The sequence below is a fragment of the Neodiprion virginianus genome, chromosome 1 (assembly GCF_021901495.1).
Source record: "Neodiprion virginianus isolate iyNeoVirg1 chromosome 1, iyNeoVirg1.1, whole genome shotgun sequence".
Taxonomy (NCBI): Eukaryota; Metazoa; Arthropoda; class Insecta; order Hymenoptera; family Diprionidae; genus Neodiprion; species Neodiprion virginianus.
The window spans coordinates 28,200,396-28,272,484 of record NC_060877.1 but is presented as its reverse complement, the minus strand read 5'-3'; the positions used below and the strand labels follow the sequence as shown (position 1 = coordinate 28,272,484).

At 36.6% G+C, this 72,089-nt stretch overlaps 5 protein-coding genes and 1 long non-coding RNA gene across 13 annotated transcripts; 1 reads left to right on the top strand and 5 right to left on the bottom strand.

The window, feature by feature from the left end:
* Positions 1-5,248: 5,248 nt before the first annotated feature.
* On the bottom strand, positions 5,249-29,027 carry LOC124303560 (protein spaetzle 5). 3 transcript variants are annotated; one of them, XM_046760912.1, is made up of 8 exons: positions 28,727-29,025; positions 28,162-28,610; positions 19,240-19,394; positions 8,252-8,341; positions 7,742-7,891; positions 7,426-7,620; positions 6,630-6,902; positions 5,249-6,325 (listed from the first exon to the last, which is right to left on the bottom strand). In XM_046760912.1, exons 2-8 carry the CDS (start codon positions 28,192-28,194, stop codon positions 6,154-6,156), a joined length of 1,068 nt encoding a protein of 355 aa, XP_046616868.1. In that variant the 5' UTR covers positions 28,195-28,610; positions 28,727-29,025; the 3' UTR covers positions 5,249-6,153. The 3 variants fall into 3 exon arrangements, with proteins under 3 accessions (XP_046616868.1, XP_046616876.1, XP_046616859.1); XM_046760920.1 differs by having other exon boundaries at positions 8,248-8,341; positions 28,162-29,027; XM_046760903.1 differs by having other exon boundaries at positions 28,162-29,025.
* Positions 29,028-35,736: 6,709 nt separating this feature from the next.
* Positions 35,737-45,688, bottom strand: LOC124296777 (phosphatidate cytidylyltransferase, photoreceptor-specific). Of its 4 annotated transcripts, none has more exons than XM_046747124.1 (10): positions 45,435-45,688; positions 44,469-44,593; positions 43,684-43,780; positions 42,721-42,897; positions 41,813-42,015; positions 41,539-41,695; positions 41,207-41,362; positions 40,843-40,974; positions 40,618-40,752; positions 35,737-39,056 (listed from the first exon to the last, which is right to left on the bottom strand). In XM_046747124.1, the coding sequence occupies exons 1-10, from the start codon at positions 45,504-45,506 to the stop codon at positions 38,946-38,948; spliced, it is 1,365 nt and encodes a 454-aa protein (XP_046603080.1). In that variant the 5' UTR covers positions 45,507-45,688; the 3' UTR covers positions 35,737-38,945. The 4 variants fall into 4 exon arrangements, with proteins under 4 accessions (XP_046603080.1, XP_046603081.1, XP_046603082.1 ...); XM_046747125.1 differs by having other exon boundaries at positions 35,737-39,035; positions 45,435-45,687; XM_046747126.1 differs by lacking the exon at positions 45,435-45,688 and adding an exon at positions 45,109-45,211.
* Positions 44,852-47,023, top strand: LOC124296780 (uncharacterized). The gene is made up of 2 exons (XR_006906455.1): positions 44,852-45,134; positions 45,678-47,023. It is a non-coding gene; the product is annotated as an uncharacterized LOC124296780 (long non-coding RNA).
* On the bottom strand, positions 46,418-54,666 carry LOC124296778 (E3 ubiquitin-protein ligase MARCHF8-like). Of its 2 annotated transcripts, none has more exons than XM_046747129.1 (5): positions 54,637-54,666; positions 51,260-51,351; positions 49,196-49,376; positions 48,260-48,525; positions 46,418-47,727 (listed from the first exon to the last, which is right to left on the bottom strand). In XM_046747129.1, exons 2-5 carry the CDS (start codon positions 51,295-51,297, stop codon positions 47,448-47,450), a joined length of 765 nt encoding a protein of 254 aa, XP_046603085.1. In that variant the 5' UTR covers positions 51,298-51,351; positions 54,637-54,666; the 3' UTR covers positions 46,418-47,447. The 2 variants fall into 2 exon arrangements, with proteins under 2 accessions (XP_046603085.1, XP_046603084.1); XM_046747128.1 differs by lacking the exon at positions 54,637-54,666 and adding an exon at positions 53,189-54,628.
* Positions 54,667-57,108: 2,442 nt separating this feature from the next.
* On the bottom strand, positions 57,109-59,591 carry LOC124296779 (uncharacterized). Of its 2 annotated transcripts, none has more exons than XM_046747131.1 (3): positions 59,378-59,591; positions 58,306-58,797; positions 57,109-57,698 (listed from the first exon to the last, which is right to left on the bottom strand). In XM_046747131.1, exons 2-3 carry the CDS (start codon positions 58,719-58,721, stop codon positions 57,371-57,373), a joined length of 744 nt encoding a protein of 247 aa, XP_046603087.1. In that variant the 5' UTR covers positions 58,722-58,797; positions 59,378-59,591; the 3' UTR covers positions 57,109-57,370. The 2 variants fall into 2 exon arrangements, with proteins under 2 accessions (XP_046603087.1, XP_046603088.1); XM_046747132.1 differs by lacking the exon at positions 59,378-59,591 and adding an exon at positions 59,075-59,358.
* An 8,824-nt stretch (positions 59,592-68,415) lies between these two features.
* On the bottom strand, positions 68,416-71,684 carry LOC124310207 (histone chaperone asf1). The gene is made up of 3 exons (XM_046774012.1): positions 71,343-71,684; positions 70,949-71,064; positions 68,416-69,775 (listed from the first exon to the last, which is right to left on the bottom strand). The coding sequence occupies exons 1-3, from the start codon at positions 71,449-71,451 to the stop codon at positions 69,404-69,406; spliced, it is 597 nt and encodes a 198-aa protein (XP_046629968.1). The 5' UTR covers positions 71,452-71,684; the 3' UTR covers positions 68,416-69,403.
* Between the last annotated feature and the right edge of the window lie 405 nt (positions 71,685-72,089).

Below are 72,089 nucleotides of genomic sequence, written 5' to 3'. Positions count from 1 at the left end.
CAAAACGATAGCGAAACAATCTTCTAATAATTTTGTCGACGATACAGTTTTCTGAATAAAACGAGCCATCGCAAAGTGATATCGAACGAATTCACAACATTTTACACAATCCGAAGTATTCTGAAACAAAGCATCGATATGTAACAAGTACCATTTATTTCAACTACCCCGTTACCTTATATTTCTGTACGCTTAAAGAGATCTTCGTAGCTTGTAAATATCACAATTCACCGAATACACAACGTACGACCGTCCATATAGTTCCGAAATTACCGAAAAGTATCGATTTTCGGGCAAAGAACCTCCTTTACAGGAGACGCCACACGACGCACACTGGGTACACGATAATGCCCGGAACCCAGGTGCTTGGATTCCTGCAGCCCTAGGCATGAAACAGCGGAATGGAAGAAGGACACGGTATCCAAGGGTGGAGAAGGCCTGCTGCATATAAGCTCACCCACTACGCACTCACGCACGAAAGTCCGCCAGTGCACTTGCAGGATAATTGCGTACGCAGGTACCCGGAGCCTATTAGCGCAAGAGGAAAAATATCGCAGGACTCAACTCGACTCCCGGGGTGCGTGCACGCATAATGGAAACCCTTCAAGTACAGTCCCCGTCCTGTTCCAGAGGCCCTGTGCGTGCATGCTCCTCGGATCGACGTGTGCGCGCACGATGCAATTCCGCGTGGATATCACGGATTACAAGTGCGTCGGGTATACGCGTGGTATCTGCGAGGGAATCGCGCCTGTTTACCGCCATTCACCTATGTGCTCACCTACCCACGCACGTTCGTCCATCGGCGTAAATACACCGTCCGTGAATACGCTGGTCGGTGGAAAAAGCTTCACCTTAAAGGGGGACGAGCCTTGACGTTCAAGAATCGACGCGCGATCCCAGATTCGGTGACGTTAAAATACTATTTCCGAAAAAGCATTGTTCTTCGACGAAACGACGTAGTTTCAGGATTTCCGAAATGAATTTTCTGAACAGCGATTTATCATAGGTTTACTAGTTACACGGTTTACAGCAAAGTTAATCGCGCAGTGCGAAATTCAAAACCGATCGCCAATCGGATCACGATCACTGTAATTTCGGTCTAATGAATTTCGAACGGTAATATATCCGCGAAAACGACGCGTAACGTTGTAGTAAAAAAAAAAAAAAAAATAGGAAAAAATCTTTGAACGTAGTTTTGCACCCCCTATAGAAGCGAGTGATTTTTCTTCCCTGCTCTTGGCGAGTAGGGGAGGGACGCCGACAAGTGCATGCCGGGAGCTAGAACGGGCGTCGTGACGCCCGGAAACCAAGCTAGTCTCGCGTTGCCTGTCGAAAAACGAGAAGGCGGATGTTTCGGCGAGGGAGAAGATGGCAGCAGCCGCAGATCGAGGAACGCACATTTCCCATCCTGTTCTACGTTCCTCGCTGCATTGTCCATCTTGAAATTCGTTAGCGTGCTTCAGAGTAATACCCAAGTACGATATGAGAATATTTTTTTTGCCTTACTTTTCGTTGCCCGAGTCATCGATCAAATTTTTAAGACATTTTCAATCAACTCGTGCGTTTCTGCAGATTGCAATACGTGGAACACGGAAAATAAATTTTTTCTCTACGTGTTTCTTAATCGCGCCTGTGAATTTCCCTATTTGCTTTTCAACGATTTTCAGAATAATGAGTTTAGTTTAGTAACAGCGAACGAAACTTTTTCAATAAATATTTTATATCTATTGAAAAAAGGATATTATGTAAGAGGGAAATATATTAAGCTCTTTAATACTCTCTTGTAAATTCCTTTGCGATTTATTGTTGCTAACAAAGTTTCGCTGGATGAAAAATGGCCAACCGTTTCACGCGCTATCCAAACAGCAGAAAATTGTGATACGTAGGCCGATCTAAAGAATTTCTCAAACCGAATGTGGCAGATGTGGCAAGTAGTTGGTAAAAGAGAGGACAAGTGCCAGGAAAAATTATTCGCATAAAATCAACTGTTCACCAGTATGGCAATTGTCATTCGTTACCTACCGCACAATCCTTTTATTTCAGTTTAATGCTGAATATCATCGATTGCAGAATGCAACGCGAAAGTTTTAACTAAAATGGTCCGAATGATTAGATCATTTTATACCATAAAGATAAACTATAATATTCTTCTTCGCGCGACTGTACACCGATAGAAAAAAAAAGGGTAAAAATTGCAATCGGCCTTAATTTAAGGTAATATAACCCATAATTGCAATAACGTTAAAGTGACTCCGGTAATCCGTCAAATAACTTTTTTGAAAAAAGACAAACCAGTCGGAGAAGCCTAAAATTTAAACAAAAAACCAGCCGCGCTCCAGTTTTTCGTCAACTGAGGAACATTATTGATAAAATCAGTAGAAAATGAAAAACTGCATTTTCTCAACGATCCCCTCGAACGGAGCAACATGTTAGAATCGAGCAGTGCACAGCTGCCGCTGCGTAGCAAATTTTCGTCAGGTATTTAGCACATTTGAATAATGAATTTCTCGGTAGCTTTTGCAGGCTCAGGTTGTAAGTAAGTAGGAGAGGAGGAAGAGGCGCCTGAGATGAAGAGGTGTAGGTACGTACCTAAAACCTAGGGTCTTCGGCTTGTTTTGATGCGTGGAACGACGTGCGCCACGGCATATGCGCGTGTCTGACCTCTTTGCAAAATGCGAAGCTACTTCCTCGTTCGTCGCCTCTTGCACTCTCTCTCCCTCTCTCTCTCTCTCTCTCTCTCCCCGCTCTTATTCTCTCGTTCTTCCGCATTACGACGAGGGCTGTTATTACGCTATCACGTTTCTTTCGTAGTACATTTGCTTTTCCGAGAGTTCAATATTTCCACGTGACTCTAACGAGGACATTAGCCCCTTGCTCTTCGAAGATTCGCTCGCAGCGCGGTCTTATACGCCTCGTTACATAATCCTCGAGCACTTTTATTTTCGGTACGACTATTCTAGGCGAGCCGTTGTCATGTGTGAAAAATAAATGCCAAAATTTCGCTATTCCGAACGTTTCGATCAATCGACACGGTATTCAAATATGTTAATAACATGCTCGGAAGAAATTAGTTGCAAATTAAACGCAAAAATTGTTCGAGTTTTTTGACGATGCGTTAAAGTGATGAACAATGTTTTTTTTTTTATTTTACTTTATTATCAGTAACTGAACTTTTAAAGTACCTTGGCATGCAGAAAATGAAACAGTTCGGAAGTTTTCTTGTTGCGAGTGTGACGTGAGTGTTACGAGAAATATTTGAATTACACCGAGTAACGCATCCGGGCATGAAAATGTAGACGGTATTAATCCCTGCTTAACAGGCTTAAAACTTTCCACATAATTTCAATATTTTCAATATTATATATATGAATTAGCAGACCTCGCTCGTAACTATTAGAAGTCACAGTTGGCGTGAGTATGAAAACGCAAACGTACACCATTAGAGTCATTCGAATCGTGGATATTATCTGGATTTTTTTCGACACGTCATCTTTCACATTCAATACTACCTTGAAATTTATTAATTCTTTTCAGTTTCTTGAAATTCTACTATCTGAGCTGTGAGTAATATGAGATAAAGCCACAAATTGCTTTGAGAAGTTGTCCGCAGTGATAAAATAACTGTTTAAAATTTCTACCTGAATAATGAAATAATCGTTGTCACTTTATCCCCGGAAATATTGTGATGTTATAAAATGATTGGTATTATTTTTGGTAACTGCGAACAACATATATATATATATATATACACATATACATACATACACATATATTTATATGTTTTTTGTTTTCTTTTACTTTAATTATAATCCCATTTGTAGATCAAGATATCGTGTAATTGGTGTAATCAAAATGTCATTAATTGGATGGAAAAAAATGTACGTATTGTTACCTAAATTTGGCGTTGGTTTAGGTCCCGTAATGAAAATATTTCGCGCGTTTCAACCTCTGCGTATTTCTTTCCGTATTTTGGCATCGTTTTACACGTTACAAAAATCCTTAATCACAGACCTCGATCGAGTGACGTCGCATTTACCGTTACACGTGTACGCGTAAAATATAGAATATCGTGTAAATGGATTTGCAGACCGTATCCGGAAGTAAAATAATGCCGTGGTAACAACCTCGCGTATATATTTTACCGGCGAACCGTGCACAACGGTCCCGAACAATTTCCTCGAACCGAATTTTTGCCCATTGTTATAAACCCAGTACAGTATTTATTATAAACAGCGAGGCGGTTGACCACGTTTGAGCCTTGAAATAACAACGTAATCCGTCATCGTTGCCTAAATCAAACGTTATTATACCTACTTACCGGCGGTCACGCGATGTTTTGTACATTACGTGCGGCTTGTGACTCGAATTTCTCTCCTACATGCCGTATCCCGAACAGTGGCACCTGTCCGACGTATAAAGCAACCCGTTAATGCCTCCGACGAGGTGCCTCTTTTTATGCATCTGTATGCACACCTACCGATACGATACTACATGTGTAGCTATGCATAAAATGCAGCAGGCTCATACTCGCGGCGTTTTCCACACACCGAGAGAAATTTTTAGTTCCGGTTACCGCTCAGTCCTTAATTATTTTCATCTTTTACCACAATCGATGCATTGCGTGGTTTCTAATGGTGCGGAATGATTCAGATGCATAATGCAATAATTTTCATTCGTTGGGTGTCGAGTGGTACGAAAAGAATTATTCACAATTCACCTATAACGTGTTAAATTTTCGGAACAAAGCTGCGACTGCGCGACATTACACCGCGAACATGTTTTTGTTCGACGATCGTCTGGTTATTCTCCCTTTATTCGGACTTGTTATTTCGTTTCGTCGTTTTTATTACCTTTCTTGTTTTACACATGTATTTTTATTATCAGTTATCAGCGCGAAAGTGCAATAACGTGTCGACATATTACAAAATAAAAATCCAATAATAAAAGTACAATTACAATAATTGTATACGATAACGGAATATTTATAGTCACGTAGTTACATCTTCTTAAATTAGAGTAAAAAAAAGTAATCATAATCGTAATAATACCATTAATAATAATTTAATCACGCTTTCGTTTATTTAATACACGTATATGCGTATATCATATGCACGTATCTGCGCTTCACGCGTGTTTCTGTGAAAGTCAAAGAATTTTACAACCTAAAATATCGTTCTATGCGGCTTAGCGATTTTTGTGCCCGCTTCGTATATACGCTCGTAAAAATTATCTATTAATTTTTCTTTTCTTATGATTTTTTCTAAATTCTCTCGTCCCTTCGCAACTTACGGAAATCAGGCCAATGAACTTGAGGATTCTTCGTCAAATTGAATACAGGAAGTATTTTTTACCTAGATTCTTTTTTCACGTAGCTCAAGATAAAACTACTACGGTAGCGACATCTACGGGAAAGTTTCGTTGAACCTGTAGGACAACTTGAGGGCAAACTTATCGACAGCCGCCGGAAAATTTAAGATGAGACTTTCATTTTACCGACTGTAAAAATTGAGTAATTCGAATTTGGTTTCTAATTGATCCGTAGAAAGTGAGTAAAAGAAAACAAAAAAAAAATTCGGAAGCAGATAAAATTCCAAAATCTCATTTGTAATATTTTTCTCTCATTCCAATTTTTGTTTCGTATTGTCAAATTATTATATACTTAAATATTAGTGATTTACCGTATTTGAGTTCTCAGACGCAGTTGCAAATCCTCTTGAGATTCTACAGTGTCGTATCTGAGGAACATTGTTATTATTATATGTCTTTATATTCTAATTCTGACAAACGTTCAACCGTATCGACGATCACGTATACGTACATAATGTCCCATTTCAATCAATCATTGCAATATTTCCAAAATCAGTAAACGTATATACAGGAAATGTACTGTAGGAAAATGTTACTCGGTTTGGTTGCAATCTGTTGAATGAAAGCTAAACAATGAAGTGAAACGAAACATCTATCTAAGGATTGAAAGAAAAAGGATTGAAATTAAAATTTCTGGAGGACAGATTGAGTTGGAGAAATTTGATCGATGGCAAATGACGTCCCCTCGGAAAAATAAAATCAACTTTCTTCGGGAACATTAATCTTCCCCATTCTTATTATACATTTCGAGACATCGCAGTTGATTGATTGAATTATTTCTAAGAATCAGTTGTTCGAGGTGATCTGACATGTGCAGCAATGTGGAAACCAAAAAACGTCGGTATAAAGACGGTCCCCGCTGCCTTCTAAAGCTACAAGCCTCTTCTGCACGTATTGCTGTTGACATCTACTCGTGTATCCGGTTGGTAGCGTGCACAAGCCGTTGCAGGTATCCGATCTGAAGTTGCAAAAATCCGCATGAGGTTGGCACGCGATAAGACGTAATAATGCCTGAATAAGGTTCGGCATCTTCGCCGAGGACGACCAGCGAAAATTTGCAAAATAAACTCTCGTCGGTTAATTTTTGACGAGAACAAGTCGATGTTAAAGTTTCATAAATTTTAGCCAGTTTGTTTGCCGGTAAATCCGATTGAAAACTTTTCTCTTTACCCGACTGAATTATAAGAGCAATTCTCAGGCGATGAACCTCCTCGTTAGCACCTGCAATCAAATTATTTCTCCGCAGCTGAACTCTGACTTACGCGCACGTCTCGCTTTTCACCAGCTGGGTGTACTTGTCCCCCTGTTCCTGTAGGTTCACCACGTACATCCAGTTGCCTCGGTTGTTCAGCGCTGCTTTGGGCATGATGAACTGCGAATTGGTGGGGCAAAGCGGGGTCGCTTGGCTCGAGGCGTTCGCCTGACGACGAGATCTGCTCTTCTTCGAGGCGGCAAACTCCAGGAGAGGATTTACACGCGGCGATCGACGAGGACGTTTTCTCAATGCTCCGCTCTTCGCGCTGCTCCGAGTGTACCTGAACATTGGGTTCGAGTCGAGGGGCCATTCGTTCAAGGAAGTCATAAATTTAACGATTGGAAATCGAATTGCAAACCCAAGGAACCTGATCGACTGACGTATTATTTGGAATAACGAGGAATCGATCGAGGTAACTAAGATGATCGGAAATCATTGCGAATTACTTGAAATCACGTGATAGTCCGAAGCAATCGCACGGCGAGTGTTGGAAGTTACAGAAATCGTTGAATGGCTTGTGAAAAACGCCGGATGGTTTTGAATCGTTAACATTTTGTTGCTTCCTGTGATTTGTTGCGATTTTCTTTAGTTCTGTCGAATTGGAAAGTCACTGAAAATCCCGTAAAACTCTAAAAAATTATTGGTAATCATCGTTGATGATGTAGGAATCAATAGAAATCACTCCAAATCTGTTTTAATTCACGTCGCGTTATAGACAGACGTTTTGCAATAAGTTCCTCCGAAGAATATCCCGGTGAATACGGTCAAATTTCCCGTAGGTATACCGTAAGTGAACGCATTACCTGTCTGGCCACCAGCCTTGAGGCTGTCCAAGGGGATCTAGAGCCTGGACTTCGGAGTACAAGAACGGACTTTCTTGTTGTTGATGGGAATGACGATGCTGCGGAAGATGCTGCGAAAGCGGATGATGCGAAACTCCTAGAGCCGGCTGCAAGAACGGGTTGTTCGGCGACCTGGACGGTGTCGGATAGCTGTACCTGCGTCAAAAAGGTACATACATTTTTACAGACAATCGAAAGGCACGGTGAATCAAGGAGGGGTGCAGATATTCGGGGTGATTTGATCTTCCAAGCTCTGATACCACTTCTCAAAACTTACCCCTGCTGGGACTTGTTGGTCGGAGGTCCGTAAATTGGTGCGGGTGGTCTGAAGGGGTATTGCGATGGGAGGAACGGTAACGGTTGTGGATACAGCTGAGGTACTTCCGGTCGTTGGTAGTTGTAACCTCTGTGGTATTCCGGTTCCCTTCTTCAAATCGCGGTTCGCGGTTAGCTCGGATTTTAACAGTTTTACAGAACCGCGAATTCAGATGAGCTTGAGAAATTCTCTCGCGAGGCAACCGAATCGTGGATACTAGTTTCTGCATACGCGGTTACCGGAAGCGATATATGTATACGTCGATGATTTTATAAAAGTATTTACTTCGAATGAATTCTCTACTAAACGATTGGATTTTTCAGAGAATCCGTGACTTATACATCATGGTATGGCACAAATCAGTCTTTTTACTGGACTCGACCTCTCAAGCGCAACCGTATTTGCCGTTTTTGGGTGATAGGTACTTTATACCCTACAAGTGATTATGTACAAAAGTAGAAACCCACCGACCTGTAGGAGTTGAAGCCGTCCCGAGATTCGTCGATTAATAGCGTGTTGTAGTCAAAACTCCATTTGTCGATTAGGAACCTGATCAGCTGTCTGAAATTGAAAACACACGAATGGCGATTAGATCGCAATGAACTTTTCTAAAGTCTAAAGAAAAATTTCTAAAGTCTGTCTTAAGATTTTATTTCAAAACACTACCAACTGCAGCTTCTTACCATCTTATGCAATATATTTCACGACCGGGACAGATTGGATTTAAATGTTTTCGATATTACTTATTGTCTACGAAGTTTATAATTGTACAACAAGAAAATCGCACATTCGCATTGAATATCGATTTCAGCATTTTACAATTCTCGATATGCTGGTACAATTCTGAAAGGATCTAACTTACTCAATTTTCCCACAATTTTGAATGATAAATTCATACTCAAACTTCAAGTTTTTACAATAATCAGGGACATAAATTTTCACGGTAGATTATTTTTGACATCCGATTTCAAGTTTGCGGATTTGAAAATGGAAACCTGGATTCTGGTTGGGTGTAAAGTTTTATATCACACAACCATCCTTTGGACGATCACTATGTATCTATTAAATAAGTAATTTCACCGGTGCTTTCTGTTATACGGGGCATCGAGATTGCTCGAACTAGCAAGGATGGAACGAGGAGATAAACACGTATCCGAGCCGATTCCATTATACCTAACAACCTAGTTTCGTATATTATAGGTATACATATAAGAGACAGATATTGTTCGTAGTGGCGGGAACGACCTAGTTGTTAACGTTAATTAATTTTCGGGGTTAAGACGACACTTTGTATGCTAATTAGGAATTGCTTATTCGATTGAAACTATTACCAAGTCTCGGGGGACGCGATGATAAACCCCACATCCCTTAACCTTAACCGATTACACGTGCTCCCTGAGTTCACCTTGTTCACCAAGCTCTCCCACCTGCCTTACACGCACCTACATACGTAAACGAATATTCTCGATCACGTTATTATCTGTGTACGTGTATCCGGATACTCACCGTGAATCGGATTTGAATTCGCGGTGCAAGATAGTGATGTAATAATCCGAAAATGCTGATTATCATAGAAACTATTTCGTGTGTGATATTCAGCGATTGTCGAGATATTGATCTTCGCGTTCTCGGATATCTATGTATAGTTTAAAAAATGTCTAAAATAATTTAATAGGTCGCAGATTGTTTGCGAATGATTTATCTCCCATCAAGAGTTTTAGGGTGAATATTCAGCTTCGTTCTGACTTGTCACTACGTTAATCCTAAACTGTCGTACGTCATTCCATAAACTTGGCAGTACACGGAACGGAAAATATGTTCGTTCAAATTCTGACCAATTAAATCGATTTTTGATGTTACGGTAACCATGTAAATCTATGTAAAATTTGATAACCGTAATCATATCGGGACTACGGTTTTTGAGCACATGTTTACTTTCGATACGAATTCATTCAGTCTTGCACGTATGTTTGAGCTCTACGTTTCACACGTACCTGTGAAAAGCCTGATGTTTACTCGTCGTCTATTCGTGACTAGGAAGAAATAGATTCATTTTCACGACTCGAAAGACTGGCGTGGTTGACATCTTTCTGATATACAAAGACGCGGCAGAAATTATATTTTCACGATATCTTAGTCTTCTCTACAGTCTTTTTTCGTAACTATGAAATTCGTTGCGAAACCTACAAGCTAATTTTAGTTCAGTACTTGGGTAATCAACTTTTTTTAATCCACACAGAATCATGGATTTGCCAAGGTAATATAGAATAATCTAACACCACGGATAAAAATCTTTCTACAAAACATTTGCAGTGTTTTTAATACGATCCTGCAAATACTGTGTGAATTATTAAGTTTCTCGGTGACTTTGACAGAATTACAGGGATATTCTTTGATAATCCCTACTTTGCCGAAAAAAACGATATCTATGAAAAAAATTATTCTCCGTGAAACAAAGGGGAGAAGTAATAATTAGTATTTCCTGAAAAAATCTGTCTTTGCGTATGGCGCAAATATATTTACACTAGTTATATCCATATGGGTGTATATGTATAGGTATATAATTCTGACGTGCGTCATAATGTCCGTATGTATATACACGTATGTATGTAGGCATGTATGCATGTACGTAAAAAAAAAAAAAAAAAAAAAAGAAAGAAGAAATTTGTATGTACCAAAGGAATGGCGAGAAAGGTCATTGTTTGCCAGTACCCGCGGACAGAATGCAAACGATTTAAATTCAGAAATTCAGAGCATGTCTGCAACGAAACAGGTGCCACGTTGTAAAAATGCTGCCACCAAAAACTAATGCGTGATGTGCCGGACGCGTATGTGAGCAGAAAATTGAAATGGAAAAACAGGAGTGGTTTCTGCACAGACCCTGCACCTTCCAATATCGTCCGGATAACAGTTCTTTATAACGGTCAACTCCATAGCTACGGCGTGATAATAACAAAGCCCGAATAGTAAACTTACTTCTAATTGAAAACGAATTTATGGACGGATTGTTCGATTGTACGAATCACAATTATCGATTGTGCGGAACGTCACATCTTATTTCCGAATCTTTGCACCGTTTGGTGAAAAGTTTCTTCATTAAAAAACAGCCGTATAAAGCTAATAAATTTTTTACACGTATTAAGATATCAAACGATTCTCACCCTATAACTGCACAGATATAAGTGACACTAAGCTCGTAAAAGTTAATGAATCGGTGATTCGTGGCTGGAATATGCAAAGTGTATAATATACGTAGGAATTGAATATAAAGAACGCCTCGTGCGGGGAAAACGTATCGAGGCAGAAGTGGAGGTATAACGCACGTGTAAGCCTGCGCAAATGCTGCGTTAAGTCGTCACAACGAGGCTGAGTGAAAGTTTACGGATGTCCTTTAGAGATGGGCAAACCACTTGCTCCGTGAAGATACGTGTGTCATTTCCGAACTCTCCATCGTGCAGATCCTCTTCCGTATTCGGACGCTCTGGCGGAATTTTAACTTATTTGCGCAATCGGTTCGCCGTTACGCCGGCTAGGCAAATCTGAAGTTTAATGCCTACGACGTTTCTTGCCCTACGACGACATTTCTAATTTCAATATTTTAAACTACCTTTTTAACAATGTTTATTCAGGGACCATGCCTCATTTTCGCGTTCGCTGAATGTTCGTCAGTTCGAATAGTAGGTATAGATATAATTGCAAAAAATTATAACAGCACTCCTGGTTGCAGCGTGAATCTTTTATTCCTGAACGCACCGATTTCCGTCCATGTATGCGTTTACCAAACGTGCGTGTAAAGTCGACAGGTCATTCTTCTGCTTTTAACAACGACTAAATTTGCGATCCGTTGGGTCTCGTCACGCTTTTTTTAATCAAGAGACACGTTTCTTCGCGAAAATGTGGCAGCATTGTTACGATCCTCGTCCTCGAAACAATTCGTTTCAAAGTGAAAAACTACTACTCGATATTCGTTCCGTCGAAACTTGGTGGAATTATGGAACGAAAAAGGATCTGTACGATGATTTTGAGGTGAAAAAAAACATAAACGAGTATAAGATGCATCACCATTACTTCATTACGACACTTAATTGCTATTCATTATTTCTGGATAAAAGGAACTGCAGTTCCAAGTTCTCAGCTTCAGTCCAACTCAAACGATGTGTCGAATCTTTCTTGTCAATATAATTCTTTTCTCGACGTAGATCGGAGATGGTATATTAATAATCGCTGCAGGTGCCGCTCTCTGATCATCCAAGCCCGCGTTGTAGCAAATAATGAGCTCTCCCGGGTTTTACCGGCCGCTTTCGATCGCCCGTCGTAATATGTGATATACCACACATGAACCAATTCAAATTAAAAGAGCATTAGAAATTTATAGAGCCATCGGTAAATTGGCGAACCCAGACTCAGAAGCGAAATTAACTACTTGGGCAGCCCCAAAAGCTGTTATACAACGAAAAAAATCAATGAATACCGCATCCTCGAATTTATAACTGAAGACATTTCAATTCCCTATAATTTTTCTCAATTTTATTGCTCCGTTCGCTTTAGTGTCGGCAAAATATTTCTTAATTTTTAAACGAGCTGTTACAGTTTGAACAAAAAAAAAATAATCGACAGGTAAGCGGGAAAATAATCGTACAATAATGTAAGTGCATATCAAATATAACATCAGTCGCACATTTCAAGGAAAAATAAACGCGAGGCTTACTACAGAGATGCACTTTTTCAATGTCTGTAGATTATACGAGTCTGACCTAATATCTTGTGGTGACTGTTTCGCAAAGGGGTCGAGAAAAGATTGTTTACTTTAATTTTTTTCCCCTCAAACGTTAAGTCAACATTTGAACAACCATGGCAAAGACTCGGACATTCTGCACGTGTAACAGCGCTCCGGGCATCATTAATGCTCAGCGACTTTTCTTGGTGTTCGGAAATCCCGGCGCGGTCCAAACACCAAATTCTTGTTCCGTCTTCGTACGCCTTTCACCAGCGTATGGCTTTCAAGTATTATTCACCAGTGCAAAACAATCCAGCGGTAGGTATCTCGTACAAACAAATTTCTAAATTGCATCCAATCCCCAATCGGCGTACTGAATTTTTAACCCCCTGTATCCTCGTTTTCGTTTAAAACGCGAGCCGTGACAATCACGTTTGCCATTTCGATGTTTGTTTGATTTCTTTTTTACAATCAGCGCTGGAAAACGCGAATACGGATATATCGTGGATATATCATTTGAACGGAGCACAAAAAATGGGGTGAAAATTATTTGGCAACCGAAAACAATATCAATTATTACATCCTTGCTCGCTGCGTGGGTCGCGGTTTTCATACGGTTTCACCGATTTTTAGACCATCCGCGCGGACACCGTACCAAAATCGAAGTCGAAAGTTTTCGTGAGCATCTTTAACCGCGATATATCGATAGGCGACTTTCACTCTACGCACCAAACTGCGGGAATCGTAATACCGACTACTTTTAATTCAACGTGAATTACTGATGTCTGCAGGTGGTTTGTCTGTATACGAGTATAAACGTACGTACAGGTTTGTACATTTAAATGGGATTTTACGCACGTTCGACTCGCCCATCTCGTTCTCGCATACAGGCATCCTCCGGGATGTCGTTTTTCACGAATGTCCAAGAACTCTGATGTATAATGCATCCTTGATTCTATTCCAAGATAAAGGATGTTTGTTTTATATTCTCGATGCCAAAGCGCAAAGCCGCGGCGTGTACCTAATGCTATCCAAATTTCTAAATTACGAAATTTTATTTGTTGTACGCTGCTTGAAACAAGTCGCTTGTTAGTCATAAACGCGGCACGTAACTGCCGCGGCCTTTTGACCCCTCAAATAACACATTTCTCAATAAAAGTTATATACACTTACACTACTAAGCGTAACACTATAATTATGTGTGATCGAAGAACTCTAACGCTGTTAATACGGACAGTGAAAACTTGAAACGATTTAGAGATCATAAGGAGTGTTACTATATTTCCGAGAATATTACGCATTACGGTTTTATTGATTCATCCTACCACAGTTACTCGGTGAACTTTGATGTTTTCACTTATGAAAAATGCCCGAATTTTTATATTTCTAGACATTAAAAGGCAAGATTTCAGCGCGAAAGAAAGTGGAAGCCAATATTTCGTTATTTATCCAAGCCCTTCACGCGTCATGCTTTTAAAAGATATTCCAACTTCAAAGTACCGAAAATCATCCGAAATAGCCTCATCGCGTAACCGATCACGTCTTTAACTTTCCTCAACACGTGTAAATACACACATTTTTTAATCTTATAAAATATATCATTATCACAGCCAACTCACATATTGCATTTGAAACACGGATGTTGAAATCTGTACAGTTGCTCCGCATAAAAATTCAGCAGGTACACGTATACGGAGGGTCTTTGGGTATTTTGTTCAAGGTGGGAACTGGGTCATTTCCATTTCTATTCCCATGTCACGTGGCACGTGGTTCCGACTCGCTTCCGCTACGCCAAACTTTCCCGAATTAACTAATTTCATTCGAAGACATTCTAATCCAATACCTATCTCCGCTAAAGTTATTATAAAAATATTACACCCCGGAGAACACCCATAATTACAAAACATGAATTTGCCAAGATTGGATTGAAACACTGAATTTGAGTTGTCCTCACTCTCAGTCTACATTTGCCTACAAATACAAATCCATGTTTCAAATCCGTCGAACGAATAGCACGATAGATCAAAGGCGAGCGTAGCAATGCGTTAGAGATAACACATGGAATACAAGTATCAGTCAAACTCCAATCGATTTATTCCTTCAAAGATCATGACGCATCTCGTACGTATTCTACCGCGCGAATCCCTAACTACTGCACGTTCCGTCGTCTGCTAAAATTTAATGCGCATGCGCTACAATCCGAGAGCGGCGGTTCGCCAGGGTAACCAACCGTAATAAATGTAACCTCAAAAATGTTGACAGTTCTCGCTGGCAGTTGTGCTCAACACCGACAACTGTAAAAACTTTTCAGGTTTACATACAACGCGGCGAACTATCGTCTAAATTTATGCGGTTGGTCACCCTGGCAAATAGTCGCTCTCAGATTATAGCGCGTGCGCGTTACATTTGAGCAGACGACGGAAGGTGCAGTCATTGCGAATTCACTCTGTATATGTATCAGTGATTGCAAGGCCACGGTTATGGTAGAGCAAGCATCTCGCATTACATCCTGTATACCTATTCCTCAACTATTGTACAAACAAAATTCTGTAGTCACCGTTACTACGTAGTCTCGACTATCAACATTTTTCACCACAACTATATTTTCTCGTAACTACATACAGCCATAGTAATTAAACTAAACAGTGACCTATACTGTATCTTCTTGTAATTCCAATAATAATATTTAAACCATTATTGCGAAGCGTACCCATTTTTCTAGAATTTTCGTGCCATTTCTACGTACTAATAAGGGGCCGTTTGATCATCCCAGTTGAAAGTGACGCGGAGCATGCACCGATAAATATCGAACTACCCGACGTGTGCTCGAATTTAATTGTCCAGCCAGCTTACGGCTGCTTACAGTTTACTTTGATTGGAACGATAGAACATCCGGCAAATCCGATGACTGTTATTAGCGACCGTGATTTCGAATAGTGGGTGTCGGTCGAATCGGGACCATTGCACACACGATGAACGAAACGTAATGTAACAAAGTCGGATCAAATCAGTAGCAGTAATGAGGAACGGATTTTTTTCACCCTTTTCTTCACTCCGAGGTATGAAGTCATACCTGGATAATATTGAGAGCCAGGCGCCGGAGCGAGGCAAAGACTGCAACCCTGAAAGCGGCTTAATCGCCATTTGAACTTGTATTCGCTCGAAGGTTTTTGCTGGGCCTTATTATTACACACGCGCAAATGTGACACAACATTACGGGGCGAGCCTTGAGCCTGTCGCGTATGAACGAGTTATTAATTGTTCCCGGCTCCTTGACTCGGCTGAAACCAGACTGTGATATGTTAGTTCGCAAACTCGCAAATAAGGCCAACTTCGTAATTAACCGCGCCGACTCAAATACCGCTTGCCTTGCAGTATTCCTGAAACGCGTGCCATCTCCCGTATAATAATAATAATTATAATTACGGTCGAAAACAATTCGTGTTTATTTGTGTGCTGTACCAACAGGTTTTTATTGCACAAGGGAAAGAAGTAACTCATGCGGATTTGAAATTCTTGAATGGTGAGAACTTCGTTGTTAAATTTCACTTTCAAGTCAACGCGTACATCATGCCACTCACGCTTATGCTTGCCTAATACATGCTACACTGCCCGAAAATTGAGTGAGTCCTGTTAATTTATCAAGTCTGCAATTGTACTTGGGATCAGAGAAAAAAAAATCAGGGTACTTGAAGACTATTGACCCGCTGGGTTCGAGGCGAACACGATGGTCTGTTTGAATTCAATGTTTGTTCATACTGGTTTTTCGAATTTGGTAATTGTCGATTTACTTGCAGGCATTTTATCGAAATTTCGTTCCTTCTCCTTCCGCACATCCGCAAGCAAATATGATGCATCCTTTTTTTCTAATACTCGGCGATATTCTGTCGAAACCGAGTACGTTGTACACTCTCGGATAAACGAGGTGTGAAAAAGTCATTACTCTGCTCATTCTATCGGCGAACTAAAATTTCGTAACAATCAAAATATGTCATGTCCAACAGCTAAAAATTGATATATGCAAATTTCGATGTGTAATAGGTAATTGGTAAGACAGGGAAAAGCTAATTCCTTATTGGACTCACGACGGTCGTAACGAAGAGAAGAGGAAAGTAAAATAACAGGAATGGATATTTTCTCTTCGAGGTAAGATTTTGTTCCAACGAATCCCGAGTTCGGAATTGAGCAGAACACGTGTAAAAAAGCTGGCGGCGATTGGCGCTCCGTACGTACTTTCATCGTTGGTGAAGACAGTTCTGGCCGTGCGCAATATCAACACGTGTAGCCGGAGACTTTAGCCATTCGATCGGCGATATTTCGGGGCGTCGGGTCAAGTTGAAGGCACATTAAGATGTGCGTAAGGATGAAAGAAACTGCCCGAGGCTCCGAAGCGTTTGATTTAATCATCCGGCTATGCACATAAAATTAAGATCCAGGAGTCATGCGGCAAACTAAAAACCGTCTGCGCTAAAATACCGAGCGTCGGCCTCGGCCGAGAGTTCATTACCTTCGGTCTAAGTACCTGCACCTTATAATACCATCGCCCAAATGCTGCTGTGCTCACCGCTGTTAGCACGAGCTCGATAATTTTTTCGCAATTACCGTGGATCTTGTGTCACGCTAAATCGTAAACAAGCCAGTGAATCCGTATCGTAAAATATCGCTGTGAAGTTTGCGTGGATTTTTCTGCACATCAGGCGGGTGGTGTTATAACCACCGGAAGTTTAAGGCTGCGATTAACTTGCGCCAATTCAAACGGATCGAGGCTTGCGATTCATCACCGTTTGTTTTGCCAAAGCTTGTGATTATTTTATAATCGCACGGGACATATTCGCATATTTTTATACGGATGCGCTTATTCTCTACGGAAATGCAGAATGAAAGATTTTTTTTTTTTTTTATGTTTCGGGCGGATGAATCGAGAGAATAACTTTTTGTATCCTGTATAGACAATGTATGGGCGCGAATCAGATCCTGCAGATCTGATATTATCCATTCGTTTTTATTTCGCGTAATTAAATGAAATTCAGAACTCTGAAAGCGAAGTTGAAGAATAATCGATGGTAATTCGATTTGCAAAAAGTGTTTTTTCAGCACGGAAAAAAAATTTGTTATTGCAAAATTGAAGTACAAAATCCCAGTTTCACACGATTCCATATAGAAAGATCAAAGTATTCCATAAGTGCACTTTCCATGTTATTTGTTTCAATCAAATTTAGATGACAACGAATTGACTTCATCTACGACTTGAGAACGTTTGTTTTCTATAATTATCTTGTTTTGAAACTACTTCAGGGTGTTAACAGTAAATTTGAGAATATCGAGTCGAGTGGAAAAATATTAAGAGATATTAGTGTTTTGGATCAGTGGCCCATGTTGCGGAGTCACGGTGCGTATGAGGCATTCCACCCCAAACTGTACCTACGTCTGACCCTCACGATCAGCGATATTATTTATTTTTAAGTATGGCGTAGAGTGTAAAAAAAACTTCCACCGGGCTTTAGACTTTTTGGACCACGGTGTGATTTTAACTGCTCCAAAAAATACAGAATCCCAAACTTCGAACGAATAGCCCAAATCGATTGGCTTTGAATTTTTCTCACGAACTCTTTGTCAAAAAACGACAATCTTAAGACGTGTGCGAGCTGCAGGCGAAACAAGTGATTAAAAAGTGAGAAAAATTGAATTAAATATCAATTTCAAAAGTATAAATTTATATTTTATACTTTTTTTTTCTCAGCAAAACAGGATAGGTCGGCTTGGTGTGGAATGCCTCATGTACAGTAAGAGTATAATGGGTTTGTAATTGGTTTGGTAATCCGAGGTCATTCGATCATTCAAATTACGTCTAATCTCAATCGATCTATTTCCAAAAAATCTGAGAAAATGAACGAACCGATTTGTAGGGTCGGCAAGACGGTCTCACCAAATTCGTTATTCAACCGCTGTCGACATTTTTCGGCATGATTATAAGTTGTGCGTACGAATGACAATTTCAAGTGGACTTTTAGGTTACCTTAGAAAGTTTCATGAAATTGAATACTTATTAATGTTCTTTTTTTTTTCATTCGTCACCTCCAATAGTTGAATAATATTCACCGAGTACCAGAGGCACATAATTTTTTGAGACCTACTTGAGCTATTACATATAATATTTACCTCAACGCAGTTTGCTGGAATAAGTTTGTCATTAATGGGGATGACGGAGGAACAAAGTTTGTTTCGAGACAAGCATATTTTTAAAAATGAACTGTGCAGGTATCAAAGCTATAACGAGCTATAAGCTCTTTTATTGTTTTGATTCTTTCAATCCCACAAATTCTTAACATGCTTCGATGCAAATTCGACACTGTGATGTTTCAGGATTCCATTCCAAATGTCTTGTTATTAAATAATAATTGTTTTTTAATGACCGATCTTCCGCCGATAAATTAGATAATTTATAAACGCCTTGTTGACAGGTTTGATAATACAAACAGCTCTGTCACCTTCCGTGTGTTAGAAAAGTGAAAACTCTCCGCGGCACGAAGCCGAAGACACGTTGCATCGTGGCGTTGAATTTTGATCAGAATTTCATGTTCGAATTTTTCATCGAGATAATGTTTATTTATTGTAACGCCCGCGTGTGACAAAGACAAAGATGAACAGGTTTCTATATGCAAAAATATAAACTCTGCGGGCATAATACACCGATTAATTTGAAACGTGTACGTCTAGTCTCTATGCTGTTTAATATTCTTACTGAGGATAGTGGTCCAGCCTTTCGCAGAAGGTTTGTCCGGGTTTTGCGCATCTTGGTGTATGTCCAGGAAGAGCTGGCAAGAAGGGCTCGTGTCGAGGAGGGTGCGGACAGCCGTATTCCGAGCAGGGTTCAGGATTCGCGGCCATCACGAGGACCTGTAATCGAGGATACGTTTGTCATTATTAAGTGAGATTTCCTACATTCCTCAGAGCTGTAGGTACGTACGGTGTAATAAGTAGCGTTGCCCGCTAGTCGACAACTTTCGTTTATTTCAATACTTGTTGCACGCTCAGGATGGAAAAAAAAAGAAAAAAAAAATTATAATCCGAGAGAGTAAAAAGAAATGGAGGGCCTATTAACTTTTGAAAGTCTGACTTGATTATCCATGTTTACCGATTGCAAATTTATACCAATATCCCATCGCGTATATTCGGATTAATTATTTCCAGTATAAACCATCATCGTACGGGACGCAGTTCGTATCCGTTAACTGATAAATTTCAATGTCCCGATTCACAGATATCTAGTCAATTTACAGATACAGACGTACGTTGTTTGTTGATATTCATAAGACACCTAAATAGGTCATCTGATTATTGATTAATTTTTTTTAACTTCCATTGATTCATGACACCATCACGCTTTCGGTGTTGAAATATAATGCTTTCTATAATTATATTACAATGAAACACTTTATAAGATTATTTGAAAATTACAAATGAGGCGAAATCAATATTAAAAATCTTTTACAAAGTATGAGGAGTAGAGTGAAAATTTTAATTTATTTATAAATATAACTACACATGAGCCGTCATTATGTTTAAAATTCATTCATTCATCCATTCATTCATTCCAGGTGTATATAGTTAAAACGGTGTATATTGTTAAAATCAGTGTATATGGTTAAAAACAGTGTATTTGGTTAAAATGAGTGGATATCGTTGAAATTATCATGTATTGTCAATAACGGTTTTTCGTCGAGGCACTATATTTGTTTATTGTACGTTTAATGTTCTTCGTTTTATCGTCTCTTTTAAATTTGCTTGGCTTTTCGAGTGTTTTAATTTTTAATTTAACAGGTATGTCCTCGCAGTTTAGATTTCCGTTATTCTCTGTTAGTCGACTATTTCAGAGAGGAACACCTCCGCACCTCCTTCCTCCTGGAGAGACGTAGACCAAGCCCCTTAATTTCGAATTTGTGACCAGGTTCTCCACTCCCTGGGTCTAGCCTAATCCGATCGTGCCGTCTTCATTGCGCGGTGATATTTGAACCATTACATTTGCCTCCCTTTTGTGATGGTTAGGTTTATCATAATTATCACAAACACCAGTTATTGTCATTGTTCATTATTCATACTCAAATTTATTATATAATTATTGAAAACTGCTTCATGTCCACCGTTCCCTGCACATACCTCAAATTTCATCAACTTTTTGCATTATTAGCACTGGAAAGTTTGTCACACGCATCCCTCCACACACATTCATCCACTTGTATAAACTAATTAACAATCTTCTGGTTTTCCGTTATTCCGATTATTACAATCTCGTCCACTTAATAAAAAAATTAAATCTAACTCACAAAATATGCTTGTCATTGTTCTATGTCGAGTCCAAAGTAGAGGATGAAATCATTTTCATTGAGATTCATACGAGTTAAATACGTTATTATATATATATATATATTTTTTTTTTTTTTTTGAATATCAATAAATTTAAATGTATATAAATTGCTTTCAAAATTGATTCAGGAAACTAGGAAGTTTGATACTTGCGTAAATTTAATCTATTATATGTACCTTTGACATCATTTAAATTTTCTGGATTACATAACACGAACGCATTCTTTCCAATCACTTTTGTAATCTTATATGGTCCCTGATATATGTGAAAAAACTTGTGAGTTACTCTATCAGCTGCGTTAGAGGGTAGTGGTACTTTCAATAAAACTAGATCATTCACATCAAGAATAATCTTTGTTTTCACTTTTTGTTGCTTGCGTCGATAACGAAAGTTCTTTAACAATCTTTCCATAGCTATCATAATTTTAGTTTCATGATCCACCTCAATATTGTCTGGAAAAGAGATAAGCTTTCGAATTTCATCAACAGGTTTTTTACCAAAATGCAGTTCTATAGGAGTATATCCTGTACTCGAATGGGTTGTTATGTTTAATAAATCCTGAATTTTTGAAATGTGGGTTGCCCATTTAGTATGCTGTTCCGAACACAAAGTTCTAAAAAGCCTTCCTAATTCCCTCATAACTCTTTCCGTTGGATTAGATTGAGGATGTCTAATACTTGAAAATCCTGTTTTTATTCCTGCATCATTTAACGTTTTTTCCAACTATTTGCCGTAAATTGTGTCCCGTGGTCTGACAGAATTCGTACAGGTTTTCCCATTTTTGGTACGTATGATTCTAAGATTTTCTTCAAACTAATACGAGTTGTAGCTTTTTTCACCGCATATAAATTGACATGTTTCGAAAAATTATCTAACACAACTAAAATATACTGCACCCCTCCTACAGATCGCGGTAAGGGTCCATAATAATCGATAGTTACTGATTCTCCTGGTCTATCAGATTTAATCATTTCATATTCTCCTTCCATGGTTTTCGATAAAACTTTAACTCTCTGACACAAATCGCATGCATTTACGTATTTCTTGATATCTTTCGTCATGCCTTTCCAATAATAATTTTGTTTCAAATATTGTAAAGTTTTGTACTGACCGGGATGACCTAATTTAGCGTGGGTATGTTCGATTAGTTTTGTAATTAAAAAACATGGTACTACTACTCGCCATTGGTTATTTTCGACGTTATGTTGAAATAATATTTCATTATGAATTTTAAAATGTTGATCAGGCAAATTTTCGGACATTTTAATTAGTTTTTCTGATATCCATGTGTCTTTTCTTTGTAATTTCTTTATATTTTTGAAATCTCTAGTTAAAGTTCGATCCAAAGTCATGTCATAAATAAGGTTATAATTGGTATTTACACTATTCACATTTAATAGATTAGAGTACGATTCTAAAGTTGATATTAAAAGTTTTTCAGGTTCTAAATCATCCGTAAATTTCCCTTCAGGATTTCTACTGAAAAAAACAGCAACTATATTATCTTTCCCTTTACAATATTCCACGTCAAATGAATATTCTTGAAGTAACAAGCTCCAACGTATCAATCTTCCATTTTGAAATATGGTATTTTTCAAAAAAGTCAAACTTTTGTGATCGGTAACTATTGTAAAAGTTGCTCCTATCAAATACATTCTTGATTTACATATGGCATAAATTATTGCTAGTAATTCTTTCTCAGTAGTGGTGTAGTTGATTTCTGGGTTAGTCAGACATCTACTAATAACTGCTATTAAATGATGATTTCCTTCGTTGTCAGTTTGATACAAGATCCCTGAAATACCTTTATCACTTGCGTCAGTCTGTAACCGAAAAGGTTTTCCTGGTACAATATGATGCAATACTACACTTTTTGTGAAATTTTCCTTTAAGTCTTTATATGCTTTGGCTAATTCTTTTGTCCACTTAAAAGGTACGTTATTTTTTAATAACATCCGTAAGGGTTCCAAGTAATACGAGTGCTTAATACTGAATTGACGATAAAAATTACATACACCTAAAAATCTTTGCAACTGTTCTTTATTTGTGGGTCTGCAAAATTCTTGATGATCTCTAGTTTATCCGGATCTGGTCGGATTCTCTCAGGTGACAAGATAAATCCCAAAAATTTCACCGATTTTTGGCAAAATGTCGATTTTCCGAGTTTTAAAGTGAAGTTATGTTGAAGTAGTTTACTAAAAACTAGGTCTAAATGTATCATGTGTTCTTCAAAAGTTGGCGAAGTGATCAATAAGTCATCAATGTAGCATGTTAAAAACTTAAAATAATCATTTCCAATTGCTAAATTGAGAGCTCTTATGAACCCACTTCCTGCTGTTTCAAGTCCAAATGGGATTCTGCAGAAATGGTATAGTTGTGATCCGTGTAAAAATGCGGTATATGGCCTTGATTTTTCAGCTAACGGGATTTGCCAGTATCCATGAGTAAGATCGATTGTTGTCATATATTGTACTCCATGATGTTTTTGTAATAGCTCAAAAATTAGTGGTGGTGACTCATTATCTGATTCGATAATTTCATTTAAAAATCTCGCATCTAAACATATCCGAATTTGATTTTCTGATTTCTTTACTATTCTCAAAGGATTGCAATGTGGACTAATGGATCTTTCAATTATTCGCATTTCTAACATAATTTTTATCTCTTTGTCTACTAACTCTCGCAAAGCTAAAGGAATTAAATAAGTTTTTCGTACAATTGGATTTGGCTTAGTTACTTTGATTTCATGTTGATATACTTGAGTACATCCGGGTTTATTGGAAAACAAGACTTGATACTTTTTAAGAAGTGCACAGACAGTTTCAATCTGTACATTACTGAGTGTCGTTAGACTATGCACGAAGTTTGAAGACTCTTTAAAAAAATTATGATCCTCTCCATGTATTATAAATCTTTCATCTTTCTTTAAATTTTGAGATCTTTCTTCCTCATTTGTTTCTTCTAGTTGTTTATGACTACTATTTATTTCAATGGCTTTAACTAACTTAACAAAATCATTTTCACGAGGTAAATTATTTTTATACATTCCACAATTGAGATGCTGTGTATCAACATCATTATCATTAACAATATTATTTTCATCAACTATCAATTCAATTTCATTTTCTAAATGGCAGTGTGGTTGTTCATTATGAATCAACACATCAACTCCACAATTTTCTTCACCAATAACAAGTTTATCATTTTCATCACTTAAATCTAAATTAACATTTTGCATATTTATTATTTGAATTAAAGTTACTTCGTTATTTGTAGAGGATACCAATTTATCTAAAGGTTCCAAATCAAACAACACCGTTGGTATACCGATATGAACACCGTTGACTTCCAACATACGATCTTTGTAATTTATTATCACTTCGTTTTTCAATAACCAATCATTACCAAGTATTATACGATTAGATAAATGTGGAATAACAAGACATGAATATTCTATAACTTGATTTGCCAGATGCAATTGTAAGAAAACTTGTTTTTTAACAGTTATAGTTTTTCGTCCAATAGCTGGGATTACCATTACTTTACTAACCGGGAGAATATTTAAATTTATTATCGTCATTAATCGATTGAAAAATTCTTCGGATATACATGTCACTTGACTACCAGTATCAACAAGGGCATGTATTTTAATCCCCAAAACAGAAACTAAGATATGTGGACATCTTGGTACAGTTAATCTTGAATTTTTTTGGACATTTTTTTCAGTACCAGTTACATCATAAGATAGGTCCGTAATATAATCAAAAGGGTCACGACACGTTATTGGACCTTGATTCAACGCGCCGATGGTCAGTTTAAATTTTGTTTTTGGTCATTACTATTGTTATTATTATAATTCCCTGTTGGTAAATGATATCCATTCGACCTTTGATTTTGTCCAAAGTAAGTAGGTGGCGGATAACTTGTGTTGGGTAAACAAACACTTACAGCTGTTGGTATAGCATTTTGAAAATTTGGATTCGTAGATACCCCGTTATGTTGACTTATCTGTTGATATTTCTGTTGTGCGTTAATGTGACCTGGTTTATTGATTTCGCTGGTATTATAAGAATTGTTGTTATAAGATTGCGAATTTCGAGGTTTTTCACGTTCTCTTTCTTCATAAGTCAAATCTAGCTGAGCTAACGCGGCTTCAACTCTATTATTATCGGAAAAATCAATTGCCACTAACGCTTCCCTCACTTTAATCGGCATTTGTTGAATAATACTATAATTTATTTCATAATCCGACAACTTGGGTTCAAAATACTGAGCTTCCTTAGTTTGTTTTAAAAAATACGTTTGCAAATTATTTTCATTCCCTTTGAATTTGCGCATCGACCAACGATTTTTTTCCCTGATTCTTATAGCTACGGAATAAAATTCTTTCAAAAATGCAGTTTTAAAACATTCGTAATCGTTAAACCTACTTTTTTTTCCATCAAACCAAATCTTAGCTCTACCATCTAATGCACCATGAATAACTAATATTTTTTGTTCAGTCGGTACGTGTTTCACATCGAAATATCTTTCTAAATCACTTAAAAATTCTCTAGGATTCGTGTTATCCTCCCCAGAAAATTTAGGTACCTTTATGTCTATTTGAAATGATTTCAATTGGTTTATCAAACCTCCTACTAACCTTCCTTCAATATTTTGACTTTGTTGAATTGGTTCTACTGCCGACAATCTTTCTACCAATTGACGTTGTCTCTCATTTTCCTCCGTCAAACGTCGAATTTCTGCCATCATCGTGTCCTGCTGCTGCTTATCACGCAAAGACTTGTCCAATTCTTTTTGTTGGTTAGCCAATTTTTGTCGTTCTAGTCTCAATTTATTCAAATCATCACCTCCTTCAACTCCAGTCGCATTGTCTTCACGGTCAGAATTTGAATTCGTCGAACCAGGTGCCATGTTTTTATACTGAATATTTCGGCCGCTACGTGTAGTTTTCGGTCTAGAAACCGGAGTTCGTTTTACTCTACCCATGCAATTAATTGAAAATTCTAAATTCTATCTTAACCTCTTAATCATTCACACTTCTTCCTAGCTTTCGAGCCTTCGCGTTGGGCGCCAATTTATAAGATTATTTGAAAATTACAAATGAGGCGAAATCAATATTAAAAATCTTTTACAAAGTATGAGGAGTAGAGTGAAAATTTTAATTTATTTATAAATATAACTACACATGAGCCGTCATTATGTTTTATGTATTACGAAGTCCACGAACCGTTTATTTTTCGGGTCATTGACTTCAAATTATCCAATTGAAATATCCCATGTAAGAAGCTTAGAGAAATTTGAACGATTTTGAATTAGTTTGGTGTATTTTTAAACGAATCGTCACTTTTCCCTGAAACATTTTTCTGTACTTCATGCAACTACCTCCAGATTCATTGTACTAGACATTTTAAATGGGACACACTTTACGATCGTGAGTATGATGTATGCGTAGGACACGTTGACACGGAACGCTCCTCGTCAAATCCCGTTAAAGAGCATTCAGTCGTGTAAATCTACTTCAGATAGACTGATAGTAAGAAAAAAAAAATTAATGTACGGGTGAACGTTTTCCAACATTCTTCGTTAATTGACGTTTGTTATTTTCGTTGACACGACGGATATTCTGACACCTCGTATTATATGTGTATAATACTCGCATTTCAAAGCTGAGAAATTACGTGTTTGACACTGCGTATATGTATGTGAGATTCGAGTGATTATTTGGATATTTGAAATGGTCCGGTGAAAATTTTTTGCCAATCCAACAAGCCTGCGGACGTAAAGCATGTAGAACTTTCGAAAGTAGAATGCGTTGAAAATTTCACATGATTCCAAAGTTTCAACTCCACAAAGGTCTTATCCTCAAAGCAGGAATTAATGAAATTACATTTTACTGTATAATTAATATTATACGCCAGAGATTAAACGTAACAATAATTTCGTGCGATAAAAATGTAAGTGAAACTCGTTATAAGGAAAAAAGTAAAGCTCGTTCGGTAAGATTTTTCCATACTGTTCTTACATCGAAAAACAGCCCAACTATAGTCTCTGTGGCGAGAACGCTGAGCTTCCAGCAGCATCCGGTAACTCCCTATTGTAACCTACCAGTGAAACAATTATCAATTCTTTTTGTGTCATTTTCAAAGAAGGAAAAAAAACAAAAAGAAAACGGTAAGAATCTTGATTTGACACGTAAATTGTGTTGGAATGTGCAAAATTCATTTAAATAATTTACCGCAGCTAATAATTCGAAGAATGTACACCACAAGTATGCTTTCATAACATGTGACTTTCAACGTAAGCTTCCAATCGTTCATCTATCACGAATTATTTCCAACTACATAGCGACCGTATGACAGCGCGACTAAATTCAATTGCAAAGAATTTCCCGTTCTCTTATAATTATACTCATATACGCTTAGATTATCAATAAGCAAATTACTTCTTTATATCCTCGTGTTGTGATTCGAAGGTTTAGAACCCGCTTTTACTGAACGTAAGCGATTAGGGAAGTCCAATTCGTGGTCTGTCAGATAGTGATTAACTCGATACAATTAGTGGGCGGCAAAGACGCGCGGGAAAAGTGATCGAGTTGAATAAATTTACCGGTAATACAGACACGACAATGCAATGCGTGTGTGTGTTTGTGTGTGTATATGTCATGCTTGCACGGCACAGTGCTCCCACTTTTCAAGTGAAGGTTGAAATATGAACGCCAAGGTTTCACGCTGCACAATGTCAACGACTGTTTTCAGGCTCACTGTGGTGTCTGCAGGCCTGATTTCGTAGCCAGCATAATTGTTTAATAGTTTTCCCCAAGATTACGTCTTTGCGAAGAAAAATCTATACACAAACGCATATCGCATCTCACCTACGGTACCTTGTATGTAAACGATGTTCGTGCGTAGCCGGAAGACTTGAATCGTGATCTTACTTATGAGGTCAGGTAAATGAAAGTTGTTTAGTATGTGGTTGAATATAATTTCTTCAGCAACGCGGATGACAACGTAGAAGATGAAACACTCGACGTGTCACTTAAAAATCTAACTAATACTTCTGCCATGCAGATTTATAGTCAACGAGACACGAACCTTGCACAATCAACCCTGTAAGTATTAAATCTGCAAATTCATACCGACTGTTACTTAACTCTTAACTAATTATGAGACTTACGCGTGTGCTGCGGGCGCAATGCAAAACCACCGCATCACATCCTCGCGATATGTCCGTTTTATCATTTATTTTGTAAAACTTTTAAGGCTTATCTACACGTGTGTTTTAAGTGGACAGGCTTACCGTTAAAAAAACACCTGTAAGTCGCAGTATCATGTTGCTTGGTCGAAGATTAAATGAGTTACACCCACAACACTAACACTCACTGATCGCATGCAGCGGTTAAACCTTAGGTCGGTTCGTTTGTTACCTGTTCACAACACTCGGAGAAAAAGTTTTTTTTTTTTTTTTCAAATTTTTTGTTCAATTCGTTACATATCTTGACAGTTAGTCTACGATTTAGGGCGATTTAAATGAGGTATGCGACTTGCGGCTTGCGGTAAAAATTACAGGATTATTCAATGTATCCACTTGCACGTCCCGTTAATAAACTCTCTAGCAATTATAATATTAAACTCGGTGCCGAAGGCTGAATAAAAAAGTTACGAAATTCACCGGCTGTTATTTACTAACTGATTTTCTTCTTTTACTTCAATTCTTCACCACATAGACATTCCTTCGTTGTTACTATACTGTCATTATAATTAGAGACAGAGAGAAAGAGAGATATATATATATATATATAGAGAGAGAGAGAGAAACGGAAAATGAACGTGACTGAAGTGATCGACTAGACACCGAGCCAGACCGAATGCCTACAACACACAGGCTCGAACTTTGAAACGCGCGTGAATTTGTATAACTAGGAATCCCCTTTTCCACGTGCGAAATAGCGGTAGGAACCGGGCGTGTATTTGTTAGAGGTACGTGTGTCGATCGAGAAATCGACGGTGATAATACGCGAATCACGATCGGCGATGCCGGGCGAGCTTATGTTACTATGTCCGGGGTCTGCCGCGATGTGCCCCAGATGATTCTGTGCGTGTAACGTATAAGAGCCGTGCTTCTGAGCCCCTTCGCGAACGGGCCAAAGCCGGGAAGCCGAGAGCCGACCGGGTCGCACCTCGTCACAGCTCTCTGTCCCGGTCCGACGGGGCCCAAAGGCCCAGGGTGGGGCTGAACGTCGAGCACTTTCACTGCCATCGCCGGCCGGCTGCCTTGCGTGTGCTCACGCATTCGTGTCCGATGGCCCATTCTTCGTTTCGTCAACTTCACTGATTCGTCTTTCCTCGACTGGCATTACGATTCCACTTCTCGTTCCTCTTCTTCTTCTTCTTCTTCTTTCCCATTCGGACGAAAAATTTAAACGGAAAAAATTCAAGGGAGTGTCGTACCGGAGCGATTGAGGTGTCAACGCTACAAAAAATCATTTCGTAATCTCCGAAATCATTATACTGAAATCGCTGATGTTTAATTAAAATTCTGCGTTAATAAGCATCGGGGTAATCGTTGGTGGTTGTGAGAAATCATTTTGAAAAGTAGGAATTAAGTGTTGGAAATCATGAGGAAAACACGTGATCAAAGAAAAATTCATCCAAGTGATCTCTCGCAATTACTCTGTAAAATTTAAGTAATACGTAATCACGGTGTTTATTTTTCCTCCGGTGAGACACCTCTTGGAAAAATCTAAGGTTAGAGGAGGTAACCTGCACCCATGGAATATTTATGGAGAGTTTCCACGTCCGAAAGTTCGTCTGTGTAACCTGCGAAATGACGTTTAAAATAGTTGAGATACGTCGAACTTCACTACTATGGGTCTGCGGTATCTGAAAAGTAACGATTTTTTAATTATCGTGTTACTTTTGTCGCCGAGGAGTAAAATGTAAAGCGAGTGTGTCGTGAACATCAATCGATTGAATCATCAATACCTAATTCGTAGGAACGAACATTAATTACTTAATTCATTTAGCTGACACGCAATCATGCGTCTACTCTAATGGTTTCATTTTACAACTCACGCTCGACGAAATTATCGGATCCAGCGAAACCTGTTTTTCGGGTTAGAAATCGTCACTTTTGCAAAACTCAAGCATAGTTGTCAATGTGTATCCTAATCGTTTATCGTAATCGCCCCTACCAGGGCCGAAACGTTAACACTATAAAAAATTGTTTTGAGTTGTGACCTTCATATCCAAGAATAACATTAATCAACAAATCATCAAGGTCAAGATAAATCGTCTTCATCGTGTATCCTAATCGTTGGTAAACAGATTCGACCGTCAGACTCAGCCGTTCTATATATTTACAAATTGTCATACACTTTGCTCTAATTTCACGCCATGATGCGGTATGATGGGCAGCAGTTTGGTCATTCAAGGACAACTGGATTAACGGTATGAGAAACCCAACGAGTTGTTACGATACAATCGAGCTAAGTGCAACTTCACTATTATTGTCATTTCTAAACGGTAGGGCCCAGTTTTATTTTCCATTATTTTTCGTATAATCGAGCGAACTTAACTCCGCGTGGCAAATCTGGGATTCTGGCGAATAGAGAACCATCGCACTGTGAAACCAACTCATTCCCCGAACGACCTCCATCCCCGGGATGACAGAGTAAAGAGATCAAACGTTGTGATTCGCGTCATTCCTGTCCTGTATAAAAACGGAGATGTAGATTAATTGGCTAATTAGCTTTCTACGTTTTATTTGTTTTACTCGAAAATCATCCGATCTCCAAAAAACAACGGGATTCGACTGATCGTTGACGAAGCTGCAACGATGTATCGATACGACGTGAATTTTAACGATGAATTGTGTTGTTGATACCTTTTTTCGCATTGCTCAAGCTCCGTTTGGATTTCTAATTAATCTTTCAACGCATCGGCGACGTTTACATCTATGGAAGCTATATACGTCGGTAACTTTTTCATTCGCGGTCTGCTTAAAGACTGTTACCGTAAACGTCAAGGACACACACCCCTGATTGTTAACCGATAGAGAATGGGCACTGCTTTTCGTCGCGTGTGCACATACCTCGATGCGATGATGTAATAAACCTTTGATTCGGTCGTGCGGACTGGCTGTCTGAGTTTAGAAGGTATATTACCGTTTCTCTTGTCGCAAATTATTTAATTTACATATAATTGAATCTTATCTCCTAGGATCTGCACCGAACGAAAGAACGAAATTACGGCGTCTTTAGTCAAATTAAATGTTATTCAGTGAATACTGAGCTTCCACTGCAAATTTTTTCGTTGATATTGGTGTATTCAAAATAAGTTATATTAAAATATTGTTGTTTATGCGAAGATCCGTAAAGCTCATGAGTACTGTACTTGTAACATAATTGCTTTCGAGCCCCTGATAAAGATACAAAGATCGCATAACTTACAACATAACGTAAAGATTTTATGCAAGAGCAAGCTGCGGCAGAAGCGGACACGTCTTTAAGATCTGATCTTCTGAAATTCACACTGAATCATCGCGGATTAGAGAGATTTTTGCAACGTCAAGTAAACGCCGGGAAGCAGGATTTCTTTTTGTCTTCCTTCTTATTGTTTGCTTTACTGCACGTATAGGCGTACAGGAAATGAGTGCTACTTCGGAAAGGGGCTCTGCGTTATAGAGAGGCCACGGACACACTTGTGAAATAAAATAGTCATAGTCGACATCACGACTTGAACTTCGGGGCAATCTGCAACGTCACGTTGCGGGTATGATGCTTCACGATCGAGGATGCTTACATGCACTGTTTGTTTTCATCTTCTTTTTTTCATATCAACCGGAAATACAAATGGAACGCAGTGATGACATCCGGGATCTAAGAATCTGCAAGTCCCCGCTCTGTCATTTATATTATTATCGTTATTATTACTACTATTATTTTCAAACGCTTTTCGCTGAAACAATCATTCGACACCAGCCTTGTCGCGATTTAAAAAATAATCCTGATTCAAGGATCGAACGATCAAAAAACTCTCAACTCATTCTGCACTCTTCAATTAACGAGTCCCAGGCGTTACACATCATGGGGCAAGCGAAAGAGCAAACGCTGTAATATATTCTCCCCGCCGGAAGTGTTGCGGTGGCGTGCTAGAAAGAAACTCCTCTAATTCCGCGAATCCGAAATGCTAACACCTCGTTGGAGAAAATTGTCACGTCTCGGTGAACAGAATGTGGGAAAGTCCCGCAAATCATAGCTGTCGGTATACAATAAATCGATTCAATGGAAAAAATCAAGGGAAACCTTGTCGCGTCACTGCCGATGGCAATGATCGCTAAAACCTCGGAGGATATGTCAATCTTCGTATTTCAATATCTCTTAATATTATACATACAAAGTTCAGAACCTTGTTACCTTCAAAGATTCAAAGATCTGTTATAGGCAGACGAATTTTAGGGATGAACTGCGTTTCTACAACACAAGTCAGAATTACCGGCCTCGGACCTTCGCTGGCTGTCCAAGGGAATTGTTTTCAAGCTTGAATTGCATCGCGAAGTCACATATGAGCCCGTGAAGGCTGGCTCAATCGAGTTTGAACCAAAAAAAGTACCGGAGACTTCCTGCCTACGCGTACAGGTAAACCCACTTACGAAATTATCAAGGACACTACGAGTGCGTAGGTACAACATCCTGGCGTCACCGGAAACCGATACGAGTGCCAAGATTTGAGCATTTTTGAATCTTCAATGCTTTTCGCGACAGAAACGCTGTAAAAACTTACCCATCAACGTACCTGTCATTAACGATGATAAAAGTCTGCGAGGCAGAAGGATAAAAAGGTCGTCGCAAGGAATGGTCAAAGACCTTGGTACGCAGGCATATTATAAATGAAATATACATAATTATCCTCTGATCAAATCAGTACAATTTGAAGCTAATGATATGCACAACTTCCTATACAACGTTCTGAGATACTTTAATTTCTTTATTTTTTCGTACCCTACGCTCGGAATGTGAGATAAACGACATTGCAGTGGTGTATGATCGAGCGACGGTAGGTGTAACTGAGTTCGAATTGGTAGATAGAGATAAACGAGCGAGTAATGACATATTCCGACGTCTCTGTTCGTTACGAGTAGCCTTGCCGTACCTACGCCAGTAAACTTGACTTATAACAGGTATACATGTTGTCCGATTAAAATTCGTGCTAGCATTTAACGTGTATAATACCACCAAGCACGTAAAGTGACAGCAAAAATACCTCTCTGCGTTATCAAATAAAGCTGTATTGGTCATCCGTTCCTGTATTTACCATCATGTTTATTATTCATATAAAATCTTACTCTGTTAATAATGGCTACTGCACATGCAAACCCAGCGATGAACAATGAATAATATTTGATAAAAGTGTAAAAACGGGCGCATTTAAATACTGGGTAAAGCAATTGATTCGCGAAAATTCAACACGGATTCAGGATTGTGCAAATCAATCGGCAAATGAGATTCCGCCCGGTTTTGGAGACACCGCAATCAAATTAGTGTATTTCATCGAGCGATTCTGCTAACTGATTAAGTAAAGAAAAATTATTTAAAAAATGAAAACACCGAAATAATGAAAAATAAACGCACGAAGGAAGAAACGCGTGTGCCGCAGGGCGTTAGGAATGTATGCAGGATTACTGGAATGCTCATTTACAAGTGACACGAATTCGCAATGGTGGTAACTTATCGAAATAAGCCTGACAATTGGTAAGACGTGATTGGGGATTTTGTGCACGTGGTAGGAATTCCCGAATCATTTCAAGTTCGATTATTAATTAAATTACTATAAAATACTTATAAATGCAGATTCGCCAATTCTGCGTGCCAATCGAATGACAGCCATGACTTTCACGACGATCCTGCATTCAGGAAATTGTAGCCTGTATTTAGGTGTTATTCGACTAACGAAAAAGTGTAAAATTTGCAAAAAAAAAAAAAAAAAAAAAAAAAAAAACAGGTTGAACACTAGATTTCTACGAAATACATCAGTTACGCCATCCCCGACATTCTTCGTTCCCGTTACAACTTATTACTCGTTAATAAACAAAGTATTCCATGCGTAGCGTGGATTTATCTTACTTGTTACCAGACCACAACTCCCACGCTTATCCGGCAGCAAGCTTATAGATATTGTATAACTATACATGTTCTTAATAGGTATACATATATAAACTGTACGTTTATTTATATCTGATCAAACAAACGGAACACGACTCAAGACACACGTATAGACAGAATCATTGCCGATCACGGACGCAATATTCTGCAAATTGCGGTACAAAATAAAACGAACATTAATCCGGTTCACATACCATTGGACCATGTATACCTATTTTTAAACACGTGCGTACGATACATGTTTTCCCTTCAATTTTTCGGTCATTAGTGATCACTGTTTGTAAGGAACGGACAGCAGAGGCACGCGTGTATAAAATGCTTGTGGTATGTAAACTACATAGATAAATATTCGCATTCCCGCAGCCGGTAGCTATTATTGATTAGATTTACAAGCTGTAGGATCAAATGAGCTTATAAACAGTGAACTTAAGACCTTAGCGTAGTCCGAATATTCATTGACAATGAATGGCAAGTTTGTGAGAATAATACTTCGCAAAGGCTGACAGGTGGATTTTTTTTTCAACAATTTTAAAAAAACCTCTACGAGGTTGAAGCTCGTGTGAACGTTAACGCAACGGCACGGCAGAGGATAATATCCCTGTTTTTTCATTATCGAACAACTTTTAAGGAATTGAGTTCTGGAAATATTTAGTATATTTTGCTTTATTACGGTTTACTGAATTTCGGACAATCGTAATTTGCTTAATAGTACAATAATTCTAACTTCAACCACGTGGTTTTTCAACTAATTTCATCGAAATTTCCTCTGTTCATTCAATAGATGTTTTTTTACTGAACAATTCGAGAATGGAACAATTGGTCTCGGATCAGCGATTAACTTGAAACTTCTGTTTCATTTGAAACGTCAAACTTCGGATTCTTTCGCAAAAGTTTGTAAAAAACGAATTTCCTTGTGACCTGTGTGCTTTTTCAAATACTGAGACAGCAATCGTTCATTGTTAATACAAGCAATCATATCTTTATACATACTTCATATATTTAAAAAATTTTACCACATTTATTCTAGGTACGGAAGATGCGCGGGACGCGGAAGAAACTTGAATGAGTGCGTAAAATTGGTATCTGGCAAAACTACATCGACCCTTATAAACCGAAACATCACATGTTTCCGCACTATTAATATCATCACAAAGTTTCCAGGATTTCCTGGATCTGCATAGTCGACACTCTAATTGATCGGGACCTCGATAAAGTGTCAGAAATTACAACGTCGGTTGTCTGTTCGAGTACTAATTAACAGGACCGTGCAGTAGATATTCGAGGAAGTGGCAGTAGTTAGTAATCCAGGATACATATTAAACCGTCATATTATCTTGATCGTAATCTGAGAGTGTGATAAATAAGTATATCAGGTCTCCTTAGCCTTTGTCATGTCAGTTCGACGCGGCATAACAATCAGAGTTATGATTAATCGCTCAGGATAGCAATATAACACGAAATGACGTTCACGTAACAAACATCGGTTTAATACCCTAGCCCCATTATAATTGTTTCTTTGATTTTTCTCTTTTTTTTCTCGGATAGTCTTATTGCGGATCGCGGGAACCGGAACACCAAGGCAATGTCAAAATTCCAGTAATGATAGGATTGAATTGGAGTCGGTTGAATAGTCAAAACGCGACTCGATATGCCTTCTAACGTGAATTACATCGAAGAATGAAGGAAAATGGAAAAAATTAAGTGATCCAGAAATCCGTCAGTATATTCTTTACTCTCTTTATTTATTTATCTGTTTCTTTTTTCTGTTAGACAATACATTTATTTATAACGGGGAATAAATCGTCTGAAAAAAAAACATTAAATTTAATTTACCTACAATACTTAACCAATTTATACATAACATTAACACTGGAACCGCGTGCAATATATAACATTATTATAATCAAAACGCAGATGTTTTTTATATAACATTTGTCGAATGCCCTGCCTACGCCAGTTTAATAGCGCCGTACCTTGATGCAAATACTGACGCCCTCAATCCAACGGATTCCTGGTTAGTTGTACTTAGTTAAGAAACACTGAATAGAATCAATAGCTCCCTCTTCCACGAAATGAATTAAACACGCCTCATAGATTTCACAGAGGTGCGACACAAATATTTCTCTGTAAAAATCACCTCGTCGTAAATAGTACTTTGTTTTATACTGTGAGACGAAGCCGTTTAGACTGGCTTTTCAAGCAAAATCTGGTCAATAAACGCTATTAGTATAATATTCAACTATACACTTTCGGCGAGTAAACGCCAACAATGGTTCACCCAAAAAACATGGTCGGTATTTGCTGCAACGTCATAGGATTTCCAATATATATATATACCTGTTTATACGTCAACAATATTTAGATATATGCACGTGTATCGTGTATGATTCAGCGATCCAAATCACAGCAAGCGCAGCTCGTCCAGTCGAGTGAGTTGTAATTAGATTTAAAATTATTAATGAATATAATTCAAATTAGTCAAATCATCGAGATACGTGGAAACATGCCTGCGTTCTAATTTGGTAACGATTGACGGACTGCAGACTCTTTGTTAATTTAAACTCTACTTTTTCAAGCGAATGAGATCTGATGTACTATAATAAAACGGTAAAGCAAGTTTTTGCCGAACCGTTAATCTGAAACCGGAGCGAAAAAAAAATTCCAGTTTGCCAACATTACCAATTCAAGTGGTATTGACCAGCTGCGCTTATGGCGTTTACGTAAAGAGCTTCTACAGTTTTCAAAATCGTTACGCAGAAGCTGAACTCTTGAAAATCTGGTAAGACGAAGCATCCCTCAAACGGTGCTAGTGATTGTTCTTATACCACAAATAAAAGACGCTGATTGGAAGCCATTGATAATATATACTTATCGATTAATTTAATATAATGTATATATTACTTCAATTGGTAGTACACAGAATACAATCATACATATATCCTAATTTACGATTAGAAAGATCAAATCAACAACAATTTGACACATCATTAAAGTCAATATAATAGGGTACCTATGTGTGCATGTGTGCCTAGTGTATGTATGTATGTATGTATATGTATATATATATTTTTCTTTTTTTCTTTTTCAAGTATACTAACTATAGCTTCAATCATAAAGGCAAACGACAATAAATAATTAATCCAAAAAACAAAGTATTATATTACATAAAACGTCAATATTTCTTTCTCTCTCTTTCTCACTCTGCATTTTGATTAATTTACAGTCCAATTTATTTGCTATATGCTTTCGTACTCGATATATTTTCTTTCTACTCTTCAATTCATTTGTACTTAATTATTCTTTGTGACAGAGGATTTTCTTATCAGTTGATTCAATTATGCTACACACGCAAGTATTGCTACGTGAGACGCGCAGGAGTGAAATCCCTACACGTTTTATAATTTCATTATGACTAAATGTGTGTACCGTACTCGCAAAAAAAAAAAAAATGTATTCACGTCAGAAAATAACTGTTTGATGCCGTAATATGAATCTGGGATAATAAAGTAGTTGAATGCTTTACATATGATGTAGTATTTTTTTTTTTTTTCAGCAATGCACGACATGGCGAGAGAATACCGCACCTCGTGGGTTTGTAGACAAATAAATGATAATTGCGAAAAGTGTGAAATAAAAACAGCGTTATTTCGAAATATCTTCATTTTTTCAACAGTAATAAATCGTATTATAAAAGAAATATTTGAAGCTATACAGGCATCAACTTGGCAAGTCGGCAGAATATAAGTGCGTGTGAACATACATGGATGTAAGATCTAAATCTTCAATCAATAGATGTTATGGAAAGAATTGTTGGAAACATTTCGAGTGGCTTGAAAATTGTAAGAGATTTATGATCATTTGCTTACGTAAAATACTATAAGAATGATGAAAGACACATAAAGACTCAAGTCAGGTGTAATAACGATAACTAGATATATGAAACTATCGCTATAGTATGAATTTTGTTTAAATTAAAAAAAGGGTTATTTTGAGTTCTAGTAAATTGGAAATGATTAACAACATAATGACTTAGATTCCTTAAGAGGTACGTTAGTGTGATACATAAAATACTAACTAATATAATGATCATTTAATGTTGTCAATTTCTCTGAAATGGGCACAAAACAATTAAATTATCCAGGAAGCAAAAACTCGTGGATTGCCTTTTGTATTCCAAAAATTGATGGATAAAGCGCCCTTTCAGCGTCAAGTTGACTTAACGAGGATGGAATTTATTTGATTGTTTCGTGCCTTTTATTTTAACAACGAATTGATGAATTCTTGCAAAATGGATCTTTTCGTAGTTACCTAGCAAATGGAATGCGCGATCTATACATGACTGTAATTGTCCAATGATTTATCTTTATCTTTAAACCAGGACGTTGAAGTAATTTCACGTACTTAATAAAAAAAATAGTAAAACGTCGATAATTGTGAAAAAAATTCAATGTTCATTCAGTGATGTGAAGATAATAAGTTATTGTTAATAAGTAAGTTATATTCTGTATGATTCATACTCTACAGGGACATCACGCACATACTTTCAGAATGAAACTTAATCAAAATAAATAACGAGCATATAAATTTCCTAATCCAATGACCTGCTTTGCTATGAGAGTAAAAGCATAATATGTGGCACATTCGACATTTACCATTGGTAACATCTTTTTTTCATAAATTTGGTAATAATGGATAGCGTGAAGCTACCTGCCTTCCTTTTTACCAAGGAATATTGCCCTTTACGAACGTTTCAGTCGCTGTATTTGTCAATTTTGTGAACAGAAATAGACCAGGGTATTTTGTAGTGATGTTAAGTAAATCTCAGAAAAATATGTCTCAATTTATTCGGATTCCCATAGCAATGCATTGCAATTGGCGCCCAATCAATAACCCACACGCTACCTGACGTAGGTGGTAATGTTTAGGGCGTATTTAGAATACCTCTGTGCTCCAGCGCGTCTCGCAAAGTGTAAAAAAGCTGCAGTTGCTGCTCCGGCTTCAAGTTGTACACCTGCGACAAAATACCGTCGCTCTGTACGTGGAGTACAGAAATTTGTATTAAGGGCTGGCTTGAAGACTAATTGGTTAGAAGCGTAAAACATGCAAAAATAATACCATGCGTACAACAAGACTCAGAATCGACTCAATACATTCATACCCTATGCAAAGATGCTGATAATATTGTATCATATTCGATTGTATCAATGCAATTAGATTTTTGGCCATGATTTTGTAACCACCCGAAACAAAAAAATCGTTTAGGCAAAAATTTGACATAAGTTCAAATCCAAAATCCAAAGAGTCTTCTTGTAAATATAAATTAAAGAATGCGTAAACCATGGAGGAGACATTAAATCAAAGAAATTGAAGAAGGATAATCAGTGAAAATGGTAATTGGTGCAAACAGAAAAAATATTACTGATATTAAGTTAAACAATTAGGATGTGCTTACGGTGCACAAGCCAGCCCTTTGTATGATTGTGAAATTAGTAAGAAAAGTAAAATCGTTAGTAAAATATGACATAAAAAAATAAACACCACTTTTCAAATTTAGGGTTGTTACGAAATTGTAAGTGTCCAAATGAAACCAGTTTTACAGATCGTGAAGACCGAAAATGATATTTTTTTTCAACGTTTTTCAGATTCCTATCTTTATGCGTTTTACAAATAATTCTTCACGTTTTACGAGAAATTTTTTCGTAATTTGGACAATTGAATTACGATATCGAATTATCACAAACTTCCAGTTCCAAAATTTATTACATGCATATGGGTTCCCATCCAGAATCTCTTTTTCCAAAATTTCCCTGGACAAAATTCCCTGTGGAAAAATCCCCCTCGCCAAAATCCTCCCTTGACAAAATCCCCCGGACAAAATTTCACCTCCACAAAATTCCCTTTCCCAAATATTATTATACGTCTATTAATGTTCGTGCAATTAGATAACTATTTATTTGGGAAAATTTTATTCGGGGGAATTTCGTCCAGGGGCGATTTTTTCAGGGGTGATTGTGTCCAACGGGGAATTTGTCCGGCGTAATTTTATCCTGGGGATTTTATCGAGATTTTATCCACGGAGATTTCGTCGCAAGGGGATTCTGGATGGTCACCGCCACATATGACGTTAAAACATTATTGTTCACAATGTGCAAATAATATTTGAATTCTAAATAAGATTTGGAAATGAAAGAAAAATTATCTCAGGAACTGCTTTCACGACTCATGCAAAAAAAAAAATGTGTATAATTGTCCACGAATAATAACATGAGTAAAATTGGACACAAATTGACCAATACGGTGTTTTGTGGCGTAGTTAAAGTGTTAGGTATGTATTGTGAAATGGATAAAATTTATACTCTCTTTCACCATTTGCATGGGTGTACAAAACTAGGTATTTCATTATTTATTCATATTATCATCCGATACCAAAAAATTGTTCAAAAGAATCCCAACTCTAATGAGTTAAGCTAGCTACTTGTTCATTAAAGCTGACTAGAGTTCAGCGATGAAATAAAAATAAAAAGTAATAAACATAAATTATTCAAATATTCAACTGAATATTTTACAAGGGAAGTAGAAAGCATCAGGCTTACCTGCTGTAGAAGCTTCTGGGGCGAGGCGGTGTGAATGAATGATGAGATGTAAACATTGACAAACGTTGCCATTAAATACTGACAGTCAAATCTATCCATTATTCCTCCGTGACCAGGAATCACGTCACCAAAATCCTACGATAATGAAAAATGAATCATTTTTCAACAGCCAAAAGTTAATTGACTATGGGACTAACATTACTGGTAATTCTATTATTCATTCACCTTGATTTTAAAAGCTCGTTTGAAACCACTAGCAAAGAATCCTCCAAACGGCCCGATCACTGAACTGAATACAGACATTGACAGTGAATGCAGCAAAAAAGGATACATTGTTATTGTACCCTTCCAACCGAGCTGTCAACAGATTAAAAACAGTGAATTAGTAATTATTCAAGTGTATTTCTGTATCTTCAAATTAGTTTTACTTCATAAGTTGATTAACATTTCTATGTAAAATAAGAGTGCTAGTAGTAACAGGTGTGTAACTATTAAAAACTTTACAATTTTGTACATTTCCTAGTATCTTTAGCATTGTGACAACAGGGGAAATCTGGTTATGAATAATTATGACCAGATTCCGACTTACCCAATTGGATAAATTTTGTAAGGTTTCAGTAGGCAGAGTATATTCTTGCGGTCTGAAAAGATAGGATGGTTCACAGTCCATAGTCATTCGACCCAAGGCTTCGCTGTACTCAATTGGGCACACAAAGTAGCGGTACTGGCATATGACATACGACATCTGATAAAATGAATGAAATAAAAATATATTAGAATAATTCTGCAGGAAAATGGGTCATTGAAAACGAAATATTCACTCTGGGACAATATGAATCTTGAATCGGAGAACTGAAAATTAGCATTTCTAGAACTGATTAGTAAATTAATACAAAGAACTTTGTTGAAAGTTTTACTGACCAATAATCCAAGTATGACCGTTGAAATACCACCACCTACAAAGCCTTCCCAAGTTTTCTTTGGGGACAATTTTATCAATGGAGTTCTACCAAAGAAAAATCCAAAGACGTATGCCATTATATCGTTTATGACAATCATGCTCACAGGTACAATGAACCTGAAATAGGTAAATAAATATATTTGTTCAGTATGTATCCAATATTAACATTCGGACCTATTATAAGCATACTTTAAATCTTAGTACTAACAGACGATGATGTTTCCTCATACTTACCATATTAATCCTTCAAATATGTTCTGTATAATTAAATAGCTTTGCGTCACTACGATCAATAGCGCAACGTGTGTCCATGCGAAGAGAGAAAATTGCTTCATGTAGTATTTTTTGACAAGAGATAGTACGAACCAAACAAAACCCATAATATACAGGCAGAACGAGATGAATCGATGATACGTTACTAAAACGCGTAGGTAGTCCTATGGAAAAATTTTTAAACTGTTAGTAATACTGCCTCAACTTACAACTGACACAAATCATTCGATGTAAGAACTAAAGTAGTATTTCGTGGTTTTAATATATGCATTACCAATGACATTGTTAAATGTGACTACAGTGTTCCAATTGATACCGTGTATTTGAATAGTGAGCCAATTACTACACTAGGTTTTATTTCAGCAGAAACGGGATAGCTTCCATGCCAAAATATTTTCGCTATGAAGTTATAGGTCATTCATATAAGCCGCAATTTAGCAATTTTCCAGAAGATTTTGAGGGCTGGGAAAAAGTTTTGACTAAAGTGACCCATTTAAAACTATCGCTTTTGATATTCAAAGCCTTGATGGAAAATGAAGCCATATAAACACAGCAAAGCTTTGCTTTCAAGAAAAGCTTATTGATTTTATGCCCTGCCCACAGCTGTGTTCATCAAGTGTGATTATTTTTGTCGTCGCCTAATATAAGGTAATGCATAAAAACTTCCTTAAAACCCAAAGGATTCAATTAGGATTAAATGGAACACCCTCAGAGTAATCCACAAACTACTCAGGTATTAAACGACTAGGGTCCATGGAATTCATTACAAACAAAAATTCCTCAACTTAAATGAATACTTTGTTTAAAATAAATAAAATACTAGTTTTACAAAATAGTTGAAAGAGTACTCAGCTGTTCTTATAACTCACCGTCCGATTTATTACCACTGCAAAATAATCCATCAGGTTCTCTCCATAGAAGAAATAATTGGAAGTAATCAAGAAATACCACGAAAGAGATCTGAACCAAGGTAAACCATGAATTCGATACACGGTATATCCAATGTTAATGATCTCTTCAAAGCATTTCACTTGTACAACTAAAGTCTGTTAATAAACCAAAACAGCAGTGTTATTTCAGAACGTATGTTAACCCGAAAGCTTAATATGCTCAGTTGCATTTTTCAAAACATTTTAAATTATCATTATTGTTGTTATTATTATTAAATTCTCTGCAAAATATTAAATCATCCATCATCCTCGATTGTCAAATACTTTTTTCAAGTAATATCACAGTCTTTCACAGGGATGTATGTAACACGCGTTCGGTAAAACTTATGCATCGTAAATTTCGCAATAAGCGTGTTGTTTACAGATTACCAGGGTTAATTACATTGTATATATTGTACTTTAATATTGAATTTGCACATTATAAAAAAAAAAAATGGAAACAAAAATATGTATCGTGGAATAAAAGATAAGTGTAAAATAGAGGTAATGAGTAACAAGGCGATTGAGGAATGGAGTGATCTTTTTGCTACAAAAATTCATTATGAGTTACTGTTCAGACACCTATCTTTGAACAGAGATAAAGACAAGTTGTGCAGTATTGAAAACATAAATGTTCTGAAAATTATCCTACATATACTTTATATTTGTTACTTTATATTAACGTCTGGAATGGTTAACTCACTAAAGTAACGACTGAATTATAAAATTGGTACAAACTCCGAGAAATGACTTGCCGCCAACGGAGGATTGATAAAATATTGCAGCAAATTATTGAATGACACAAACATTTTTATTCAAAAAACCATTAGAATTATTGCAACCACTAATCAACTCTGTGGTTTTTTTAAATTTAATAATTATAAGAGTGTGCATAATACGTACCGTGACCATCAGTGCTAATGGCCCTCCATAGATAATAATACCAAATCCTGTCACCATTAAACATGTAAAAATGCCCCGAATTATCCAGTTTCTCCAGCTGCATCGAAACGATATATACTATAATATGTCATGAACATTTGGCATACAGTGAATCAAACGAAAATGACACACCCAAAAGTGAATAATATTGGTCAAAGAATTTTTGACTGTGGGGCTTTTAGTGCCTGTTACCAGAAAGAGGAAACTCTTTGTCCTACTAAAAAGAATGACAGTTCAAAATGAATCACCTCTAACAGAATTCAACACAGTCGAATTTTCAATAGATAGTACATAAGCTATAAAAGTTACACTGAAATACTTTGAAGTATTCGAACAGCGTGAAAGTACAATCAAGAAAAGAAGAAGCTATGGATTTCAATTACTTTCTATACGTATTTGGGCAGATTTGAATACGTCAAAACAATATTTCATTGTCTTCTTCAGTGACATAAATTTGAACACAAACAATCTCCGCCACTTTCTTTGCCTCGTCATAAATGATGATCAGCTTGGACCAATGACAAGGTACGAATTGGCGCGAAAGCTTTGGCAACAAAGCAATAGGTATGCATATCTTGATTATGCAAATACATTTGATATATTTATGATATTGACAGAATCCGGTTTAACATTCAAGATGTTCTTTGACAACTACACATGAGGAAAAGTGTATATGGTTGAAAGTGGCACGAAGGTAGTTCGAAATCATTTCTTTAATGGATCCGATTATCACTCCTCAAACTTACCGATCCGACATGCCAGAGAGAGCGGAAGCGAGCGCATCTGGTGTATGATTAGTCCCTTGAGGCAGAGTCTTGGACACTTCATCAACTTCGATCTTATTGTCTTCTTCCGACTCCGCATCTTCCCTCTGCAACATGATTTCGTGCAGACTGTTATTTATTTTCTTTCAATTATTAGAATTGTTTCTACATATTTCATGGCATGCAAAATGACAGAAGTTAATCCAAGCAATGTTTAAAACCGATAATTTAATTGTTTCGACACTGAGAAACAACTGAATTAAAGCACTCTGTTCTATTTAATCGCCATAAAATGACCGATGCTGAGTAACGAATGACATATGCATAATGCATGAATTGTTTTTGTGCATAGGTATATCATGAAATTCCACAATCTGTGTAGTATAAATTGAATCTGTTTTATTTATGTCAAGAAGTATCATTGGACACTGTGATGTACATACGTACACGTAAACATAAACATTACGTGCTATATCTATCTCACGAAAAATGACAAAAGATACACCATGACGCGTTGTATTGTACGTAAGAACTTGTACGCGCTGATGAATCGTCAAGTGCGAAGTCATGCGCGGGAATTAATAATAAAGTGTTGTATTAATCGAGAAGTGAAATTTATTACCTCGTTGAGTCTAACAACTGATATCGGTTCGTATCGTTTCATCTTATTATTTCAATGCGATTACTTTGTCGTTAAACTTAATACATTTATTTCGAACATACAATCGAAACTCGAGTGCGCTGCCTGCTCTCTGACATTTCTTCAACACAAAACACGACAGATGACTGAATAGACAAAATTTCAAATAAATTGGATACCTTTCGTCAAAAGTAGTACGTGTGTAAAAATCGCACCTGGAGATATTTACGGGCTTGAAAATTATTTCATCGGCTGCATGAATAGCCAATAATTATTCAGTTACAAGAGATTCAATTAAACATGCTTACGTGATCGTCGTTGACGTCTCCCGCTGCCACATCTCCAATCGCCCGTTTTCGTACCTCGGACATTTTATTCATAAAAATATTTCACGATTTGGTAAAACTATATATCTTGATCAAGCACCGGTGATCACTGACTTGTACACGTTAATTGCATACCTTTACATTGTTTGAATAATTACGAAAACAACTCGAGCGGACGTGATACATCAAATCGCGCTTACCGACTTCACGGCTTGCACATTGCAGGTTAACATCGGATTCGGGGATCTTCGGGACGCAGTCGGGCACTCTCGGGTATTCAATATCGATTTGAACCAGCTACCCGAAGTCCCACTTATAACTAATACGTAGTACACATAATCAGCAGCTACAAATGCTTGTAAAAAAAAAAACCACTAAGCCCAAATTACTCAATACGCGCCCACAACTCGTTATACCAATTACCCAAGGGATAATTGTATGACCGAATAATTGTATCACTCGGCTATTATTTTCTAATTTGTTCGAAAGAGCTCAACCTTATTGGAATGCTTCGATTTTTATTAAACATACACGGGTTTATTCATTTATCGCCGAAATATGCCTCAACGGTAATGGTTAACGGCTGGTTACCATTATCATCAGCAATTAACATGTGCTAGTTTCAAATTCATTCTGGCGTTGGGCAATATCAAATCGGTACACAAAACTCGGATTCCAATTTACCAAATTTATAAGACTCAACTCACAAGTCATCAACTTATGGCACAGTCTTCATTATTGACGTTTAAATATGTAAAGCGAAAAATGCAGCTATAAAATGTTAATATGAAATAAGTGGCTTTCAATGACATTTTTGCAGCAAAATTCATCTTTGAAAACCACCACTATTCCATATTAGAAATAGGCAAACAGAAGAATTTTTGCCGTAATGGGTCTGTATCGAGGTGAAATTGATTTGGGATCAACGAGGCATAAAAACACCGAAAAAATACGTGATGCAATAATTGAAATGTCTTAAAGTTTATTTATTAACATCACAGATACAATAATTATGTACATATTTGTTCGAGACCTCCGCTTCGAACTTTGGAGCACCTCGCTGTCAATCTAAGTACTGAAGTACCAAATTCCGACTAAGAATACAGTATAAAGTATGTATACTAACAAGGAGAGTATCAGACCTCTGAATCATGAATTGTATTCAAACTTCTACGGTTGATTCTTTGGCCTAAAATATAAAACCTGTATAAGTAGTTTCATCACATAGGACTCTTCACACCAGGTCAAACTAATTACATTAGCAGTTTGGTGAGCGAAATGCCATTATAAGTGACAAGATACTATAGATACAAGTGTAAACGGATATATTATTATTTCAGAGCTATAGTGAAGTATAAATTGCGAATTTTCGACAATTTTATTTATTGTGAATTGAGTGAAAGAGGGCCCAAATAGCTGGAACTACGCATGAGTAACTCGATAATTTGAGCCAAGGATACATCCCTCAGTTTCAGCAGAATCTGTGATTCAGAGGTCTGACATTCTCCTTGCAAGTAGTAAGGTTAACGATGGTTTTTAGGATTGCAATAATTAATATAACGATATGGTAGGTGCACTGACAAAAATCACAAGTACATACGCATATGCATACACGTATAACTTGTGAGAACGTTAATAACACGTAACAATTTTCTCAGAAAATTGCCATTAGTTTGCACCCTACGTATCCATTGTGCATTTAGAATAGATTAAACAGTATTAAATGGTAACTTTGTTCATGATATTTTTATATTATATAAAAAAAAGTAACAACAAATCGCCGTATAGTATTTTCAACAGTAATAATAATAATAATCATAATAATAAATACATAGCTAATTTTGTCATTTTATACTATCAAAACTACCAAATTAATAAACACAGCCCTTTGATCTGTTCAAATCTAGTTTCCGATAGAATATTCGTTCTTTTCACTATATTCTTGGGGTCACAATTAGGTACCGATTAAATATATATTCATAAATTGTCACTTATTTAGCAATTATCACTTTTGTTATACAAATTGTCTTCCGATGTAGATAGCTTGTCAAATACGTAAAGTTTAAGTTGAGCTTCATGCTTTTGGGGGGGTGGTGTGGATTCTGATTTCATTGTTTGTGATGCACCAGCCGGGTCGGTGCGCGGTAACAAAGTGTGACTCTGCTCAGACATAGAGACTGTTGGATCTTTTAAGGGCATCGTCACATCTCTGAGCGAATCTGCAGGAGACGGTGGAAGCACGACTTTTTCTGGGGCATTCTGTATGAAAATCACTCTGTAACAAATGAGAAATTAAATGATGAACGATTTTTTTAATTTTCTTATCATTTCTTCAAGTCCACAAAATGATAATCGATTCATGCTTCTAGAATGTAACATGATTAATTGTACACAATTTAATACCAGTCTCGGGGCGAAATAAAAAACCATATTTACTTGTAGCACATTTAAGCTACTAATAGTAAGCTGAGTAGTAATAATTCAAATATGATGAAAATTTATACATTTGTTAAAATGTACATCTTTTGAATAAGGAAAATTATTTCTTCAACTGAATGTGAAGAAAATACTAAGTATAACTCAAACGTGTATAAAAAAAAATAACAGTCGTCATAATTAACCATAACCGAGATAACCGATCAGATAACGATACCCTGAAATAGCAAACCACAAGACTTTACTTTCCACAGCAGTAATAACAAGAATGTTTTTAGTTGACCTCCTTTTAAGTAAAATACTTTCAACTAACATTAATTTTCTAAAAGGCAGAGTACACGGAAAAGCTTGTTTCGTATCAAATATTATACCTGTTGAATGCCCGCCATCTTTTGCAGAGCATAATGTATGCTTTACATTGAATATACATGAACACCAGGCCTCCGGTAAAGCCAATCACAACAACGATCATTTTTGTCCAGAATGGCCAATTCATGGACCCTCTCCGTGCCTCCTCAATAGAACGTTCTACAAGTACGTACAGCGACCATGCAATGCATAATGCTGCGACTGCGTTAAAAGCTACAGCGCACCATAATTTTCGCACCTCCAGTGCAGACATTTCAAGTTTTTCCCACTATAAATAGAAAATTGGAATTAGAGATTTAATAGTTGCTGAAATATACGCTCGGTAAAAATCATTCGTACTAGAATACTTCTTTCAAAGTATTAACTGGTATAAAGTAGGAACAAGTGATATTTCAATAGTTATAAGTACATGGAGGTGGGGTAGATTTTATTAGAAACTTGAAATTTGTATACGAGTTCTTACATGCAACTCTATTTGAATAAAGTCTTCACCCATTATAAATTTGTTTTTCATGAAAAAAAGTTCATTGCATAGTCTGATTTATGAGAGAATCAAATATTCGATAAGAGTGATAACCTTAGAGAAAGAATATCGTTCTTGTTATAATGTTACCGATATTTCAGAACTGAAATAGATTATTTGGTGTGGCGTAATGTTTACTTATGAAGAAACTGGCCGATAGTGATCAAAGACGAAAACTTTCAACGTTACTAATCAAAGATAATGAATCACTTAATTAATGAAGATATGTTCTTTTTAGTATCTGGTGACTAATGATGTTAACATCTTTACAGATAAGAATCATATGTTTTATTCAAATTTAAGCACTTGGGGCTAAGAGCTCAAAGTGTAATTAATTACTCTCGATAATCGTAATTGTTCGACATAAATATAAAATGCGAGGTGTTTTTTAAAAATATATGTACACATAATTTACCTCTGAAAATGGTTTTGTTTTGGCATGCATGATAAAAGTGAATTTACATAATTCACAGGCGCGTGTGTCGGAAGCCTTTATCCATTGTTGAAGACAAGCTTGGTGAACGTAACGTAGACTTCCACTACAATAACATGGTGCCAGCAGAGGAGCGCCGATCTCACCTTCACAGTGGCATATTCTAGCAAAAAGAAATGAAAATTAAATGCTGCCTTTTTTGAAACCTATCGAATGTATGAGTGTAAAACTTCAATTCCCGAATTTTTATACACAAATTTTTGCATTGCCTATTATAGTTTTGTAAGCAACGTTCTGTAATATACAACTGCCGATATTGTGATATTTTTTTCAGCATTTATAGGTGTTCCGAAATTATTTCAAGTGCTTAGAAATACAAAAATGTATGATTCAGAGCAGTTTCTAGATTGATTACCACTTAAATTCAAATGCAAACTGAGTGGAGCCCAGGTGTTATTATGACAAAATTTGAATTAAATCCTTTCATTGTATCATATTTTAATGAAAGCGATCTTTCTCTGGAATATTTTTACTTGGAAGCGGATTAAATTACATCAACTGGACTATCTCATTTTAATTGCAAGTTCCCCCACAGTTGAACAAACATGTTTACTGCTTTTAAATGACGTTTCAGTTGTGTGTGGTATAGCATGCATGTTAACGGATAATAATTTCTTTAGTGTAGCTCAGCATGCAATGTGCATCTGTTTCAGAATTATTATTACTATTTTTCGATCATCGTAATTACAAAACAAAGAATCGTACATTGAACTATGATAATTGTTTATTTATAACCTGACAAGCTGACGTCAACCTATAAGTCAATGAGAAGAAGAGAATGAGCGATTAAAAGTTTTCATGCCCTACGCACAATTGCACAATCCATCCAAACACTACTGTTTGCTAAATAAGACTTGATAGATATAAATAGCTTAGCATGTTGAGGATTCAAGAAGCAGCTGTTTAAATCAAAATGAGAATGCCCCCTTCGTACTCGAGCAATACTCCGAAAATATTAATTGAATATTTTGGCAAATATTTGACATGATGAGTCTGTTACGAATAACAATTCGACCTTCGGTCAAGAACACAAAGCTGTTCTGTGATAAAATGTATTTATTTCACCACTTCATTATGCGCATTGACAAATTTAGTTAATTTTCAATTGGATTAATTAGTATTCGTCTTTTCAACATGACAGTATCTCGAACATTTTGTTCAATTCTACCAATGTCATTTTTATACTTCTTGGCTGAGCAACAATGAGGATGAAATATGAATTACTGAACTTGTGGAAATTTTTATATTTATCTTATGGCTAATAGCATTGATATCTTTTTACTTTGTAGACGACTCATAAAAAATCTAAAATCTTGTATTCTCTATTAACCTAGACGCTGCTATAGCTAGCCTCTATATTTGGCTTTACTAGTGATGTCAGCATAAGGCAAAAAAAATAGTACATATCAAAACTGTTTGCATAACAGGTCGCTACATTGCTAATAACCTTTACCACACCATTATACGTTTTTTGGTCCATCAAATAAATAAATTTAAACATATCGATGCAAACCATAGAAAAATGCTACATTTTTATTGCTGCGTAAGAAATTTAACACAGAGTACTTAAGATCACAGAGATAATGTACACAATATTATATAGATATTCGGATAATCAAATATTAATGTACTGGTATACATATCTTCTGACGGATTCTTTCATTTACTTGTCACATATCCCTCAATCGGAGTTTAATAATAAAGAAAATTTAGGAAGTTCTACAAATTGAAAGGCACACGTAACTTTCAAATCGCAGAAAAAACCTGTCGCAAACTATTCCTCTCATATTTCGTCAAAACAACTACAAATTATTCCTGAATCATTTTAACCAGTCATCTATGGATATGAAACTCATGTATCGTCCAACTCAAATATAAATACAAAATGCATCCAAATATTTTTTTAAAAGTTCATGTAACGAATGCTTACAACAGGTTTGTAATTTGTACAAATCTCAAGGTACTTCATACCTATTGAAAACTTACCGGCAAATGTCATGACTGTTTGAAGACAAGGTACTCATCGAAGAATGCGAATGATCACGTATAACTGTGACGGCTGTTGCATACGCCGGTTCCTGAAAAACATTAACAATCGTCATTAGTCATGTTACATGCATGCTTATCATTAAGATAACATACATATAAAGGAAAAAAAACTAAAGTATATTTTCTACATAAAAGTGGAAAGATATTGTCGGTTATGCATGAAAAATATTTTATAACTGTACAAGATACTTTATGTGTCAACGAAATTTCAAATTGATTAAACTTCACATGATTTTCACAATTTTCCACACAGTGTACGTTTTTACAATTTAAATCAAGCACATACCTATCAGTTTCTACAAATCAATGCCATTCATTTATTCAAGGTACAAATTTGATCACGGATACAGCTTCCTTTCAAAACACCACTAACCTGTTCTTAAATGTAATTCTACAGTAGATTCGTTTTTGCTTCGCTTATTGCGTTACATGGCAAGTAAGATGTGAACGGTATACAACTAGTACAAAGACAAAAATTATTTGGAACTGCAGACCTGGATGTCACAACAACCTGTGGACTTGAGTGGTTATGAAGTCGTAATGAGTAACATAGCAACTGAAGCAATTTCTGCTTATAAATATTACAAACATTATTCAGCTCCTGAATGGTTCAGATATCTACCAGTGAGGTTTAAGCAGCATCTTGTAAACATTCCCTTTATACTTTATACTTTGTACTCGAGAAAACTTGCTTGGTGTTTGATCCTTGTTTTCAATTACCAGTTTTAATAGATCATAAAAATTCTGCATCTTAAATCGATCAAATATACTCCGCTAAATAAATACTTACTGTGGGTACAGTATCAGAAAAATGAAAAGAGATTGAAAAGACAAAAACATGTTCACCTACGATAGACCATTAGGCCTCAATTTCACATAGCACAGTTATTTTGGTAGGACTTGGCCTGCAGCTGGCCAATGTGAATCACATTCTAATTTTATTCTGAGAACATCTAACACGTTTCCATACTATTATCAAAATGATGTATCCATAAGAAATACGATATACTTTTTACCTCTATTCTTAAAAATAATTTAAACTGCCATATATTCATAGCTTTTCTTAACCACTCAAGAAACTTGAATCGAATATCTGACAAAGCACAACCTGGTCTTTTAATAATGACAACATCCAATTAGATTTATTCTTTAATATTATGAATCAAAATCAATTTGCCAATTAGTTTTTTCACTTGTAATGTAAATCTGAAAATGGAATATTTTCATGTCGTCACATTTGTTGAAATAATTTAAACAGACTGACGCAGATAACATCTGTTGAGTCAGAATTTAACCAGCACAGCCATAACACGAATCATAACAAGGAAATTCTGCATCCGGATTTGGTTTCAGCCTAAAATAGTTTCTCCAATTTGCGACGCAATCAAAGTAAACCTCATCAAGGACGATGAAACCTAGCGATCTTTACTAGTGAGGATTCAGCTGAAACCTTTGCAAACAGACATTACTCAACTCTGGTTATTTATGCCGTGACATTCTTAATATCAACTTTTGTTTGCTAACGTTTCTAACGTTTCAAACATCTTCCCCATCATATGTAAGGATGCTGACTGTCATTTGTCAGAAGGGGTTTACATTCTTTGAACTTGAAAGCAAACGAATCCCCTTCAATTGGTTCGCAGAGTGTGAATCAAAATCTAATTACAGTACATGCAGACATCCATCAATTAGCTATCCCGAGAATAGCCTACAGAAGATTTTGTAACATTTTGTTTTGAATTATTTCCAAACACGTGACGTTATGGAAAATTTCCGCAAAGAAAATCATCGTATCGGAGGTCGAAGAACGCGCATTTCGGACGGTGTCACGTTTTCAGAAAATCTCCAAACTAAACGAGTTCATACCCTTGGTATCCATTCCGGAGGAGGCTCCCCGCTTCCCGGACTGACGTTGCTGGATGGACCTAGAGGAGGAAGTTGGGGTTGCCAATCAGGCGGATAAACATTGATTTGATGCACTGGCATTGCGCTCCGACCACAGACGAACATTCGTGTAACTTATTGTTGGTATTATAGCGATTTAAGTACAAGGTAATCATGCCGAACGTTTCGTCGTTCGTTTCGTCCCTGTTCGTAGCTTCATCATCACCGTCATCGTCGTCGTCGTATTTTAACTTAAATTGCGCGTGTTTTGAAAATGATAACCTTTCAACGGCCGACAGCTCGTCGTGAAATTGTTAATTATTGCAGTATCCTGACCCGTTGATAGAATTGAACCTTCCTTTTTATCGATTTCAACAGCAACGTCTCTCCGTGAACCGTACGGTTCGGTGTTTTATAAGGTTTTTTTTTTCTACCACTTTACCGCCTCTGCATTATATGACGCGGATAGATTTATCATCCGACGTTCGACGTTTTGCCGTTGAAGCCGGATCTTCAGATGACAACGAGTTGTCAAATTTTTATACATTCAGTATGTGTAAACTATGTACAGTCGTCAGAGAACTCCGTGAAGTGTGTATACAAGTTTGTAGTTTGAAGTTTGAAGCACAATTTTCGGCACAAAACTTGAAGCTCCCCTGCAAGTCGTCGGCGAAGAATTAAAACCCGGATACTTCGGTCGGTATCGCCGACTGTTTGACCGCGGAGTACAGTTATATTGCATTTATTACAAAACGCTGGATAATTAACGACACGAAGGTCTGAACATGACACACTTATTCGTACACAATATTAAATTTTATAAAAAGCGTATTTACGTTCACAACGAGCGTTCGCGAACGAGATGAGGGCGAAAAAACATTGTATTCACTGGTTTATTGCGTTCTGTTTTTTGTATTTCTTCTGGCCGGACGTTTTATTGGAAAAACGTGAAATATCACCAACGAGCAGTTGGCAACAATATGTATTTTTAAGCGTTTTGAACAAACCGAATAACACACGACGAAGCGTAAGCTAATAATAGATGTTTCTGATTTTGATTTTGTTGTATTTATTTTTTAACAATTTCCTCACAATAGATATTTACAGCTTCATTAAATTCACTTCGGAGACGTGCGTACGCGCATATGCATTACAGATTATGTATCGCATGCATGTATCGCATGTACATACGTATGTACACATCACAGACTCTAAACAGATTTGACACAACGAATAAGAGTCGATGACTGCACGGTTCCCCGGAGAGATATGACATTTACGGGTTTGAATATTCAGGGCTCGCATTTAAGTGAAATGATTAATTATTTGTTCCAATGCCAAATTAGCGGCACTGGCGCTATCTGCACGCATTATTTACAGAGGGTCTGCCGAAGCAACGATTAAACGATAATAAAAGCAAGCTCACTCACTCCGCAAGTGCGAGCAATATCCTTCCTTAGCGACGATATTATTCCTTTGCACCGCTAGGGCGTGTGGGCGTGGTAAAACAATCGCCAATCAGCTGTTACGATATGGTTACGATGGCGCTAGAAGTCGCGATGCTAACGCGGCATTTATTCAAAGTCAACATTATCGGTGACATTCGGATTGAAGAGCGCTCCTACTACACGTTCCCTACATTGATTATTGACCATCAGCTGTTATTCCGTAGACGCTGATCGTTACGGTGACTGATAAATCACTCTCTACAATGATCGTACACTTTCTGTGATAGATATTTCATTCGTAAAAATCGTTATGAAAAATTACAAGACTCGTGCTTGATTTTAGATCGCGTACAGTCACGTTTTGATTACTATTAAACGAGTCTATTCTCATTTACACGTACGCTATGTAAATACATAATAATATACCTATAGTAATTCCACTGTTTCACGACCTGCGAGAAATGTTACTTTGACCTGTGCTTCTCACTATCTGTAAGGTCAAACGCTATTACTCATGCTGCGATAGCTTTTCGCCGTTACGACCATTATTACAGACAGATACACTAAGCATCTGCAAAATTATGGACTACGGATTTTAAGTTAAGATTGATTCGCTCGATCGAATATTAGCAAATTCAGAAGGCGCGTATTATATTATCATCTTTTTATCGAGAGGAAGATATGTGACGATACGTGTAGGCATAATATACTTCATTACTTGAACTTTTAATGTAAGTACTTCATATTTATATTCTTAGGTACTCGAACATTCAGAGACCTTGTCGGCCGATTATAAGTTGGATTTGCATTGTTTTCGAATAATTACTCTAAAACCTTATTAAAAATATTTTGTTAGAAATATCTTCAGTGCCGAAATCACAAGCTTGAAACGTTAAGCAATTGGTTAGCAAAAATCTGAAATTATTGGAAATCGTCGTTAATTGAAACAGAAACTTTACTTCGAGTTGGAGATTTTGATAAAAAATTTCGCGTTTTATAAAATCAGGTGTAATATCGTATTATTTACATCCGAAATGAAGACGTACGTTACGTACTCCAAATATCATCGTGGTCCAAGCGAGATCTAATTTCGAATCGGTGAGTGGCAAAAACGAAGAACTCTTATCTCCTTTGCGTCTGGTAATAATAAGACGCTTATAGAATATGAATCGAAGGTGGTATATACAACGGAACATTGACATCAATTAAATCAGATTGAATCTGCAGTTTATTGGTTGGAAGATTATTGCAATGCTTGTCAGCACGAAGAAAATGTGATTTTCTACATCCTCCTCCTTTTGTTACCCGAAATCTAGTCGATGAGATTAATATCTTGTTAATCTCGTCCGAATCTCAGTTAGATATTGAAATAAATTTAGTCGAGAAAATAGTATCGATCTGATGGCGATAAATCCAGTTCGAAGTCCAACGAACTGAAGCTGATCAGTCAATTTGAGTATTAAAAAATTATCGATACAACAGGATTCATTATCATTACAATCGTTGGCTAGAAATTTGCCAAATTCAGTCAATTGAAAAATTACATTCGACGAAGGTCAGGTGGTATTATCTTTTCTCAATACGTTTGATTGTGAGATATTTTTCCATTTACTGAAATAGATGTCAAATGTGGGTCGCAGACGTGGAATCGAAGTTTAGTATGTCAAGGTGAAATGAATTTGCACTACTCTATATTTCAAATGCATATAACGAAATTCGCATTGCAATATACGTGTCCAATTAATTGATGATCCATTGCGCAAACACCACACTATTGCTCAAATATAATATGACGCAACGCAGGAATTTTATAAACATACATTTTACAGCAAGGACACATGCCGATCCGTTTTTCTCAGACCTATAATATATTAGCAAAAATTCGAGACGTCTGGGTACAAGAATCTTGAAATATTTAAGTGTAGCGAAATTTGATGTATAGGAATTTATTAACCAATATTCACGTGTTAAATTTATTGTTAGTAATGCACAGTCTAGGATATAATTACAGACAGGTGATGTTGTAAGGTATAAAATAATATTTTAAAAATATGAATTATCAGCAATTATACTTGTAGTTCGGATATGCTAGTACACTTTTACTCCGCGCAATCATCTTTCAAAGATGAAATCGAGTTAATCTCAAAACTAAAAGAAGCAGACAAGTCATAATAAAGCAACATGAAATTCGGTAACACTTGGCGTGTACATCGTGGCCACAAAAAAACAGGAAAAAATTCTCTAATTTTAAGGTTTTACCTGACGAATGGCCACTGTGGTGTATTCATTTCAGCTGAATTTCGTAATAGATTTATCAGGATTCACTATAATACAATCAGAAACTCAAGTTTAATAAACATAAATAGTACCGTATGCAGTATACATATTATATTTTTACGATCAGCTTGGTATATTATAAAACATAAAAATTTCAAGAAAAAAACAATTTATTTACAACTAAATGAATCAGATCGGTAGAAATACCCTTTTTCTTGTTGTACCGCGGAAAACATATTTCTAAAAAAATTCATACCGAAGAAACGATGAACTTACAATTTGACGTTTAATGTACATTATAAAATTTTGTATTATATCTCTAAGAATTTTTTTTCTGTCAATATGAAGATAATACGAATAACAATGAAGATCTGCAAATAGCAATTAATATCATTCAGAAGCAACTTTAAATGTTATAATTACATTCCTGCAAACATACTCAAAAATAAAGTCTGATACAAGATTTAATCTTAACGGGTGCATTACATTTAGGACAAGTTTTATTTCTAGATCCGTGGAGTGTCTTTTTCAGGCACATTGCGCAAAATATATGCCCACATGTTGTAGTCATTGGTTTTTGCTGTGCACATAATGGTTCAAAACAAATTGGGCAACTTAAAACAGTTTGTTCTCCGCTGGAGGAATCATTTATGCAGGGTACAGTTGTGCTATATTCTTCAAATGGTGGTGAACTGTTGATGTCTCTGAACTCTTCTTCATTAGCAATTGAATTAACTGCTGATTGAGGTTCTTCTGGGTCAATAACTCTGCAATAAAAATATTGAATGTAAGTAATCTGGACACCATAAAATGAATGGTGAATATAATACAGATAATTAAAACTGGATAGAAATTTAATAATGTCTAGCTTTGTTGATAAGAAATTTAACGAGATCATAACGTAGATACAAATTTTTTTTTGCCTACTTTTGAATTAAGGACAATATGCATAGTAAGAATTCATAGGATTAATTTTCTGAAAACGATCAAATTAGTTCGAATATTTGTCATGATCAATGAGATCTGAAGGTTTGAAATTTGGAAGACTTTAAGATTCCAACATATACCGCAAAGGAACAGAATTATAATTGAATAGAAAGCTCTGCTAAAAAATTTTGTCTTTATTGAATCTGTAACAGAAGCAAGGTAAAAGTAATACCCAAAAATAGTATTGATTGTTGTTATGCAAACTATTCACTAATTATGGCTTCCAACTTCTCACAAAACTTTATTGTCTTTGATCGCTACATAACTCTTTTTGAGGTGAAAAATAAAGATAAGTGTAAGTTCTTAGAAAAAACATGATTAGATACATGTCTATACCGTAGTTTCGTTGCCAATGACTTATTGAACTGACTGAATAGAACAACTCACTGAATGAAGGGATCATCCGGCGTGTAAATTCCTTCTGTATAAGATGGATAGAGATGAAGCTGAGGCATAAATCTTGGAAGACTTGTTGGCTCCTGGGGTGGCAACAAGCGCCTTTGGAAATTGATAACATCTCGCGGCGGTCTGGTTAGATCCTCAAGATTATTCTGAGATATTGGTATGTGTCCTTCAAAGTTAGACATGTTTCTTGGCATATTAGGTGGACTTTCAGATGTCCCTAAATGTCTCAGCAAGTGGTACGTTAATGGTGTTCGTAATGGTCTTTGCATGATACTACGAGTATGCATAATTCTCGGTTGCACTGAATTCATAACCGGAGAATCACCAGTCAGGTCAATAACTTCATTCGTGGAATCTAGTCGTGGGCGTGACAAATCTAATACCCTTGTTCTGTCCATTATGGTGCGTAATAATTGTCACTTTGTAATCACTTTTCGATCAATTCTTGTCAATGGCTTCAATCTCAACTGGAATCTGAAAAACAATTTGCCATAATTCCACTTTAATTTTACCCAAAATGAATCTTCCTGATCAATGTAGCTAATCTTTAAGGAAAAAAATCATAACACACTGTTCCAAGTTCTGTAACATGCTTTCAATATGAGCAACAAGACGAAGCAACTTTGAAGGTCAGGAATAAAGGCACAGTGGTTGTGTATTTGTTGTATTGTTGATAACGGCATGAAATTTCTAAATCAAGAAATATAAATGTACTTACGCTCATTGTGACATTAACTAGAAACATACTTACTTCTATGTCCGAGATTATTGTTTCATCAGTTTTATATGGTAGAAGAATGGCTCTAAATTATACGTAACTGATAAGACCAGAATAAACCACGCAGTGATTCGAGCCATTAATTACTAGTATACCCGGAAAAATACATGCAATGAATTTCGAGGTTAGACTACCGTTGTTATTGTCGTTATTAGAAATGAAATGATATAACTGTTATTACGAGACTTCCCCAGGCGCACTAGACATGCTTCTAACGTTAGCATATTCTCCATGGCTTATCTACGTTCCAACGTCTTTATTTTATTGTTTAGTTACCAAAATTGCGTCATGTCCAAAATCCCAAATCCATCCAATCCATGCATCCAATAACTGTCAAATATACAATATGACTCAGTAGGGATTCACGAAACAGCCAGCTGCAGATATGGCGTGTGTGTGCGTATTTCATGTGACATGCATTGAACATGGAAAGTCAGGAGGAGTATGAACGGAGTGTCACAACCAGAGTTTGTGTTGAACGAGTGCAGAGCCTGAGAGAGCCTCACTTGGGTTTTTCTTGTCCCCGACTTATTGTTAGTAACGCCCTCTGACGCGAAATACGTATCGAGATAATGCAGAGTCGAATATTATTATGCCTATGGAATGACGAAAGGTACAGACTGAAATTTTCATATAACCCCGTATGGACGCCGTATATTTTTCAACTACGCAAATTTATTTGAGCAAAATTCAGCAATATCAATATCACTCCAACGCATCGACAAAAAAATTTTTATCTAAATAGATGCACAATAAACATACACTTGGTTTACTGTTAACCGAGGTAGAAACCTTTTCTAATTGATAAAAAGGATGGGAGACATAGTCGAAGAAATTGATCAAAGGATGGAGATATATAGTTGTTCCTGTATGTACCTTATGTAATTTCAGTACGCATGTTTAATGCTTAACTCGTACCGTTAAGTGAATATAATAATGTGTATCTTCAGTCAACGCTCGTATCTTCATTCCAAAAGAAGATGCAGCTGACGTATAAATATAATTTCTTAACTGAATATTACTTTTTTTTATTTCTTAACTTAATAAATACAGTTTATTTACAGTGGAGAACCCAAACCTTTCTACACAAAAATACTACTTATAAATATTTTTTGGAAATTATGCAAGACTCGATCGTTACTAATGTTTGAGTCCATGCTGTAACAAACCCGATGAACCTCAGGTAATCATTATCACAAAACTAATTTTAAAAGTTTTTTTAAATGATCAAGATTCTTTTTTCAACTTTTACTCATATTAGCTGGTTAGATTGCGACTCTGTCCGCTAAGGTATTACGATTGCACATGCGTTACACATTATCGAAGCATGATTTTTATTGACAATGAGTTAAATTCACGCAAGAATAAAATTGTCATTTGAAAAACTACAATATGTTAGTATTTAGCCAGTGAAAATAATTTCACTTATGCTCGTTTCCACACCACCGCAAGCGGTAGAGCACCCAGCGCGTTTTTTTTCACGTGGTATCCCCAGTAGGCCTACTCCACGAAGAATACTTGCAAGATCGATCTTACGTTCTTCGAAAAATTGCAGATGGCTTTTTTCGCATGTTAATTATGGTAAATTGTTTTTCACAATCAATTAGTTCTCGCGTATATTCGCAGTGTATTCGAAATTTTTCAGTTCATGTAACCTTATAACATAACGATGAAAGATGACCGTTTTAATTATGGATAAAGAGTAATTGTTTTTATCTTGTAGGCGAACGGTGATTGACTTTGGATGTTCGAGCAGGAGTTTTTTTTTCTTATGAGGTATGAGATAATCACTAAAATGGGAAACCTGGTACATATGCAAAACAATTAACAACTAAACCAAGATAGAAAACACGAATCGCTGTATGACGTTGTCATTTCCCTATCGGAAGACGATGCAGAAATCTTTGAGAAAATGGAAACACATCGTAATAGAATAAGCACAACCTCCAAAATACGACAGATCTATATAATTCTACAGTGAAATACAAACCGAACATGACCTATGAGCGACTCGAGAAAAAAAGACTGACACTAAAACGTTCGAGAATAAAAGGCTATAAAACCATTGAAAAAAAATTAGAGCTTAATAAATTTTACCACACTTTGTGATCATGACGATTCTGAACTACATCGCTAAATCTATATATCGTTGAGAACAAGATGACTGACCCTGAACCAGACCTAAACGAGACCTAAGTCTAAAAAATGAAACTTTAACTTTTCAGTATAGTCAATAAAATTCAGTTACCTGGAACGGATGAAAATGCAATTAGTGACATATGTCGATACAGGCAAAAATATACTTAGCTTAGATAAATAAAAAATATTATTGACGAAAAAAGAGACAAATTAATTAGTTGAAACAGATATAAGATTCGATTAGCTGAAACAGGCAAGAGGTTTAGATTAGCTGAAACAGTCAAAATGTTTGATTAGCTGAAACAGACAATAGTTTGGTTAGCTGAAACAGACAAAAGGTTTATTAGCTGAAAGAAACAGAAAATTTGATTAGCTGAAACAGACAAAAGGTTTATTAGCTGAAAGAAACAGAAAATTTGATTAGCTGAAACAGACAAAAGGTTTATTAGCTGAAAGAAACAGAAAATTTGATTAGCTGAAACAGACAAAAGGTTTGATTAGCTGAAACAGACAAAAGGTTTGATTAGCTGAAACAGACAAAAAGTTTGGTTAGCTGAAACAGACAAAGGTTTTACGAGCTGAAATAGACAAAAGGTTTGATTAGCTGAAATGGATCGAAAGTTTGATTAGCTGAAACAAACAAAAAGTTTGGTTAGCTGAAACACACAAAGGTTTTATTACCTGAACCAGATAAAGGTTCGATTAGCTAGATTGGACAAAGGAGTGATTATCTAAGACAAGAAAAAATTTCATTAACTTAAACAGACGAAGTTATGGTTAGCACAATCACATAAGTCCATACAATGACAAAAAATGGGTCAAATCCGACATGATATTCGCTCTAATATTCGTTACTTGAATTATTCATTGTGTTGATGAATCAAAAAATTCTGAATTTTTTGAATTGACATCGCTTTCTGCTTTGAGTTATTAAAGTGAATATCTTTTCCGACTGAAAAATCTATAATTCTCAGTGCATTTGTTGAAAAATTGGTTTTGTAGCCCTGAAAGAGAAAATAATATGATCAGTTAAACGAGTATTTCGGCGCGATGAGCGCCGGTTTTCGAATGCCGCGCTTTCTCTCATAACTGAAAGGTATCAAGTCCACGCGCAAAAAGGCTGCGTGGACCTGAAAACATTATTATTCGTCAAAAAATTGACCTATGAGCTGAAAGATCAGCACATCGGGAGTGCGTAACTCTTTTATATACTGTTTGCAAAATCGATGCGCAAAAATCGTGCCTGGTTCCCGTTATTAATTTACGCGCAATAAGCTGCGTCCAATTGTTGTGATTAATCTACGCGCAAAAAGGCGCGACAGATTAAACTGTCAAAAAAATTGTACTATCTGGGACTTGTCCCAAAAATTCTGTAGAAACCCAATCCACATCTGCATCTTTTTGAATTAGATACATTGCTATGTGGATTGTTCTTCTCAGATTACAAATCGAAATTGGGAGTGAGGTTGGAGGAGGGCATGCATTATTGTGTGGCGTGACGGTCGGCGGTCCTCTTCGACGCGAAGTCTTCGAGCTCAGCATCTCTCCCCATCTAGCGTACCACGGAACGCGATAGATGGTCCAGAGATGCGTTTTGCCCATTCAAACGATCACAGAGATCAACTTAATGGAATAATGATCGGTAATGACTAAATAATTGAATTGAATAACCATTGAAAAATGGTTGCAGTGACAAGAAATAGGAAATTCAATTTCATTAATATTCAAATGCTTACAGATAGTCGAGAGATTCGAATACGGAGTCTTTTGGGAAAAAAATATCTATGATCGTTTGACGCTGTAGATTACAAAAGTTTGTAACATCACGGCACATCGCGACCTTCTTACCCTTGCCTGTTTCCCACAACGGAACCGCCCAACGGAAAGGAGACTCACACACACATGCATAAACCCCGCGACGCATCCCAAAACGTCCACCTACCTACCCGGTTACCTATATTCGATCTAAACGATTCTCCAATTTTTCCAACACACATCAGTCTTCATCATTTGCGCCGTGGTCACTGACTTACATTTTCGTTGGTTACCTGTTAGGAGCAAAATGTTTTTGCATCATAGTCTGCCTACTCAGAATACAGTATAGCGGTTGTATCCCGCCAACCCTAATATTGTACGTATTATTTTATTAAATATTGGCGGACTATCGGTACATTAACATTTTGTAAAATTGATTAAAAACATCCTGTATGCCAAGTAGCATTTTTCTAAGCGAGCTAAACCTGCAGTTGATCAATACTTGTAGGCTGTTAAAAAATTGAAAATGATATATAAGATACAAATTGACTACGTTACGTTATGCCAGACTTTGGAATTTTGCCGATTTAAGAATAATATGAAGAATTGAATATGTTCAAACCTCAGGTGAACCCATCACTTAAACGACATCATCGGTAAATTCAAACGTAGATTATTACATCACTTACGAAACACAATTCGATCTCGCGAGTGCCGTGTAAGCGATGGTTACCTGTCGCGATGCTCATTCCATTTTTAGCAACGTGAAAAATTTCTAACTTTAAGTAAGCAACAGTAAATTTAATTGAGCAAAAAAAATTATTCGACTGAAAGTCAAGCACTTTGCGATCGCGAAAGAGCCTATCCATGCAGCTAAGAAATCGAAGATTTGTGTAACAATTGTTACCGCCACGCCACGTGACAGAGGAATCCCAGGGAAATACCCGTAACCTATACGTGCAAACTCACCAACGTTGCCGAGAAATGGAAAAGTTACTCGGAAGTCTCTGCTTAAATCTGGGAAAAACAAAACAGAACACTTGAATTAATTTAGCAAATTGGCATTTCAGTTTTCAAATTAATTATTACTGTTGTCTAGTTTCATACTTATGCATTGCATGTTATGCAAGAACAAAAGTTCGGCTTTATATGTACCACTTTGAATTATTAATCAATAATTAAAATAAGTATTGTTACCTCAACTCTGGGCTGCTTCACACTTTTACATGTAGTGGTTCTTGCAGGATCTCAGGTTTATTGATGAAGTGACGCACTTTTTACATAATTCAGATCTTCACTAATCTCTTATAATCCAAAAATCCGCACCACAATAACACTCGATTCTACACTTGCTTTTTGTGCTGTAGCTGGTCTGTTTGAACCGACTGAATAAACTTGCTAAAGAATGCAGCTGCGCATTTGCCGAAAATCAGCTAATAAATAAGAAAATTTACACTCGGCGCACAGAGTCAAAGAGAGACATCACTGAAATCTGAAGTTACACAAAACAATGAAAACTCGGGACACGAAATTCACTTTCAAAGTTTGCAGGATGTTTTTTGTTTCAGTAACTCGGTTTTTCTTCAGGCTACACAATGCTTCTCATGTGTTATTCACAGATTAGTATTGTGGAAATACACTGATCGAACAACGTATCACGACCTGAACAACGCGGTCTGAATATCGAACTGATACTGAGAGCGCGTGATCTCGCTCGGATTCCTTGGAAACGACTGATGCCGCACGGCGCTCAGAAGAGAGTTAAGTTAGTTCTTTGAAGAACTGAAGACAATAATTCTCCCGCCCCGCCCTCTCTACCGCTCTATCCATGGAGTGGGGGTAGCTGCACGCACCCGCCAAGCTATTTTTCCCCTCTCGTGGCCCCCATTCCATGAGTAGAGCGACAGAGGGGCGAGAGAATTATTATCTTCCGTCCTTTAGAGAACCGATTCAAATCAGTTTACGGGATGCTTACGCCGTTGCTTACGCTCCTAACGCGTCATTTACAGGAATATTCGAGATATCTCTATGGTCTCAACGACCGGGTGAAAACACCACGTAAGCTACGCGCAAAGCGATCAAATGTTTAGAGGATTACCGCAACATGCGACGTCAGGCGAAGTTTGAATTCTCCTACCACTTACGATGTATATCCTCGGTCAAGCATCACGGAAGCAGTGGACAATGCAGAGCATATTTACCATAGCAAGGTGCCAGTGTAGTGCTCGAAATTGAACAAATCACAAACTTTCGCATGAATAAGAAGTTGGTGAACCTTGTAAGTTCAAAATTTGCTGCAAATAATTGTCTATCATCTACTAGTTGTATCTCCGTCGAAAAGCTGAACTGGGTTTACCCAAAGGATTCACCGTTTCCAATCAATCGTATCGAGAAAGAATCCGGTATATTTCACTGGATAGATAAAATATTTATGAGTCCATAACAATATTTACTCATTCTTCATTTATTTATACGCATATTTGTATTCAGCCGAATTTGATAAGCATCTGAGTACTTTGCGCACAACTCGCCTGGCACTTTCCTGGCGTAATTTAGTCAGTGACTATCGAGAAACTCACACTCGGTAATTGATATCGGAATCGTAGACGTGTTGCTTGTGAAAAAACGAATTATTAAATTCAAAACAGTCTCCGAATTTCATTCGTTCGTGCAACTTTAGCTTCAGCGTTACTGACAGATTGAGATTGCTCTCGGGCGGACTTTTAATTCTCCGATAATCTTCTGTTGCGGTTTTCTTTCTAACATTCTGATAAAACGAATTCAAACTATAGTTTAATTGGAATGCTGCCTCGATCGATTTTAAAGTTACCTTGTTAATAAAATACGGGATAAAATATCATACCTAATTACGGGAACAAACTGCAATAATGTTGATTGATTGTAGTGATTCTATGAATTGAAAGACCCTGTTAATTAATGAATCTTGAAAGACATCAGCAATAGCTGGACAAATAAGTTTGTTGCGGAACAGTAACAGGTATGAAAAAATCCAAATCATTCTCGCTTGATAATGTAATCGATAATATTTTCCAATGATGGCATAATATATAACGTTAAAATTGCAGATGTTTAACACAGGGGATATGGATTTTGATTACGAAAAATTAATAAAATGATGTGATCTTACAACTGATTATAGAAATAAATTGCAACTAGATTGATCAAAGTTAGTGAATATCTGAATTAGTTTTGACCCTGGCGTTTGATTTTTGAAAACAAAATGCAGAAGCTGAACTGGTCGCAATGTTTTTGTAATTTCTGAATGAATAATCGGAGCTATTCAGAATCCAGCAAAAGCATTTACCGACAGAAAAATAAGGCTAACGAGGGTTTGAAACGATTCAGGCCAGATTATTCTACTAACTGTTTACCTTTGCGTTTCAGCTATTGTTTCTCTGCCTGATCTTGTGCGAAAAATGCTATTAGTAGGTACAGGCAGTAAGCATAGATTGCTGTTCTAGGCAAAAAATGCGTGCCACTGTAACAAAAGATAGAACGAATCGCGGTAAGAATATCTATATTTCTCTTATGTACACAGGCAATAGGAGATTCAGATGGATTGAGACTGACCGGGTATACGTTCAGTCTTACAAACCGGGCGTACAACAGACAAACCATAGACGGTAGAAGAGATGAGCAGTTCATGCTCTACGTCATCTACGTTTACGGCTATTATAATTATTCTCGGTGGAATAGACCTACTGGGGATACCACGTTAAAAAATACTGGGCGGACATATATACAGGGTGAGTTTTTTATCTTGAGACATCAAAATATCTCAAGAAATACGCATTGTACAAAGAAATGTTCGAGACTAAAACTGTTTGATTTTGATGGGGAAAACTAACCCCGTAAAATTCAACCCTCCACCCCAACCCCTGAGGGCGTGAGGGGTAGTAACTTTGAAATCTCAAATGGAAACCACTATTTTTTATTGCAGATTCAAATTGTCCATGAGAAAATACACAAGTTTTATTCGAAATTTCTTTTTCAACGGATACAAATGGCGCTGTAATTATTAAAAATCAAATTTTTCATGAAGTAGTACGTGTTAAACGGTTCCAAGAGTACGATTTGGAAACTATCGGATTGCTTGTTTTTGTGTGATCTTTCACATCAAGTTCTCAAAATGGGGACCTTCCACTTCGATGCATTTGTTGATCCGCGCTTCGAATGATTGTACACAACTGAGAAGTGTCTCTGGTGTTATTTTCGCACAAGCATTTCTGATTCGCTGAATCATGTTCTCACGAGTCGTTGGCACTTCTTGATAAACTTCACCCCTTTGAGAACATGATGTGAAAGATCATTCAAAAACAAGTAATCCGATAGTTTCCAAATCGTATTCTTGGAACCGTTTAACACGTACTACTTCATGAAAAATTTGATTTTTAAGAATTACAGCGCCATCTGTATCCGATCGAAAAAAAAATTTCGAATAAAACTTGTGTATTTTCTCATGGGCAATTTGAATCTGCAATAAAAAATAGTGATTTCCATTTGAGATTTCAAAGTTACTACCCCTCACGCCCTCAGGGGTTGGGGTGGAGGGTTGAATTTTACGGGGTTAGTTTTCCCCATCAAAATCAAACAGTTTTAGTCTCGAACATTTCTTTGTACAATGCGTATTTCTTGAGATATTTTGATGCCTCAAGACAAAAAGCTCACCCTGTATAATATTAGTAATGTTTAGTTGTCTTCATTTTGTTATATATCGTAGTGAAGAATTTCCAGATTCGAGATGTACTGCAAAAAGTGCGGTATTAAATTAAAAAATTTCTTCACAGACTGGAAAGCACAGATTTATCGGTGTGAAATATTCAAAACTATGGTGGCATCAACGTGATACCTAAATGTGTCTTTCATTGACATCAACAGCAAAGGGTCTTAACTTTTACGATCTGTATCGACTTACATAGTACTTTGAGATTTTCAATAGTGCGCATACACTTATTTAACAAATGTGTAATTTGTTTAAATTTAACAATTGCGTCAAATGATGTAAATCTTTGTGTATGAATACGAATATAAAAAAGAATAAACTAGTATTCCGAGACCGAAGTAAATACCGAACTAAGCTATTTACCAACTCAATATTTATAATAGTAAATTCTCTTACCGCTACATTCTATATTGAAATGTTCGAATGCGATGCCAAGGCCAGTTTTGGGGAAAACCCTCATATCTGGTGAATTTACCAGGTCAGAGAACCTTCCGATTTTCAAAATATATTTCGTAGTCAATGATGTAAAGTGTGTATTGATAACAATTCAATGGAGAATTCAAAATTTAATAAAATTTTATCTAATAGTTCGCAGTAACAGTGATGTTTTCGATTTATTTTTGTGAATAGCAGAAATCATAACGAACATGAAAAAATTACCCTTTACAACTACATCTCAAGAATAAAAAATAGTTTTATTATGTTTATCACTTACGTTCAAGTAGGAAAGATAACATCACATTTTATTTCAATGTATTTACATGAACGAACAAAACTATAGCTTAAATACTAAACTTTACTTCTTAAATGTGAAATAGTATTTTAAGCAAGTTGTCTCAACAGCGTCAACAGGCTCAAATATTTCGAAAAAATAAAGAAATAAAGAATAAACACCACTCGGTTGAAATATCTTCACAGAAGAATCTAAAACCAAATTGGTGCAAAAATTCACATTTCCATCATCACTGCATGGCTTCCACGTTCCAGAACTAACTTGCAAATTATTGAATCACAGCATTTTGACGACCAATTCAATTATTACCTTGATAAATGATGAAACGTAATAACCTTTCAACACTGAAAAACTTGTGCTTTTGATTATGAAGAAATGATTTCTGGTCCATTCAAAAAATTCTCTGATAGAATACATGACAAACCAAAAAGTAAAGGGTGTTTTTTGACAATCAGTTAGATAAGACGGGTCTGCAAATAAGACTAGGGCAATTTTTGCAGATGTGGTCAATGACAAGTTAAGGTAACTATAATCTGTGCCCCAACCAACAAACCATTTTTCTTCATTACAAAGAAAGGCAAATTTTAATACTTTGTCGGTCATCGATTACTAGAAAATTTCGTTTCATACAGTAATTCAAATGTGTACATGCTATTGCAATTGCGCTAAATAACTGTCCATTGCATTCAATATTTACGACTAACAATTTATTAGTAAACCTTGTACTGTTCAAATATGTTTTTCTCAGTTTCGTATAACTTTCTGCAATAGATCTATCAATGTTTGTTAATGTATAGTACTATATGGAATAAAACAATACAAAAGTTGCGCGAAATTCGAAAACACTTGAAACTAATGTACATTAGCAGATAAAGAGCTTGGTAAAGATAAATGATAAACACCTAAATGTTCTGTCTCTAGCGCATCAATTTCACATCACTTCCATACTGTTTTGTGTGTTTTCTGTGAAACCTAAGGTAGACGACGGGGTATCTTGCGTAGTTTCTTCCATTGTTTGCTCTGCCATACTATCGGAGACATTGGCACTAGTTGAATTCACTCCATCGTCCCAATTTATTTTGAACCGGGTCACTCGTGGTTTGTCACCAAGTATATTTCTCTGAACTTTCTCAAACAGGGGTTGGGTGGGAGGATTTTCACGCAATTCTGTGTCTGTGTAATCATTGTTGATAAAGTAACCAACACGAACAAATTCATGACCCCGGTATGAACACGTTAAAAGAACCACAGTCACTCCTAAGGCGTCATTTACAGGAATTCGACTGACATCTGGTGGGTCCGCCTGTAGGAAACATTTTAGCATTAAGATTCTTCTTCATTGAATCGACAAGTTTTCATTTCACACAAATTACATGCCATTGCTGAATGTGAATGATTCAACTGAGAAGTAGCAATTTTTAAGAAAGTAACTCACTTCAGTTGACACCATTTTTATAGGGTTCCGATATAAAATAAGAATGTTGTCATAAGAATTTCTTCAAAGATATCAGGCATTCTAAGTGTAAAATATAATTTCTTAAAAAGGGGGGCTCCGGACTTTATTTTATCGCATGAGGAAGGCAATTATACAGGAAATTCTGAATAAGCAATTGTATATACTTCAATTATCATTGTGACAAATGTTCAGGATTGGAGCTTCAAAATTTCAGAAAGATAATGATTTTTTGAAACTATTTCAAAGAACTAAAAAATAGTAACTTTATTATAATGATTTACATACTGTTATCAATGTTATTATAAATAACTAGAAAGGTGTTTCAAACAATCCCACATTTTGGGATTTTCAAAGCGATTGTTTTTGGTCAATTTAGAAAACTCCACCACGGTTTTGCTATTCTTGAAAAATGGAGACACCACTTAATCTCTTGAAAACACCAGAGTAAATAATAATTAATAATTACTGCCTACACCCGCCATACCTGATAGGGTATGTTCCCAGAAGTCAATTTTTGGCTTGTACAGGGTAAAGAAGGGGATGGCTCAGTAACCATCATTGTGCGGTTGCAGCCGACTTAAGATGACATAAAACATTATTTTGCAAATGTTCCTAAATTATGTTTGAATCAAAATTTAACAGTGAATTGTAAAAATTATTATTCCACACCATTTTTATTAAACATATACATTTTTTTGGTTCAATGAACATTCAAACAAAGTATCTATCTAAAATTTCAAAAACATGTCTGTAGGAATCTTTGGATATTCATATTGCCACTTATTGTGAAAGATGCATAAAAATAAATCTTGTTAATCACATACGGGTAGACAAATTTCAAATATTCAAAACCGATATCAGATTAGTACTGTGGTTTCAACCGGGGGTGGTTATTTCATAACTTTTACCAAACGGTAAGCCGCTTTAAGCGTTTATCACTTTCAGCATGGAGAATAAAATTATAAAATAACTCTTCCGAGTGTTTATTTGGTTTTAAACAAGAATTTTACAAAATCTTACCTGAAAAACAAACATATGTCTTCCCTCAGGAATGGGTCCCACGTAAATTGTATCGAGAACCTGATCAAATTCTTCCGACTCTGCACTACCAACATAGATCATTTTCCATTCCAAATCTGTTGAAAAATGAAATAGAAGATCAATTACACATTGAGTAGCTCAGTAATAAAAGTTGGCTTCGAAAATTTTTTCGCCCTAGTTGACTCAAGTAAGGATGTCAGAAATGAGGGATTGAACTTTCGCAGCCAAATGTCAAGAGTTCAGATTTTCTTTAGCCTGACTTTTCATCGTTATGTTCTGCCAGGTTTTTGCAAACAACTTTAGCATGCTTTGAGATATTCATGAATTATCTATATATGCAACAACAGCGTCAGTGTCGTTTTCAAATACATACCTTCTTTCAGTTCTTCGATGCATTCGAAAGTAACTTCAAATTGGAAAGGATTCAAGAAAGGCGAAGGATTATCCAAAACGGCTACATTAGCGAGTTGTACCTTGGCCATTATTAAATTTTTAGAAAGCTAATGATTGAGTATGAACGGCGTTAAAGTTTGTTGGATATTCACAAAAGGATGAGACTAACAATTTCAAGTGAGACGGTAAGTTAAATCAAACGAGTTTCGGATATTTTTTAATAAATTTAACAGACAAATAATTATTTCGCGCTACTTGGAGGTTGGTTTGGCGGCAAATGAGACAAAAATATATTTCTGTTTTTGTCCACGGAATAATCTAAAGAGTGAACGCAGCCTAAAAGATGGTTGGCATTGGATCCATTTTACTTCCAGCCATTCCTGGCATTGGAGTAACGGCCTTCAATTAATCACTTCATTGGTAGATTACTAAGCTAACGTCATAGTAGGAATGGCGGTCATTTATGAAAAATCATTTAATTTCTTCATTTGTCATAGATACAAAATCGTCGGTACCCCAGGATTATGCAGTTGTCACAACTACAATTAAATTGAGGCGTGATCCGTATTTAGAGTTTAATCAGGGTTATTACGTGATAACATTGCCATTCTTGTGTCAAATTAGCTGTGTTTGAGATCGAAAGATAACAGGAATAAAATCACATATAAATTGACAGATTGCCAATGAACGCAGCCGCATCAATCAGTTGAGTAATATCCGGCTTTGG

Bases quoted from the DNA above. Each gene is read 5' to 3' on its own strand.
- LOC124303560 (XM_046760903.1), bottom strand. From the start codon at position 28,194: ATGATACTGCGACTTACAGGTGTTTTTTTAACG. The intron at 7,892-8,251 runs GTCGGTGGGTTT...CGCGATTTGAAG, and splicing joins GACGGCTTCAACTCCTACAG to AAGGGAACCGGAATACCACA. The intron at 6,903-7,425 runs GTAATGCGTTCA...CCCAATGTTCAG, and splicing joins CAAGGCTGGTGGCCAGACAG to GTACACTCGGAGCAGCGCGA.
- LOC124296777 (XM_046747124.1), bottom strand. From the start codon at position 45,506: ATGAATAAAATGTCCGAGGTACGAAAACGGGCGATTGGAGATGTGGCA. The intron at 42,016-42,720 runs GTGAGTTATAAG...ATTTTTCCATAG, and splicing joins CAGTGGTAATAAATCGGACG to GACTACCTACGCGTTTTAGT. The intron at 39,057-40,617 runs GTAAGCCTGATG...CTCCACGTACAG, and splicing joins CCCAGAAGCTTCTACAGCAG to AGCGACGGTATTTTGTCGCA.
- LOC124296778 (XM_046747128.1), bottom strand. From the start codon at position 53,332: ATGTTCGTCTGTGGTCGGAGCGCAATGCCAGTGCATCAAATCAATGTT. The intron at 49,377-51,259 runs GTAAGTTTTCAA...TCTTTTTGCTAG, and splicing joins AACAGTCATGACATTTGCCG to AATATGCCACTGTGAAGGTG. The intron at 47,728-48,259 runs GTATAATATTTG...CATTTGTTACAG, and splicing joins AGATGGCGGGCATTCAACAG to AGTGATTTTCATACAGAATG.
- LOC124296779 (XM_046747131.1), bottom strand. From the start codon at position 58,721: ATGGACAGAACAAGGGTATTAGATTTGTCACGCCCACGACTAGATTCC. The intron at 57,699-58,305 runs GTGAGTTGTTCT...TTTTTATTGCAG, and splicing joins CCGGATGATCCCTTCATTCA to AGTTATTGACCCAGAAGAAC.
- LOC124310207 (XM_046774012.1), bottom strand. From the start codon at position 71,451: ATGGCCAAGGTACAACTCGCTAATGTAGCCGTTTTGGATAATCCTTCG. The intron at 71,065-71,342 runs GTATGTATTTGA...ATTTTTCAACAG, and splicing joins CATCGAAGAACTGAAAGAAG to ATTTGGAATGGAAAATGATC. The intron at 69,776-70,948 runs GTAAGATTTTGT...TGTTTCCTACAG, and splicing joins GACATATGTTTGTTTTTCAG to GCGGACCCACCAGATGTCAG.